The sequence below is a fragment of the Cannabis sativa genome, chromosome 2, assembly GCF_029168945.1.
Source record: "Cannabis sativa cultivar Pink pepper isolate KNU-18-1 chromosome 2, ASM2916894v1, whole genome shotgun sequence".
NCBI classification, from domain to species: domain Eukaryota; kingdom Viridiplantae; phylum Streptophyta; class Magnoliopsida; order Rosales; family Cannabaceae; genus Cannabis; species Cannabis sativa.
In genome coordinates this window covers 54,552,362-54,624,450 of record NC_083602.1, presented here as the reverse complement: position 1 = coordinate 54,624,450, position 72,089 = coordinate 54,552,362, and the positions used below count along the sequence as shown (strand labels likewise).

At 35.5% G+C, this 72,089-nt stretch overlaps 1 protein-coding gene, 1 long non-coding RNA gene and 1 pseudogene across 2 annotated transcripts; 2 read left to right on the top strand and 1 right to left on the bottom strand.

Moving 5' to 3' along the window:
- Positions 1-20,094: 20,094 nt before the first annotated feature.
- LOC133034373 (uncharacterized) lies at positions 20,095-23,660 on the bottom strand. The gene is made up of 5 exons (XM_061109448.1): positions 23,638-23,660; positions 22,978-23,147; positions 22,094-22,843; positions 21,322-21,896; positions 20,095-20,379 (listed from the first exon to the last, which is right to left on the bottom strand). The coding sequence occupies exons 1-5, from the start codon at positions 23,658-23,660 to the stop codon at positions 20,095-20,097; spliced, it is 1,803 nt and encodes a 600-aa protein (XP_060965431.1).
- Positions 23,661-48,077: 24,417 nt separating this feature from the next.
- Positions 48,078-50,123, top strand: LOC133035001 (uncharacterized). The gene is made up of 2 exons (XR_009686295.1): positions 48,078-48,788; positions 48,925-50,123. It is a non-coding gene; the product is annotated as an uncharacterized LOC133035001 (long non-coding RNA).
- A 16,729-nt stretch (positions 50,124-66,852) lies between these two features.
- LOC115720402 (cation/H(+) antiporter 25-like) lies at positions 66,853-71,206 on the top strand (annotated as a pseudogene).
- Positions 71,207-72,089: the final 883 nt, after the last annotated feature.

Here is a 72,089-nt window from a genome sequence, read left to right as displayed (position 1 = left end):
TTTTTAGTATATATATATAATTGAAGGAGATAGCCGCACGGTACACTATTGTACCACACTGAAGCCAACCATTTAATATATACCAAAAAGACGAATAATACACATCAATACCCAAAACTCATTCTAAAAGGGTATCAAAAGGGTATTAAATTGTCATGGAATTAATGTGTAGATACCATAAGTTAATTTATAATTTGTTGAGGGGCTAAATTATAAATACCCAAAACTCATTCTAAGATGAGTCTATAAATAGGTAGTGGTCCCCAAGAAACACTGGGGTTTCTGTATTCTCTCCTTCCCCATCAGAGAAAATACTCTAGAAAATAGTGTATTCTTGGAAGATTAAAACCTTCTCTGCAATCTCCAACAATGGCTTCAGGTTAGTGCTTCCGCTAATCTTTTATCATCATCTTCTTCTTTAATTTAGCAAAGGCTTTATAGATTTATGATTTAGGGTTTTTTATATTAAAGCACTTTATGAATATGTTTAGATCTGTGATTTATATATTTCTTAAGTGTTTTATAAACCCTAACATCTTCATGAAAATTAATGATACTAGTGACTTAACCATTAGTACTCCATTTATTATTTCAGAAAATATATATAACAAATGAAAAGCATTAACAAAATATGATGGTCTCTGTTTATAAATATAATAATTAAACACTCCATTTATTATTTAGAAAATATCTTGAAGATAATTTTTATTTTAAAGTGGAACAGATTTTGTCATTTGATTATGTATACTTTTCATGATCACCCTTTATAATTATTAGATTTTCTTTCACCTTTGTATATAACCATTAGATAATTTAGATTAATGGTTGAGCTGAGTGAACAAATTTTGATTATTAGTAGCTAAAATATATCTTTTTTTTGAAGAAAAGCGTACTTATATTAGATTAGGAAATGTTAGACCTCCCGGTCATTACAACATATAATTTCAGGCAAAGAGGAAATCGGCACAGAGCCAAACCTCTGATTGGAAAAAGCCCAGTTAGCCACATTATGGGCCATAAAATTACACTGTCTACGAACGAAATGAAAATTACAACCAATAAAAGAGGTGGAGGTGGTTTTACAAAATGAGGCGTAGTTATTAATCTCCCAACGGGACTCCTTCCCATTAAGGACGTCAATCACCACCCTCGAATCACTCTCCACTATAAGGTACTGAATACCGCGAGCTTTAGCCTCCTCTAAGGCCAAACAGCAGGCCGCCGCTTCTCCACAGAGAGCACTAGAAAAATCCAGTCTTTTTGTAGATACCCAGATCACCTTGCCGACGTGATCCCTTGCAACCACTGCAGCGCACATGCTATCCATCCCCACCCTAACGTCACAGTTGAGCTTCAACCAATCCTGTGGGGGTGGACTCCAAGATTCCGTCAGGCATCGGGTTGGACAAGGGAGCAAGTAAGCATGATGATCTGCAAAAGAAAAACGAACAGCATCAATACATTTAAAGATATCTACCGGACTATTATTATGTACCTTTTCATTTCTTGTCCGCCAGATGGTGTCAACGGTGAGTGAAGCGTATAAAAAAATTTCCTGTTCATTAATGCCTTTGTTTTTGAGCTCCCATAAGAACTTAACCCAGTCCCACATTCTTATACCCGTATCACAGATGGGGAATATACCCCAAGGAGAAGATCGCCATAGGTGAAAGGCAACATTACAAGAGAGAAATAAATGCTCCAAAGTTTCACTTTCTGCTCCGCACAGGGGGCAGCTCTCGTCCTCAACAGGGAACCTTCTACCTAACACTGAACGAACTGGAAGAGCCTTAGACAGAATGCACCACCAAAGGACTTTGAGTCTCTCAGGGATTTTACTATTCCAAAGCCTGTTCCACAAGGAGGGAGCAACTTCTGGAAGGATAGAATTATCCATGATTTGGGCCAAATAGGCAGATTTGCAGGAGAACCTACCATTATTTTCCAAGGTCCAGACCCAGCTATCCTTACCCCGGCCAGTAGGAACTCCTTCACTGAGGATAGCAGAGATCGTTCCTCGATTAAACAACTGGTGGAGCAGCTGGAAGTTCCATCCACCATTTTGTAACAAGAGCTCGGCTACCTTAGTCTCTCTAATCATGTTCCGCCCACTTGGTTGGGGGGTGAATCCCTTTAGATGCGCAATCCAAGGATCCAACCAAATGTTTGTATCCTGGCCATCACCCACACGTTTACAAGCCCCCTTACGAATAACGTCTCTTGACTTAGTAACATTCTTCCAGAACCAGGAGTCCGAGGCTTTCGGAGCACAATCTAGAAAGGACTTTCCTTTAAGATATTTGGCCTCAAGGATACGGCAACATAAAGACTGGTTCCCAGTCAGAAGATGCCACCCCCACTTAGCGAGGAAAGCTTGGTTCATTTCTTTGGATTTACGGAAGCCCAGACCCCCTAGAGACTTTGATGAAAATACATAAAATAAAACATTCAAATATACAGTGGGAAGCATAATACCATATAGCGATTAATAATAGTATATCTCTAAAATCTAAACTTTCAAATGATACAATTTTTTATTTTATTTTATTATTTTATTTTTTTTGCAGCAATACAATTTTGGTTATTGAATTATTAATTTTGCTAAAAAAATATTTATTCAGAGGTAAGCTAAAGATAAGGTTTATAATGATAATTATATTTGAAAATATTTATATTAATTTCATATAATTATGTATATAATTAATTAATAAAAGGGAAAATGGAGGGAAAAAGTGAGGTATCCCAAATTCCCAATGGTGACACTCAAACACATTTTTGTGCCATTTTCATGAAAAGGGATAAAATTTGAAACATTGTTGGCAGTGTGGGTCAGGGAGATCAGATATTGAGAATGAAGAAATGTGGAGAAGGAGAAAGGCCGAACACTGCACCTGCACCTCCACCTGCACCTGCAGCTTGCTAAAGGAATGGAAAAGAAGTAAATTATAAAAGAGTATGACAAAAATGCCCAAAGTTTTGTTCTTCCCAATACAGAAATCTCAGCAAATATTGAATATGAATAATAGTGTTAAATAGACGTTAAGAGAGTTTGGGGACATTAATGTCCTCTTCTTTGACAGAGACCAGACCCTCTCTCTCTTTATCTCAAAAAGATCATTTCATGAAAGAGAGTTTACTATAGTGAGAGAATTGTGAGTTGAGGAGTAACTTGGGGTTTTGGAGCCTATTGCGCACCAGTGACGCCTAACACTTTTTATAAGTGTACTCCTATAATTGGTTAGCGATATTCGCTACAAATTATTTTATTAAGTTATATAAAATTCCCTATTTAATGGTAATACTAAAGAGGGTAGTAATGTTCTTTAGTAATTCTCTACAAATTAAAGCGTCAAACACTACAACTTATTAATATATTTTAATTCTTTCAAAAATAAAAAAGAATATTAATATATTTTAATTTAATAAATAATATAGAAAACTGTGTTAACTATTTACAATGCATTATATGTTGGGCACAGTATGAATGCTGGGGGTTAAATGGGATCCTCACTTTTTGAGCCTCTCTGATGTGAATGTGAAGAGAGTGTATTTATTAAGAGGGTATGGGGGGACCTGAACTTGTGTCTGTCACCACTTGTAATCTGATGTACTGAAAAGAATAACAGAAGAAGAAGAAGAAGAAAATAATGAAAAGGGGTATGCCCTACTACTGCAATACTTACTTGTACTATAGTACTATTAGTATTACTAACCCCTTTTCCTTGGTTGTCGTTTGGTGCAAGTGCCGAGGCTCAAAATCATATATTAATAACCCCACAACTTTTACTATTTCCCCTTCCTAACTTTTCTCTTTTAGCTTCATCTAACTACTGTTAAATATTCGTAGTTTAGTCAACGTTGACTAAACTACTGTTAAATATTTTCAGTTGATTTTTACTCATTAATTTTTTTTAATGAAGTTTCTTTGAGCAATACGTTTTTGGAAAATTTAGGCGGTGGGGTAATGCATTTTCTATTTTGACATAAGATAAGAGAACTTTTATCTTTTTTTTTTTTTTTTTTTTTAATATATTTTAGTATGTTATATGTTATAATTATTTAAGATATTTTGTAGAAGAAAAAGTATAAGGATGTGTCATTCTAAAATTTTTTCAATTATTTTATTTATTCTTTTTTTAATTTTTCTCATTTTTTTAATTTTTTATTAAATATATAAAATTTATTTATTAATTAATTAATTATAAAATAATAAAAAGAAAATTATCAAGCCATAAAACACATAAAAACTCAAAATATCAATTCTATCTATTTGATAACTCATATATTCAATATTCACAATTATTGTTTTGTCAAATATATATGGATCATTTTTCAATCCCAATAACTCTAAATTTATTTGTTGTTTTGGTAACTCATATATTCTCCTTCTCTTCTATTCTTTTTCTTATGTCAGTTTTTTAGCTTATAGTCAAATTTACTCACTACTAATTAAAAGCATCACAATCACTTGAGCTAGGCTCAAATAGCTATAAGAGGGTGCGTGTGTGTTGGAGCTAGGCTCAAATAAAAATGTTCAAAAATTGTGTGATCAAGCTCCATTGGATGAATAGAGCTACCTATCTTAATGTGTGAAAGCCATTTCTGAGTAAGTTGGAATTATGTAATTAGGAGTTATGTAGAAGATGCGCAACCATTGAAAAGGGCTACCATTGAGGTAGTGTGACATCATCTTCTATGGTTACAATTTATCAGAAAAAGTCTTTTTGACAAATTGGGCAATGTTCCCTGCTTTCACTTTCACACACTTATGCTTGACACAGTTTGTGGTAAATTTTTCATATCCTCGAAAATGGTGTTATAAAGCTGTTACATACTGTTTGCTTTAATATTCTTGGTGACTGGGTCAATTTTTTTCCTGCGTAATCGGTAAGACCTCATTCTTCATCTTCATTAGCTTGATAAAATAATTTCTGACTATTCTTATGAGTTTGATTTTTTCATCAGGGACAAAGACAAGCGGACATTGTGAACTTTTAGTTGCAAAAATATCAAGGTTATTTTACTTTTCTGTCTTTTTTTTAAAAAAAAAAAAAAAATTGTGACCAATTCTGTCAATTGAGCTTTGTTAAAAAAATTCTTGTTATTTTTCTTGTTTTGTTTCATTATTTTCTTAGACATTATATTTGCTCGTAAGTGTTGATTGGTGCTTTATGTGTCTTTTAGTGTTGTCTTGTTCGTTCTTTGCAACAAAATTTGGGAGGCATATTTCGAAAAATTAAAGAAAAAATAGGGCATAATTTTCGATTCTTTGGATTCTTTTCTTTTATTTTTTCATTTATGGAAACATGTTTTAATTGCATTCTATCTATTGTGTTTCCTTTATTTTTGGAGATTTAGTCTTATTTTTTGTGGTGCTTTAGGAAACTTGTGTTTAATTAATTAATTATTTTGTGGTTTCCTTTTTTGTGGCAATTTCGGTTTTGGTTGGGCTTTGAATTCTTAGATTTTGTGGGGATATGTTGTTTCTTTTTCCATTTAAGGTAACCTTGACCAATTTTTGAAAAATCTTTTTGGTTTCTTTTTTTTCTCTCCCCACGTGGTGTCTAAGGTAAGGAAGTTACTTTCCTTTTTTATTTTTCTGATTTTTGGGTAATTAAATTTGAAATGCTATATATGTTCAACTTCCCACTTACCCACGATCACCACCATTCACTCCTCTCTCATTTTTCTCAAAAGTCTAATCTTTTTCAAGTGTGAGAGTGTATTTGATTTTCTAGGGTTTCAAAGAAAAATGACAAAAAGAAAAATGCTCAACCGTCCAAGAGGCCCTTTCGTGGCTCTGCTGCTGCATCTGCTTCCACTTCTGCTCCTACAAGAATGGCTGAATTCAACTTGCGTTTGGGAAGAATGGAGACAAGTCAAGCTTTGTTTCTCAGGAAGATGGACAACATCATGAAATACTTCCGATCCAATGATGATGAATAAGTGGTTCAATTTTCTATCTCTTGCTTTTTATTTATGTGTGCTTAAACTATTATGACTTTGTTCATATTTTTTTTGTTATCTTTGGCTCCTTGATAGACAAAAAGGGGGAGTAGTAGTTTTTTTTTTTTTGATTCTAATGTTACAACTCTGGACCCTTGTTTTTTAGGGGGAGTTGGTTGTTTTCGGTTTGTAAGATTTTCCGTCCAAAAAAAGTTATATGTTTCATGTGTTAGAGTGCTTTCATGCAGGGGGAGTATTTTCTATACTCTTTTATCTTAAAAAGCTAGTTGCTTTGGTTTCTAACACTTGATGCAGGTTTTCTCATAATAAAATGTTTTGTCAATCAATTGCCAAAGGGGGAGATTGTTAATTCCATTTTTGGCATATTTAATTGACAAAATATTTTATTATTTATTGTATATTTCGACTGGAGTGTTTAATTTGGTTACCATATTTTGTGTATCTAAACTTGAAAGGAAAGTTGTCTAGCTTTCCTATTTATGGAAATTGAGGTAAAAATGGTAAGTTTTGATTACACATTTATTCTTATCTAACCAGCTGTATATTCTGATCTTGTGTGAGTTTCCCATTTTCTTAGATCAGATTTCTTGAAGAGAAAACCGGATCTAAACTTTCCTTTTCTATAAAAGGAAAGTTGTACTTACTGCCCACAATTTTGTAGGTACAGAAATGGAAATTCTTGGGTTGATTGAAGAATTATTTTAGGAAAGTTTCTAGTGGGCTGGGTTCTGGTTCAGACCGTGTGTAAGCTGCCAATAAGGTGTATATTTATTATAAATACACCTTATAGCAGCTAGGTTTAGCATCTCTTTCATTCACTTTCATATCTTAAGGAAAGAGTGTCTTTGTTATGTAGAGAAGAGTTGTTCGACTCTTACTCTGTTTATTTGTAATTGTATTGTCTTGAGTCTGTATTCAAGCCTACATCAAGGAAGAACATCAGTGCAACTTTCGGGAGAAGGTATTTACAAGCTTTCGGGAGATTCCTTTTGAAGTCTTGCATCGAGATGATACAAGCACACAACCTTCAGGAGATGGTTGTATAGGCTTTCGGGAGATAGCCTTTAAGTCTGGAATCGGGAGGATTCAAGCACTCTTCAAGGTGATCGAAGAGATTTTGAGCTCTTGGAGTTTTATCAAGATTCGGTTAGTAAGTGGAGTGCATCAAGCTTGCGGCATACAATAAGAGGGAGTCTACTTATGCATAAGTCAATTACTTTGTATTTTTGATACCGATCTAATGAATCTTATCTCTGGGCGTGGCCCCGTGGATTAGTAACAATCTGAAAGGATTGTTGAAACCACGTACAAAAAATCTTGTTTGTTTTTACTTTTATGCACTGTTTCTTTTTCTGGGTTTCTCTGGAATTACAGAGTTGTATTCTGTAACTACGGAAAAACTGTTTTCAGTACCAGTTTCATTATTTCGCATTTAATTAATCACGTAATTAAATAATAAAACTAGGAATATTAAAATACGGAATTTCAGCATCTTCTTTCAACAATTTCTCAATCAACAGTAATATCTATACTGATACAAATTTAAACACATCATTGGCAAATAAATAAGTTTCACAAATATGTATTGTATTTTTAATTAAAGGTGAGCTTTTTTATGTAATTCTTATTATTTTTTACTATAACGATTGATCACATCTCTTTTTCTCTACATCCCACATTGAAAACTCTTTTTCTTTTATATTGCTCAATTATTTTAAATATTTTGAGTTTAGATATTCTTTAATTTTGTGTGAGTTTTTTATAAATTTATCAATTTTTAATATTTTATATATCTCTTCATTCTTTAATTATCTAGATTTACCATTACTGGGGATCAATTTTTATCTAAAATCACTTCAAATACATCAACAATTATCTCTTTAATTCTTATATTTTTTATTTTTTTTATTAAGTTTATAAATATTGATTGATTAATTAATTTAAATAAATATTTACATATGATTAAAAAAATTCATTCATAATAGTTTTCCGTAATTTTTTGTAAAAAAATATATCAAGTATAACCACTGTAATAAAAGTTTATTTTAATTACTTTTTATATTTTAAAAAATAAATTATATATAATGTATAATTATTAGTTTTTTTATTTTTTTAACCATAGTTTTATAAAAATCTATATATAATTGAATATGAGTGATATTTTTGTTATTTGGTAAAGATAGTATTGTTTGAGTAATTTAGACAACACCAAATAAAATAAAATTCTAATTATTTAACAAAAATGGAGCGAATACTCAACCTAGAATGACGAGTATTCAAATGAAACTACATAAACAAATGGAAAAATAACGAACACAAGGAAATATAGTAGTTCAGTCAGATCACGGTTTGCTTAGTCCACTGTTGTAAGGATTTTCCGTCCTCTTTTCATTCATGTTGGATCACTCCTTTATATACAAAGCAAGTGTCCTTTGGTTACACAGAACTTAATTGATTATCAAACCGTTTTACATTGAATATTAGCATTAAATTAAGAAAAATTTAAATGGAATAAATGAAGTGCAGTTTATATCCGTTTTACTAAATACAACAACGTATGTGACTTTTATAGTGCAAGTTGTTTGTTCATCTACTCACACAAGCTCGCAGGCTTAGGGTGCATTTTTGTTAAAATGAGACTAACAAGTCTCGTACTTAGGTATATGCGCCCTAATCGAGTCGCATATGTGGATACCATGTCAATGTCGATGATCTAGGACGTGCGAGTCCTTATCGGGTCATCGAGCATATTAAGTCTTTTGGACTAACTCGCTATGTAAAGATACAGTCTTTACTAAGTCGCAGGAGAAGTCTTCATAGACTTCCCATATATCTTGGTATATGCGAGACTTGAACATTTCTTTCTTGGTCCTACGTTATGCGAGGTGTAATAATGTGACTAGAATATGTCAAGGTCACATCATCTCACTGAGTTTAGTTTAGGCGAGGTTTATTCTCTAAAGGTCCTTTCCTGACAGCTCTAAATCTTCAAGGGATGTGAGTCCACATGTCATTCTTACATGATGAGTCTGGTCTCGAGTTTCTAGGTGAAAAATTCACACTATAACACATGCCTCTAGTTTCGCGATTGATGGCCATGTCATGAGGGAAAGTATGAGAGAGAGGCAAGCGAGTGGTTGTCACGAGATGGTGACTCTTGGTTGTCTTGTCGAGGATTTTGATAAGATGGCTGTAATTATTATTTTATTCTTTTGAGATGCCATGTCACCAAAACCCTTTGGGGTACGTGCAGGCGTGTTCACTGGTAACCGTTGGATTGAGAGACCTTAGGCATTCCTTTGCCAAACGTCTCCATCCCAATAAATGAGAGATACCAGTATTTTTTTTTTTGTAGGGTAACCGATACAGGTTAAAATAACAAAGGTAACAAAGTTACGCAACCAGAGGAGGATTTTCTTCCATCTATAATAGTTCATTGTCTATCCTAAGAGCATGCAGAGATACCCTAGGAGAGCTAGACAATAAAACCATAATATCAGAAAAGAAAACCTCAAAACTGAGAGTTGTCACTTCCGAACCACTAGTAAAACACCTGCAAAATAAAGAGAAATTAATTAATACATAATAAATATTTAATAAAAAAAGAAATTTCCCTTATAAATAAAATAAAATAAAATATGAAATTCTATATAAATAGTCACATAGAATTCTCTGACGTAGATACTTATCTATTTTCATCTCCATTCCTGACGGTGATTACACTACATTTGATGTGTTATTATTAGACCAAACTGACCTTACAAAATTAAACTAGCCATATAATAACTTTACAAAACCAAAACTAGTCATGTTAGCCTTACAAAACTAAAAATAGTCATACTGACCTTACAAAATTAAAACTAGCCATACTGGCCTTACAAAATCAAAAACTAGCCATACTAGCCTTACAAAACTAAAATAGCCATACTGGCCTTACAAAACCAAAACTAACCACATTAGCCGTACAAAGAAAACTAGCCACATTGGCCATACAAAAAAACTAGCCACATTGGCCTTACAAAATCAATAAAAACAAACCATTTACAAAACTAGATATATTGCCTTACAAAACCAAAAAACACGTGCCATAAAAACTAAAAAACCATATTAGTCATAATTAAAATAACAATATTGATAATTCCAATACCTTTAAATTAATAAAGACAATTTGACTCATAAAAAGAGCAACTACAATAGAGAACTTTCTGTAATGTAAATAAAAGGAAAGAAAATCATGTAACTAAAATAATAAAAAATCATAAATAATCTAAATCATATTTAAAGGTCAATACAAAAAAGCCACCACTCAAGCAATTACATAAATTGTAATTAAAGACTTAACAGATAAAAATAATCAATAAATTAATGATATAAAAACTTATTGTAATGTAAATAAAAGAAATGAGAAAGTAAATAATTAAAATAATAAAGGTCATAAATAAGGACTTAAAAGAAGAAAATATAATTAATAAATTAATGACCAAAAAAATTCACTAACCTTAAATACAATAAAATAATAAAATTAAATCATTAATAGCTTTATGAAAAACAAAATCATACATTTTAAGTAAAAGATACTAGTAAGAAGATCTAAAATATTACACTGAATTATAAATGGTAAGAGATATCAGTATTTAAACCTCTTGATACGAAATGGTTCCCATTCATTTCCCTCCCATTTTCATCATTTTCCTCTCTTCCTTAGGAATTCAAATCTTCCAAAAATCCTTTTGCATCCTTTCAAATTTCTTCCTACGAAAGTTGCTTCCTGAGATTCCATCATTTGGAAGATTACACAGGGAAATTAGCATTTCGAGGTTAGTAATTTACTTTTCCTATCATCGTTGTCTCTTCTTTGGGTATTTGTATGCATTTTTGTTTTTAGGAGTACGAAATATATGGAATGATAGAACCTAGATTCTGTAGTTCAGGAAAAATGTGGTTTTCTTTTGGAAAATAAGTGCCTAAAACTTGAATATTCGCGAGTTTCAAGAAGAACACCTCGAATATTTGCGAGTTTTAAGATAAACATCTTGAATACTCGCTAGTTCCTGGAAAAACACCTCAAATACTCGCATGCTTAGAAAAGCTTTATCTAAGCTATAGGTAACCTTTATGGCCATGTTTTATATAGTTTTAACTCTTACGCCTTTTTTAGTTTTAGGTTATTCATATTTTTACTATGACAACTATCTGAGTTCTTGAAATGGTGGGGGTGTCACATTAACTTAATGTTCACGCAACTGTCGTATGCCCCTTGGGATACTGTGACACGCCCAACCATTTCTTGAGGTATGTGGTTAGTTTTCATTTTCTCGCATTTTAATCATTGTTGGAAGTGACTAGTTTCTTGAAATGGTGGGTGTTTCTCCGTGACTTATTGTTCATGTAGCAACATGACCCTTAGGACACTGAGAAACACCAAGCCATTTATAGAGATACACGACCAGTTCTATGAACTTTTTGCTTTGATGTTTATAACGCGGGTGAGGGTACTTAACTTGTTAAAATTGCACTCGTACCACACTGAAAAGATCTTCTATCTTTCAGATGAGTGACCTGTCAGATAGCCAGAGGTACGACTCTAGAGAGGGAGCCTTCGCAAATGAATAAAAAAGGAGCGATAGCTTCATCCCAACCTCGATGTCCGAGGGTGAGGCCCCTGTAGCCATAGCTCGCAAGGGCTCGTTGTCTACGAATGAGATAGACAAGATCGTTTAGGAATTAGCGGAACCAGTGACCTTAGAAGTGCGCGACAGCGAGTCTATGATGTCAACCCAAGGCTATCTTGTTCATTTATGACTTGCCCTAGATACAAAAGTCGAGGAAATGGGTGAGGACTTCAAATTACCAAACTGAGAGATGGAGGACGAGGCGGAAGGTGAAGGAAGTGAGACAGATTCAGTCGACAATGCCCAATTAAACAAGCCTTTCTCCTACAAGGATCTAGTCTCGTGAGTCAAGAAATCTGATTTGTCAACATTTGCAAAGCTGAATCTGATTCACACGGCTACCTCCAAGCCTTTGCCAACACAACAACCTCACCTCCCCTTTACATGCGATCATCCCAACACAAAATGTGGTGGTTTCAATTCTCATTCTTCGATGCGGGGTGACGTTCCTTTTCATCCTTTCATGAAGGACATTCTTTCTCGTTATGACATTTTTCTTTTCCAACTTACCCCAAACAGTTACCGCATAATCCTCAAGTTTTATGCGATGTATATGGAGTATACGCGAGGAGAACCAACAGTTAAAGATTTTAGCTTCTTTTATGACATCAAAAGTGTTGGTCATGCTAATGACTTCTATTGCTTTAGTAAATGGGCCAACTCTGAAATAAACGGGGTAGAAGGAACAGTTTCTAATGTGGGGGATTAGAAATCAAAATGGTTCTACGCATTTAAAATGCCAGGAGTCAAGATTGACTTCAATCGCCATCCTCGTATGTCGCGTATTTTTACACTTAGTATTTATTTTGATCACCTTATAGACACTAAGCTTATTTTCCTTATTCGTAGATAGACCAGCTCAATCTGTACTATACCAAAACCGTTTAGAAATTGCCAAAGTCCTAAGCGGCCTCCCTGTGGAAGATCGCGACTGATGCTTGTTGTGTATTAGTACAAAATTGCGAGAGCACAAGCTAATCCTAGAGGACGCTAAAATTTAGCGAGAACCAATGTTCAAAGAGCATTCTGAGAAGTAGAATGAAAGAATAGATAAGAGTCTATCCAAGTAAACTTTGAGGCCAACATCAGGTAATATAATTTAGTATACCACTGGCAAAATCGCCTTAATTTTTCAAATTCTTACTTTCTCTCTTCCCCCTCGCAAATATGACTTTCCTGAAATAGGCTCCAGTCTTCAATTGCAAGTCTAAGGCTGGTACTGCGACGCCATCAACCGTGATGCCTCAGAAGAGGAAAAGCGATGTCGTTCCTACCCTAGTGGCTAACTTGCCGAAGAAGCAGCAGAAGGTTGTTCAAGACAAGGGGAAGAAGGTTGTGATCGATCCTGCTGTCAAGGCTCGCAACTTTATGGTCTTACAGGACAAGTTCGTGAACGATGAGTTCGTCACTAAAGTTGAGGGAACTCTTGTCGAGGACCTTTTATCTCGATCAGCTGATCTCATCTCCCAGCTCATGAGTGTTTATTCGTGGGCCTATGTGGTTGGTTTCAAAGATCTTAATCTTTTGAAGAAATAGAACTCAGCTCTTCAAGAGAGCCATAAAAAGCCAAAGTTGGACGTGGCTACCAAAGACAAGGAAGTCAAAGATCTCGGCAAGGCCAAACGTCAGGCGGAAGAGCAAGTTAAGACTCTGAGTGAGAGAGTCAATAAGCTGGAGGAGGACAATACTGGTCTTACCCGTAATCTTGAATATGAGAAAGAGAACGCGAAGAAGGCTTACGACCAGGCTGTCTCTGACTACATTTACACTACACTGACCAAGCTGCCAGACTTTGACTTTGCGATCTTTGGACTAGAGGCGGTTGAGATGACCAATGCTTTCCGTACCATGTCACCTACCGAGACTCAAGGGTTAGGTGGAAATTTTTTTCCCGATGATGCTGAAGATGCGACTGCTGCTAAAGTCGTAGATGGTACAAGCAAGGTCGCAGATGATCCCAATGCCCCTACCGTCTAATTTTATCAAAGTTTTATTTTTTAAGCAGTACATAGGTACTCGCGTTTTGTACTTGACAATATTTTAAGACAACAATTTTGTTTATGAACATTGTATCCCTTCAAGGATACACATTTTATTTGGTAACGCCTAGTACTTTTATCGTTAAATTTGATGTGCGTCTTTTGCCCATGCAATTATTTTTCACAGCTTGGTGTGATGAAAATTTTCTGAGTATAAACATGAGAGAATATAGATTCAAAAAATTTTAAAAATTGAGAATTCATTAGATAATCGATAGTACAATATACGGTTATACCCCTTATACTTAGGATATTTATGAAATAATTTAACTAAGTATATACATGCGAGTACTATTGATAATAATATTTTAAATATTCTCCATTCCAAGCTCTATCAAAAATTGAGTCGTTGAGGTCAGACAATTGGTAAGTGGCGTTACTAATTTTTTCAGCGATGAGGTAAGGACCTTCCCAATTGTCGCTGAATACGCCATGCGCAGAGTTACGTGTATTGGCCATGAGTCTTTGTTATACCGGATCTCCCACTCGCAGATTCCTTTCTTTAACTTTCGAGTTGTGCGCTGTTGATAGGCCATGTTTTTAATTTGGGCTTGATCGCGTTTTTCTTATAGAAAATCAAGTTGGATCAACTAATTTTCTGTATCAATCTCGACGTTGAAAACATCTCTTCGTAACGATCCAGCTCTGACTTCGACTGGTACCTTGGCTTCACATCCATAAGATAGTGAGAAGGGGGTTTCACCAGTTGTTGAGCGAGGAGTTGTGTTGTATGACCACAGAACTTGCGGAAGCTTTTCTGGTCACACGCCTTTTTGCTCTTCGAGCTTAGCTTTTATGGTAAGCTTGATGATTTTATTGATTGCTTCTGTCTGTCCATTACTCTAGGGATATGCAACCGATGAGAAAGCTTTTTGAATCCCCAGATCATCGAAAAGTTTTTGCATTTCCTTATAATCGAATTGCTTTCCATTATCAAAGATTAATTTGTAAGGAATGTCGAACCTACAAATAATAGCTCGATAGACAAGCTGCATAACTTCGCAGCTGTTATTGTCGTTAGAGCTTCAACTTCAGCCCACTTGGTAAAGTAGTCTACTACGACTACTACATACTTTAGTCCTCCTTTTCCTTTTGGTAACTCGCTAATTATAATCTATCCCCCATACCGCAAATGGCCAGGGGCTGGTGATAGGATTTAACTGGCTCGGTGGTCTGTTAACATAGTTTGCAATCCGTTGGCATTTATCACATTTCTTAGCAAAATTGGTCGCATCTGCCTGCAAGGTTAGCCAGTAATAACCTTGTTGTATGATCTTCAAGGCCAGGGAATTACCACCGGTGTGGTTACCACAAATACCACCATGTACTTCTCGAAGTATGTAGTCCCATTGTCTCCATCGATACATTTAAGCAATGGTTGGCTAAAAATCTTGCGATACAGCTTGTTGTCATAACTTACATATCGCGCAGCTCGATATTGCAATTTTTTAGCCTCAAGCTTATCTTAGGGGAGTTTGCCCATTTTTAAATAAGTAACGATTGGGGTCATCCAAGTGACTATTGGAATTATTTTACCAGGATCTTAAATGTACTCACAAGTATGTTGTTTAACACCCTGAATATGAACTTCTAAAACGATTATAAATAAACACATACAAAGTATGAGAAACCTTACATTGGGTGCAGCGGAATAATATGTCTCCTTCCACTCAGATCTCTAACCCTTGTATCCTTTCTGTCACAGAGTATCACCAAGATCTAAGTCTGAATGTCCTTCTGTTGAATTTGGATTCTTGACGATCTTCCACACTATGATTGAGGTACCACTTGATGTGTGTGGGCACTACTCTATCACTCAAGGGGTTTGAATCAACTATGTAGAAGAGGGAATGAGAGGTGGTGGCTAGGTTAGGTAGAAGGCACTCAGGTTTTTCTCTGAAAGGAATAAGATGCATCATCTTTTCCTGAAGCCATCACTACCTATTTATAGTATGCCACCTAGGGTTAGGTTTGAATTATTTGGCATTAAAATAATGAAAATATTAAATGATAAATCTTACATAAGTGGCCGGCCAAGGCTTATGGATATGGGCCCCACTTTTGCAATTTGCTGTTTTATCATTTCTACATCTCATTTTCTCAAAAACGCTAATTTTCAAATTCAACCATTTAAATGCTAATTTCAACTATTTAATAACTAAAATTAATTATTAAATAATATTGTCATTTAATATATTTATTAATTAGACTAACCAAAGTCTCTTAATTAACAAATATACCCTAGAAACTCTTTCTTTACAGTTTTGCCCTTGCTTAGTGAAAAATTCACAAACTAGACATAGTCTAATCTTAGAATTATAATTGATTAATCAAAACCAATTAAGTGAGTCTTACAAGTAGTATTGTCTCAACTAGTGTGGGTACCATGGGCCTATATATCCGAGCTTCCAATAAGCAGACCAAGAATTTACCAAGTAAATTCACTGACTTATTAATAATTTGTTGAATCCATGCATAGAACTTAGAATTGCACTCTCAGATATATAGAACGCTCTATATGTTCCACCATATAGACACGCTATTAATTATCTATTGTTATAATCCTAATTTGATCAATGATCCTCTATATAGATGATCTACATTGTATAGGGATTAAATTACCGTAACACCCTACAATGTATTTTATCCTTAAAACACTTAGCCGTGTATAAATGATATTTTAGCGAAGTGAAATGAGTACTCAACCATTTATCTCTGTTTAGCCAAGCTCGAAGGAAATCATCATTTACTTTCTATTTCCCAGATTGAAGCTATATATTCCATATTTATGTTTAGCGCGCCCACTCAATTGCACTACCGTGTTCCCAAAATGTACGTATCACCCTGACCCAAAAGTAGGCTTAACTAACAAATCAAAGAACACGAATAACACTCTTGAGATTGAACCTAATCATACCAGGATTAAGATCATTTGATCTAGGATCAACTTGGTGATATTGAATTGAATAGATATTACGGTAAGTTTAATAAATCTATATCAAAGTTCAATATCGATCCCTTCCGATGCATACTCCATGCATCCAACCCAAGCTTTACTTTAACCAATGTTCTGGAAAGAACATAGCATTTATCCAAGATGCAAGTAAACTATGTTGTAGATTGTCATATCAGTAAAACCCTGTGTTCTGATAAATCTAGGAATATCTTTAATCACATAGTCTTGATTACTTTCCACTATGCTGACGACACAATAAACAAGAACATAAATGTGAAAAGGGTTTGGATGAATTTATAAATCAAATAGACATGTAATTGATAATGTGAACCAAAAAATACACAAATGAATAAAAAATACTTCTGTTTCTTTATTAATATTGAATAATAGAGACTACATTGAAATGGAGTTTTATTTAGGGCATAAAACCCAACAAACTCCCACTTGCACTAATATAAAACTAATCAGTACATCTCAATTAATCCTAAATTCTGACAGTGCTTTTCGTATGCAGTTCCTGCCAAGACTTTGGTGAATGGATCAGCTAAGTTGTCCTCTGTGTCCACTTTTTCCACCAGTACATCCCCTCTTGCCACATATTCTCTGATGATGTGATATTTCCTTTCTATATGCTTGCTTCTCTTGTGGCTTCGAGGCTCCTTACTGTTAACTATGGCTCCAGTGTTATCACAAAGCAAAACTAGAGGTTTTTCCATTCCAGGCACGACACCGAGACCTGTGAAGAACTTTCTCAGCCAGACAAGTTCTTTGGCAGCCTCTGCAACAACTATGTATTCTGCCTCCATGGTAGAGTCTTAAATTGCGGTTTGTTTAGTACTTCTCCAAACCACTGCTCCACCCCCAAGAGTAAACACCATCCCAGATGTAGATTTCCTGTCATCAAGACATGCTTGGAAATCTGAGTCGGTATAGCCTATGGGATTTAAAGCACCACCCTTGTAGACTAACACATAATGTCTTGTACTCTTTAAGTATTTAAGAATATACTTAACAGCATTCCAATGATCCTGACCTGGATTTGTCTGATACCTGCTCACGATTCCTACTGCATAATAGATGTCAGGTCTAGTGCATAACATTGCATACATTAGACTTCCAACTGGAGAAGCATAAGGAATTTTTCCCATATCCTCTATCTATTGAGGATCAGTAGGACACTGTTCCTTAGACGGATACCATATCTAGAAGGCATAGTCACCCCTTTGGTGTTTGTCATGGAGAATCTCTCTAACACTTTATCAATGTAAGTGGTTTGAGAGAGAGCAAGGGATCTGTTCTTCCGGTTTCTGATAATGTGAATACCGAGAACATAGGCAGCCTCACCCAAATCTTTCATTTCGTATTGAGTGTCTAACCATTCCTTGATGTCAGTCATTTTCTTGACATTGTTGCCAATGATCAAAATGCCGTCATCATAAAGGACCAGGAATACTACTACTTGGTCTTCCTTGAGTTGGTAAACACAAGGTTCATCTTCATTCTAAAGAAAGCCATAGGTCTTGATGATTTCATCAAACCTTTTGTTCCATGAGCGAGAAGCTTGCTTAAGTCCATAAATAGACCTATTTAACTTGCAAACTTTCTTTTCCTGCCCTGGAAGAACATAGCCTTCTGGTTGGTCCATATAGATGGTTTCTTCAAGAACTCCATTAAGGAAGGCTGTCTTGACATCCATTTTCCAGATTTCATAGTCAAAAGCGGCTGCGATGGAGAGAAGAATTCGGATGTATTTGAGCATGGCAACTAGACTAAAAGTTTCCTCATTGTCCACACCTTCTCTTTGGGTATAACCCTTGGCGACCAGTCTAGCTTTAAAGGTTTCGACTTCACCTCCAGCGCCTCTTTTCTTCTTGTAGACCCACTTACATCTGATTGGACGATAGTCATCGGGTGCGTCTACATATTCCTAGACTTTGTTCTTTTTCATGGAATCCATTTTTGAATCCATATCGGCTGACTATCGTTTCCGTTCTGGACTTCCCATTGCCTGTTATAGGTTAATGGGTCGTCTTCAATACCGTCACCAATGACCATATTGATTTCACCATCCAAGCCATAATGAGACGGTTTTATAGAAACCCTCCCACTACGACGAGGAGCGGTGATCATCTGAATAGGAACTTTAGTGGTAGTTCTCTCAGTTGTTTTGACTGAGGGAGTGGGATTATCCTCTTCTTGAGTGGAAGAGGATGGAACATTGGAAGGAGTTACATCTGAAAGCATTTCCTCTAATACAACTTTACTTTTCGGTTTGTTGTCTTTAATATAGTTTTCTTCAAGAAAAGTAGCATTTGTAGAAACAAACACTTTGTTATCCTTGTAACTATAAAATAGTCCACCCCTAGTCTCTTTAGAATTTTCGAAAAACATGCAAACTTCAGTTCGCGATTCCAGTTTGCCTTCTTTCTTTCTCAAGACATGAGCAGGGCACCCCCAAATTCTATAATGGCGTAAACTAGGTGTACGACCATTCCATAGTTCGACGGGTGTCTTAGGAACTGCTTTAGATGGAACAACATTTAAAATGTCGTTTGCCATCTGTATAGCATATCCCCAGAAGGACGTAGACGGAGTTGAATAACTCAGCATAGACCTAACCATTTCCAAAAGAGTGCGATTTCTTCTTTCTGCAACTCCATTTTGCTGTGGAGTGCTTGGGGCAGTATATTGGGATTCAATTTCAAGTTCAATTAAATGATCTTTGAACTGCATAATCATATATTCTCCACCCCTATCAGTTCGCAAGATCTTTAATGTTTTACCTAATTGGTTTTGAGCCAAAGCATGAAATTCCTGAAACTTTTCAAACGTTTCAGATTTCTTTTGCATTAGGTAAAGAAAACTGTATCTAGAGAAATCGTCAATGAAAGTGACGAAATACTCATAACCACCTCAGGCTTTTACATTCAGGGGTCCGCAAACATCTGAATGCACTAACCCTAGGGGTTGTTTGGCACGCTCTCCCTTTGCAGAGAAAGAACGTTTGGTCATTTTTCCTTCTAGGCAAGACTCGCATACAGGTAATTCACCTAAGACGACATTTTTTAATGGACCGTCTTTGGTTAGCCTATTGAGTCTATCAAAGCCTATGTGACCTAAACCTAAATGCCATAGATAAGTTTGTTCATCATTATCAATCTCTTTTCTTTTAAGGCTTCTAGGTCTAGCTACATTGAAAAGTTCAGTATTTAGTGAGATTTGTATATTTGGTCTTAAAACATAAAACCCTTGTTCCATGTGAGTAAGACATATATGAAATCCATTACAAGAAATTGAACAATTAGAACTCGAAAAATTCAATATATAAAATTGTGTTTGTAAACATGAAACACTAATCAAGTTTCTACTAAAGTTTGGAATAAATAAAACATTTTCTAAAAGTAAAAATCTCTTTTGAAACTTGATACGGGCTGTTCCTCTTGCTTTGACTGATACTAACTCACCATGAGCCGTTGGGTTTTGGTATAAGAACAGAATTGGCTAACCAGTTCGGGTAAAATGACTCCCTTATGAAGTCGCATGCTAACAGATGGTCCACCTCTTTCTTAAGCTCTTGGTACCTCGCGGGGTCCATTTTGCAGTGCTTTTTTCGTACTCCTCGCACTTCAGGGTCAATGTTCAACCAGTGACACATGACCTCTGACAATATTCCGACCATGTCTGAATATTTCCACGCCAAAACATCCAGGTTCTGTTTTAGAAAAGTGACAAGCTTTTCTCGCTGCTGAAAATTTAGTTTGGAACTGATTTTCAATACTTTAGTATTATCAAATGAATTAATAGGTACCACGATATAGATACGCTATAAATTTAACCATCGTTATAATCCCAATAATCAAAGATCCTCTATAGATGATTTACACTGAGTAGGGACAAATTTATCGTTTCACCCCTCAATGTATTTTATCCTTAAAAAACTTAGCTTCCTATAATTGATATTTCAGTAACTAATATAATCACTGAAATAAGAGCTCTTCCATTTATCTCTTTTAAGCCAAACTCGAAGGAAATCATCATTTCACTTCTATGTCCAGATAGAAGCTATAGATTCCATATCTATGTTTAGCGCTCCCACTCAATTGTACTATCATGTTCCCAAAATGTACGTTTTACTCGAACTAAAAGGTAGGCTTAACTAACAAATCAAAGAACATAAATAACACTCTTGAGATCGAACCTAACCATGACAGGATTGAGTTCTTTTGATCTAAGATCAACCAGCAATATTGACTTAGAAAGATACAACGGTAATATTATAATATATTTACCAAGATCAATATCGGTCCCAGTCCAATGTATACTCCATACATCCGATACTAGCATACTTTGCCAATGTTCTGGAAAGAGCATAACACTTATCCAAGGTGTAAGTATACTTTATCGCTGACTATCACATCAGTGTAAATCTAGTGCACTGATGAAATAAGGGACATTATCTTTTAAAGCATATAATCACAATTACCTTCCACTGTGTTGACAACACTGTAATTGTGAATAACTATATGTTCTGAATTTAACAGATTTTGTACACATTAAAGCATAAACATGAAAACTACATGTAAACATAAATGACTTCTAATCTTCTATTGATAACAAATCAGATTAGATTGAAATGGGTTTTATTTAGGGCATAAAATCCCAACAGATTCCCTCTCAGGCATCCTACCTCATTCTTTGTTGGGAACTTGACGCACGAATGGAATATCGATGTAACAGCTTTTAATTCATATAAGGTTGGCCGACCCAACATGACATTAAAGGCTAATGGAATATCCAGTACCAAAAATTGTGCCATCACAGTTATGCATTTTGGAGCTTGCCCAACAGTGAGGGGTAGGCGAATTTTCCCTAAAGGTGCAACACTCTGGCCGAAAAAACTGTATACGGGCTGGAGGCAAGGGATCAGATCTTTGAGTTGGAGCCCCATTTTTTCATATGGTGTTTTGAATAGGATATTTACTGAGGCTCCATTGTCTATCATAGTTCGGGCCACTGTGTTGTTAGCTATCTGTACTTCCACAACTAATGGATCATTGTGCGGGAAACGAACCTTGACAACATCTTCTTCATTGAATGTTATAGTGGGTTCCCCTACTCGTGGTATTTTTGGTTGCCTTTCTTCTACGGCCAGGACCACTTCTTTTTGCTCGTGCTGTAAGGTTCGAGCATACCTCTTCTGAGCTTTGCCCAAATCTCCAGCTATATGCGGGCTCGCAATGATGACTTGCAAATGCTCGTCTACTGGTGGAGGTAGTAATAAATCTTAGTTATTGTCTGCCTGGGCGGCCCTCTGATTCTGGTCGGCCTTGACATATTTTGCACATGTGAGTTATTTTTTCTTATCAGGAATTCAATTTCCAGCTTCAAATTGTTGTATTCATTGGTGTCATGGTCATATTCTCCATGAAAACTACAAAACTTGGACATGTCCCACTTACTTATGTCCTTTTTCATGGGAGCAGGTTTCTTGTACGAAACTACTGACTGAGTAGCCATGTAGATGGTCTCCAAGTCGTCAGAGAAAGTAGTGAATTTGGACGGATTCTCTTTAGACATCTGTTCGGCTTTGCCTACGAACTTTCCCTTTTTTCCATTGCCTTGTCTGTTGTTGTTGTTAGATCTTTTACTGTCCAAGTTTGAACTATTAGGGTACTGGGGGTTTTGAACGAACGTCGCAGCCGAAGGAACTTGTGATTGGCCCAGTTTAGGCTCAACATCTGCTCGTTGAATGGCTTCTTCAAGCTTGATGAAACCATCTACACGGTCGAGAAAATCACTCATAGAATCTACTGGACAACTTTTCTTGATGTCTTTCCACAACTCTCCTAGAATCTTTATGCCTCCCAGTATGATGGCTAATTTCCCCTCTTCAGTTAATCGCGCCACTTTTTTTGCCTCCGTCATGAACCTGCTTATATAAGTTCGGAGAGGCTCTCCTGGTCTTTGCTTCACTTTGACCAGGTCTTCTAAATGTAACAGGAGTTGACGAGAAGAAGAGAATTGTGCATGAAACTCCGAGGAGAATGCCTTCCAAGAGTTGAACCTTCCTGGTGTCAACTTGAAGTACCATTGTTGAGCAGCTTTGGAGAGTGTGGCAGAGAAAATTCTGCAACACACATCTCCTTGTACCCCTTGCAAGTCTATTTGCATTTCAAAATACTTGAGATGTGATAAGGGATCCTCTTTCCCTGTATACATCTAGGTATGCATCTTGAACTTATGGGTAGTTCCAGAACATTGATCTCTGGAGTAAATGGGGATCCACATGCTCGGTCCAACTCAAGATCATTGAGCTTTTCACCAGCCAGGCCTTGGAACATACTTTTCAATTCATTCAACTGTGCTTGCGCGGATGGATGAACTTGTTCACCCTCTTGGCCGATCAGTGTCACATTAGGATCTCTTTGAGCTGGATCTTGAATGCGGACCCCTGGCTGAGTGGCTGGTTGAACATATTGTTCGTCTAACCCTCTCCTTCTATTTAGATCATCTCTGAGAATTTAATAAAATCTTCAGAATTGAGGAATAAAAATCTAAAGCCTATTCCTAGAAATAGGTCTTAATTTTCTAATAAATCAAATAAGATAATTAAATCACTACTAATTGTCTACTAATTCTATATATGCAGTCATTACATGATACTTCTTCTTGCTCTACTAACCTCCTTTTGTTGTTTGCAAGCTCTTACTAGAGTCGTATAACTTAAGGATCCTTCTCATAGTACTCCTCTTCATACTCTTGGTTGTAGTTTTTGTTGTGGTCATCCTTAGGGTCATCTTCATGATAATCCACTCATCTTTGTCGATGGGATCATCAGTAATTTACTTGTCGTGGTCTTGGTCTTCTAGGTGTTGACAGTCACCCACATCTGACGCTTCCCCATCACCTACGACGCCCACTTGAGCATTTGTTGGGGGAGCTGGTTCTCACTATTGTTGGCGGCTTCATCCCTGCCATCTTGAGCAGGCAGCTTAACCACTACCTTTCGGGTTGGGTTGCAACCATTGTTGTAGATGACAACTATGGAAAATATTTCCTCAACTCTTAATTAAAGCACCAAAATATTTTTTGAGATTTTCGGAGACTGCTTATATAATAATTAAGCCTAAGAAAGAGATAATTAAAAGAAGAAGAAGACCAAGAATTTATGTGGTTGAGGTGTTAATGAGCCTTAGTCCACGAGTCAATATTATTTAGCTAGAATAGCCTCAACGTATTTCTTACAAGTATTTTTTCCCTAGAAGATGAACCCTAATTCTTAGTACTTGATCCCAAAAATCTTTTATCCAACCTCTTTTCATGAAGGGGTATTGTTCTATATATAGGTGTGATCTAGGTATTGGCAAACTTGGACCCGGTACGGTTTAAAGGTGTCAACTAGGCCTACTGATAAGGTAAAATACAATATATATTGACCTTTAGCCAATTAAGTGAGCCCCAATTCATGAGGCACGATCATCTGTATGAGAGGGGACCATTCGAGGATGCAGGGTGTCATGCGCAACCATGTTCGTACCGAGAATATTAGAGAATATAGGAGTGACTTAATTTTTATTTTGAGTTTTTAAGTTTTATGTCTTTTAATTTTTAGTTTTTTATTGTTGTGAGTCAATTTGCTTAATGTGAGTCAATTTGAAAGTAGGTAGGCAGCATGATTTGAAAAGTTTATTTATTTTTTTCGAAAATCCGTGTGCTTGGTGATATTACATTCTTGCTAATTTTTATTTTATACTTAAAAGAACATAGAATCATATTAGGTAATTTTCTAGTAATTGAATTGATTTATGTATGCTAAATTGGAACATGTAGAAAGTTGTTTGAAATAAATTCTAGAACTTGCTTTCTTGCTATTTGAGGCGAAATAATAAATTATGCATGACTAGGAAAGTGATTTAGGCAATTTTTTTTGGATCGATTGTGCCTTTCAAGCCATCCCTGTAATTTTATCCTATTTACCCTTTTTGAGCCTTAACCTATTCTTTGTTCTACACATATTGAGCCTGAAAAGATAAACCCATGAATATTCAAAAAAATTTAACCCTAATTATACCATAAGTATATCTTTAGTTTGGGGGAATTTGGATGGGAAATTTGTTGTATGTGTGTGAAAAAAGTGTGAAAATTGAGAGAATATATGAAAAAAAAAAGTGATTGGCAACAACTTGAAAGAAAAAAGAAAAGAAAGAAAAATCTGAGAATCAATGTGAAATAATAAAAAAAGATAAATATAAAGTTGTTGCAACCTTGTTGAAAAAATATATTTTCCATGCAATTAGAAACATGGGTATTGGGATTGTGTGAAATATATTTTGGGTGACATGATTGGAGAAGCTTATGGTATAGACAAGCCTAAATGACCATCTCAACTACCTTTACCCTAAGCCTAACATTACAAGCCTAGAAAGACCTTCTGATTCTTAGTTGTGCATTAATTTATATTAGTGGAGAATAGTAAGTATTGCAAGCATATGGAATTTTGGGTTAGTGGATTGATGATTGTAATTGGCATGCATAAAGTGATTTAATTGTTACTTAATTACATTTTATGGTTTCATGAGCTAAATGAAAATAAATTGAAATCTGTCAAGGGTGCAATTGAACTGAAATTCTGGATTATATGCATAAGTGAATTTTTTTTTCATAATCATGTTATTGAAGCTACTTGAAAATTGCTCATGTTTTGGATATTGACTTGTTTAATGTTTATTTAGTTTTACTCGAGGACGAGTAAAAGCTTAGTTTGGGGGAATTTGTTAGGTTATTTTTAGTATTAATTTTAGATTAAGTTTAGTATATTTTTAATTGAGTTTTAATCGTGTTTGGAGCATTTTTACGCTTGTTATCTTTTATTTTTGCAGATTTAAAATAGAAGAAGATTAGAGAAATATCAGAGAAAAAGATGGGAAAAAAAGATAAAAATATCATGATATTTAAAATAGAGAAAATTGTGCAAGGAAATAAAGTCGAAACTTAAAGCCTGAATTCGACGATGTTTTGTTCATATTTTGGAAAAAGTCAAAACATGAAAGTTCTAGATCTCTCTTTTATCTTTCCGGAACATCTTGAATCGTCCAATTCCGAGAAATATTGAGAGCGTTATGGCCAAATTACTATCAGTCAACGCAGTAGAAAAATATTTAGCACACGCAAGTGTACGTATCGTTTCAAGTAGTAGACTCACTAGGAGGAGGTCGATCCCACAGGGAGTGTAGTTAAGTACGTTAAAATTAAACTTTTACTTCTATTTGATTAAATAAAAGATAGGAAAAAGAATGAAGTATAAGAAAAATAGTTGGAAGCAACGATTCGAGAAAATTGATAGTTAATAAACTAGGGTGTTGATTTCAATTGTTTTTATTGAATATGGCTTAATATGATTATTTTCCTAATATTAATTCCTATGCAATAGCAGGTTTACTAAGGTAATTTATAGTCTTCTCAGATATATATGTTGGAAATTATTTTACCAGGATCTTAGATCTACTCACAAGTATGTTTATTAACATCCTAAATAAGAACTTTCTAAAACGATAAATTAAACACATATAAAGTTTAAGAAACCTTATATTGGGTGCAGCGGAACATAATGACTCCTTCCGTTCAGATATCTAGCCCTTGATTCCTTTCTGTAGCAGAGCATTATCAATATCTGAACCTGGATCTCTTTCTCTGAATCTTTGATGCTGAAACCTCCTTTGCTGATGATCTTTCTTCACGATCTTCCTCACTATGATTGAGGTATCACTTGATGTGTGTGGGCACTACTCTAATCACTAAGGATTTCGAAATATTGAAGAAGAAGAGAGGGAGTGGTCAGCCAGATAGGGAGAGAGAAGGCTCAGGTTTTTCTGATTCAGAAGTCTCAAGAAAAAGTGTGTTTTTCCTGAAGCCTTCACTATCTATTTATAGCATTCCACTAGGGTTAGATTTGAATTATTTGGCATTAAAATAATGAAAAAATCAACTTAAAATACCTACAATAGGTGGCCGGCCATACACTTAGTGGATTGGGCCTTGCTTTTTACAATTTTACAATTTTAACACCTTTTGTATCTGATTTTCTCAAAAATGCCAATTTCCTAATTCAACCATTTAAATGTCAATTCTAACTATTTAATAACTATAAATCATTATTAAATAATATTGTCATTTATCATATTTATTAATTGAACCATACAAAGTATCATAATTAACAAATATGCCCCTATAAACTCTTTCTTTACAATTTCGCCCTTACTTAGTGAAAAATTCACAAAAAGACATAGTCTAAATTGAGAATTATAATTGATTAATCAAAACCAATTACATGAGTCTTACAAGCAATATTATCTCAACTAGTGGGGGGACCATGGGTCTATATAACCGAGCTTCCAATAAGTAGATCAAGAATTTAGCACTAAAATTCACTAACTTATTAATTCTTCGTTGAATCCACGCATAGAACTTAGAATTGCACTCTCAGTATATAGAATGCTCTATATGTTCCACCATATAGACACATCATTAGTTATCCATTGTTATAATCTGTTGTCGAGTGAATTTCGCAACACCAAAATGTATTATTTAATTAATATAAAAGAGAGTTTTCAGGGAAATGACAAGTGCGAGTATTCGACCTAGAATGGCGAGTACTCGACTGGGAATGCAAGAATAAACAACAAGGCTGGAAAATGTAAATAAAACAAAGAATTATAGTGGTTCAGTCAGATTGTGATCTGCTTAGTCCACTGTAGCAAAGGATTCGTAGGTGCCATTTTCATGGTGGATCACCCCTTTATATACAAAGTAGGTGTCCAATCGGTTACACAAGGATTACATTCATTGTTAATCCATTATTTACATATTGAATGGCAATAACTAAACTCAAACAACGTTAACATCAATAAATGTGTAACAGTTACTAAGTTAATCAACGTATGCGTCTTCTGCATCTGCGAGTTGACTGTTCATGTTCCGCTTGTTGAGCTCGCAGGGTCGCTAGTACGTTTGGAGCGTCTGTGCCCTTAGGTAATCGCCCCTCGTAGACATCGCATGTTTGAGCTGGTAGAACTTGGACATGCGAAATTACATCGGTTTGTTGGGGCTATTGGGTCGTTGGGACCAAATTGTATCATAGAGAGTTGGTCTCTATGTTTTTGCAGAAATATAGAGGGGATACTCGCACATGTTCTGACACACGCGAGTTGGATCTACCCTGCATAATGAGAATTACGGTTATGCGGTGCGACTTAGGTCGCACTCGCAGTATCTCGCTGGTTTTATCCTGGGCGAGGTCTAAAACTTCGAGAAGTCTCTCATGGACATTCCAGCTTTCATTGCAAATCTGAATACACGTGTCCTTTAAATAAGAGTCTGGTCTCGAGTTTCTAGGTGAGAGAAATCTCACTATAACACATGCCCCTAGTTTCGCGACGTGACAGGAGCGGTCACTGAGGGAAACTATTATTCGAGAGACAGGTGAAAGGTTGTCACGAGGAGGTGACCTTTTGGTTGTCCCATCGAGGGTTTCGAAAAATGACGGCTATAATTATTAGTAATTATTACCTTTATGGTGCCACGTCACGAAACTCTTCGGTTTTCGTGCAGGCGTGGCCATAGTTGGCCGTTAGATTGGGCGACCTTAGGCATTCTGGCTGCCACGTGTCACAATCCCAATAAATAAGGGATATGGGTATTTAAACGCTTTGATACGAATCAAATTTCCCATTTTTCCCTCTTACTCTTAACTTCCCTCCATTACATACACTTCGAAAAATCCATTCCCAGATTTTCTACCATTTTCCACAACATCCTCAATCTCAGAGGTGATCGAGAGCAATCGCAGAAATCAGAACTAAAGGTTAGTTTCCAAATCACTGTATTTTCGTTTTCTGTTTTGGAGAAAATATGCTTTATTTTCTGGGTTTGGGCATTTTAAAGGCTTTTTTAGGAATGTATGCTAGTGGGTGTTTATAAGGCTATGTGTTTTAGGTAAGTAAACCTGGGTAAATTCATAGAATGACCTGTAAACTGACATAACCGCACACAATTCATAGGCACTGTTTCACGTCTTGAATACTCGCGGATATTCGGATGAACAACTTGAATGTTCGCGGGTGTTTAGATGAACAGTTTGAATACTCGCATATTTCCAAGATTTATTTCCATTTGACTGTTAGCTAGATCTTTTAGGATTTTTATATGTCGCGGGCTGAGTTGCGAGGGTATTAATCGCTATTCCAAATGGTGGGTGTGTCACAGTATTCTAATGGCCATATACGCGGTTATATGCCCCTTGAGATACTGAGATACACCCAGCCATTTGTGACATGCGTTAATAGTCAGATGAGCGTACTCTTTGGTTGATAGGTAGTCTCGGAACGGTGGGGGTCTCCCAGTAACTTCAGGGTTATGCTCGAAAATGCATACCTCTTGGGTCACTGGGAAACTCCCAGCCGTTTCTGGAGGTATACTGCTTAGCCGAGGATGCGTGAATTACTTGCCCAAGATAGTTTTATCTCTTCTCGCACATTGATGGGATGGTCAGTATTCGCAAGGAGGCTGACCATTCTGTCGAGTGCGATTTTATAATCTACTGCGGGTGAGATCACTTACTTTATTTTTCACACATCCATCACGCTGAAAAGATCTTCTATCTTTCAGATGAGCGATTTATCGGATAGCCAGCAGCTCGGCTCAGGAGGCCACGCATTTGACGGTGAGTCTGACCAGGAGAGGGACAGTTTTCTCCCCACGGATATTTCTGAAGTGGAGGCCGCTCAAATGGAATTGGGTCTGATGTCTTCTGTGGACATCGAGAGGATGGTGAAGGAACTCGCAGAACCTGGGACCATCGATATTCGGGACAGCGAGTCCACAGTGTCGGCACGCGACTATCTTATACATACGAGCCATGCTCCTGACATCGAGGTCGAGGAGATGGACGAGGAATGGACGACTCCAGCTCGCGAGTCAGGTGGGGAAGAGGAGGAGGCGGAAGGGAGTGGGACAGATTCGGTCGACGATTCCCAACTGAACGAGCCCTTCGCGTGCGAGGATTTAATCTCGAGGGTTGCCAAATCAGACTTCACCACCTTTGTGAGGTTGAATTTGCTGCGACTCGCGTTTCAACGTCCTAAACCGTCTCAGAGAGCGCACCTTCCATTTACTAACCCTGCGATCATCCCCACGGAGGATGTGGTAGTCTCAATACCCATCCTTAGGTGTGGTGTATCAATCCCCTTTCACCCCTTCGTCGCGGCCATTCTCAGGCGATATGATGTGTCGCCCTTTTAGCTAACTCCCAACAGTTATCGCACTGTCCTGGCCTTCTATGCGATGTACATGGAGTACGTCCATAGGGCTCCCTCAGTAGAAGAATTCAGTTATTTCTACGACATAAAAAGCGTAGGTCTTCATAACGGCTTCTACTGCTTTAGCAAATGGGCGACTTCTGAAATCAACGGAGTTGAGGGAATGGTGTCGAACATGGGTGATTGGAAATCGAAGTGGTTTTACGTCTTTAAGGTTCCTGGGATTAGGACTGACTTTAATCGCAGACCCAGTATGTCGCGTATTTCTTGACTTAGACATTTTTTTTTTTGCATTACTTTTGAAATCTTTCGCTTACTCGCTCTTTGTTGTCATCGCAGATAGACCAGCTCGACCAACCCTTGACGCGACTAGCAAGGAGACAGCTAAAATTCTCGGGAGTCTTCCGGTACAAGATCGCGACTGGCGATTATTGTGTACAACTGCAAAGCTGCGAGAACATCAGCTGATTCCTAAGAAGCAGCAAGAACGAATCGACAAGCGTCTTTCTAAACAAACTCCTCGACAAATTTCAGGTAATTCGTCTCTTGTTATAAACTAACAGGTAGGATTTTGACTTATACTTATCTTTCATTCATGTTCGCAGATATGACTTTTCTGAAGTCTGCCCCTGTCTTGAAGATCAAACCAAAGGGTGGAACAGTGACGACTTCGCCGGTTGTTGCCCAGAAGAGGAAGAGCGATGTGATGGCTTCACTTGTCGCAGACTCTTCCAAGAAGCTGGCCAAGACCACTCAGGACAAGGGGAAGAAAGTTGTCATTGATCCTCCTGTTCGAAGATGCTCGAGCAGCAGCGCAAGCCTATATACAAGCATGCTTCTGCAAGCTTTGAAGATGCTCGAGCAGCAGCGCAAGCCTATATACAAGCTGCATGGCACTTCGCCTTTTACTGCAGAGGTGCGACAGGCCCAACTTCCAAAAGGGTTTCGTTTATCCGAATCCCTCAAATATAAAGGTACTTCTAACCCAATAGATTATTTAGAAAAGTTCTATACTATAATGGAAGTGGATCAGGTACTGCAACTTGCGAAGTGCCGCATTCTTGCGGCAACACTCGAGGAAAATGCTCATGATTGGTTCACCCAATTACCTGAGGCATCGATATCGACGTGGGAAAACTTCGTCGACTTATTCCTCACACATTTCCAGGCCACAATGACGTATAGGCCACCCTATACGACTTTGGCCAACATCAAACAAGAACCTGGTGAGTCTTTACAAGACTATTTCAAGTGTTTTAACGCAGAAGTAACAAAAGTCGAGAAGGCCCCCGAGTCTTCGCTTGTTTGTATGTTGATTACAGGTATTTTGCCAAGGACCGACTTCTGGAAGGAACTACAAGCTAGAAGGCCGGAGTCCTTAGTAGAGTTCTTCGCCATGCCCGAACCTCACAAGAGAATCGAGAACTCTCTAGCAGAGTTAGAAAAGGGAGAGGACAAACGTCGGTCACCCATACCGCGGTCACGCTCTCGCAGCCCGCGAGGGAAGAATTCCAGGGGCCGAAGCCCGAGAAGACGTAGCCCGCGCAGACAGCGAAGCCCGAAGTTGGCTAAGTCACCCCCAAAGAAGGAGTCCTCGCCGAAAAGGAAGGGATGACCTCGCTTCGTCAACTATACTGAACTTGCCGTACCTCGAGACCATATCTATGCGATTGAGGAAAGAAACGGGGTCTTCAAGAAGCCGCCCCCCATCAGGGGAAACCGCGACCGCAGGGATCCTAAAAAATTCTGTAAGTACCACAAGGACATTGGTCATACTACTCTTGAATGTTGGGTCTTGCAGGATGAAATAGAGGAACTGATCCGAAGAGGGAAGTTCGACAAGTATAAAAGAAGCGAGGAAGGTCATCCCCAAGCGGATGGCAAAGGAGAAACCCAAAACGCGAGTGGCTCCAGAACACCTCGCAATATCTTAACTATAATCGGAGGACCACACATCGCAGGCGACTCTCGCAAATCGCAAGAAAGGTATGCCAGAGAAGCCAAGGAGAGGCCGTTAACCAACGTGAACAATCTTGGTGAACGGCCAGAGAAGCTCTTTAAGAGAATGCGACGACATCATCTTTATGGAGAGCGACGCGAGATGGGTCCATCACCCGCACTCTGATGCACTGGTGATAGTCGCCAATATTGGTGGAGACAATGTCCATCGTATACTGGTAGACAATGGGAGTTCAGTGAATTTGCTGAATTTCCAAGCCTTCAAGCAAATGGGGTTGCAAGAGAAGGATTTGCGACCTATGACATCAAGCATCTATGGCTTTTCGGGAGATGTCATAGCAATTAAAGGAATGATCAAGCTCCCAATCACTTTGGGAACTGCCCCAGTAACAGCCAAGTCGATGGCCGACTTCGCAGTAATCGACCAGTACTCAGCGTATAACGCCGTAATTGGTCGACCAATTCTGAAGGAGATGAAGATCATAACCTCGATCTATCATCTGACGATGAAGTTCCCTACTCCCGCTGGAGTAGGTTCAGTGCGGGGAGTCCAATCCGACTCTCGAGAATGTTATAACGCAGCTATCAAACTCGCAGAAAAAAGGACAGTAAATGTTATCCACCTTTTGGATGCACCACCACCTCGCCAGGAGATCCTCAGGATCGAGGAGGTGCCGCACATGGACGAACCAGACTTGGATCCAAGAATCCTCGATCACACCGCCGCAGCCCAAGCCGCGGAAGACACAATCGAGGTACCTATAGATCCTATAGATAATAACAAGGTTTTAAAAATTGGTTCTAAATTAAACATACAGTTGCGAGAACAATTAACGACCTTTCTAAAGCGAAATCTTGATATTTTTGCCTGGAAACATTCAGATATGGTCGGGATATCTCCACAGGTCATGTGTCATCGCTTGAACATTGACCCCGAAGTGCGAGGTGTCCGACAAAAGCGCTGCAAAATGGACCCCGCGAGGTACCAAGCGCTGAAAGAAGAAGTTGACCGCCTCCTCGCCTGCGGCTTCATACGGGAGTCATTTTACCCCAACTGGTTAGCTAACCCAGTACTCGTGCCAAAGCCTAATGGCTCATGGCGCACATGCGTTGACTTTACAGATCTAAACAAAGCCTGTCCCAAAGACAGCTTTCCTCTTCCTAGCATTGACCAGCTTGTCGATGCCACTGCAGGTCACGCGCTTTTGAGCTTCATGGATGCGTACTCGGGATACAATCAAATCCCGATGTATGAACCAGACCAAGAACATACCTCGTTCATTACTGATCGAGGATTATACTGTTATAAAGTAATGCCTTTTGGTTTAATAAACGCAGGTGCGACTTATCAAAGGCTAGTGAATATGATGTTCGCAGATCTTATTGGAAAGACAATGGAGGTATATGTTGACGATATGCTCGTAAAATCGCAACATGCGGAGGATCATATTGCCCACTTGCAGGCCATGTTTGCCATATTGCGGCGATACAAGATGCGTCTAAATCCGTTGAAATGTGTCTTTGGGGTGGGCTCTAGGAAATTCCTTGGTTTTATGGTAAATCAGCGAGGAATAGAAGCCAATCCTGCGAAGATCAGGGCATTGGTAGAAATGCCATCACCGACTAAGCCTAAGGAGGTTCAAAGCCTCACAGGTAAAGTCGCGGCTTTAAACCGCTTCATATCCAGATCCTCTGATAAGTGTAAAGAGTTTTTCCAGACTTTGAAAGGCAACAAAAGGTTTGAATGGAACGAAAAATGCGAGCAGGCCTTCCAAGCTTTAAAAACGCATTTGGGGCAACCTCCAATCTTATCAAAGCCGTTGTCCGGAGAAGTTTTGTCTATCTATTTGGCCGTCTCCGAATATGCGATTAGTTCAGTACTAATACGCGAGGACCAAGGACGCCAATACCCGGTATATTACGTTAGTAAGCGATTACTAGACGCCGAGACGCGTTATCCTCAAATGGAAAAATTGGCCTTCGCCTTGATAATATCCTCAAGAAAATTGCGACCTTATTTCCAGGCTCACAGCATTGAAGTTTTGACAAACTTCCCCTTAAGACAGGTCTTAGCGAAACCAGAAGCATCGGGGAGATTGTTAAAATGGGCGATGGAGTTGAGTCAGTTCGACATCAAGTATAAACCGAGAACTGCGATCAAGGGGCAAGCCTTGGCAGATTTTATACTTGAATTCTCAAGCACCGAGGTAGCGGTTGTAGAGGATAGAAATGACATTGTCATGGCAAACAAAGAAGTATGGACATTGTACGTCGATGGAGCCTCAAATAACAAAGGTTCTGGCAGTGGGATCTTATTAATCAGTCCCAATAATTTCAAGGTACACGCTGCTTTACGTTTTGAATTCTCTGCATCTAACAATGAAGCCGAGTATGAGGCTTTAATCGCAGGTTTGAAACTGGCCCTCGAGATGAAAGTCGAGTATCTACAGGCTTTTAGCGACTCTCAAATCGTGGTATGCCAAGTGAATGGAGAATACCTAGCAAGAGGCGGAAGATTGGTTAAATACTTAGCCATCGTTCGTGAAATAATGCAGAAGTTCAAAAATGTAGTTGTGTCTCGAGTACCGCGTGCTCAAAATGCCCACGCAGACGCATTGGCCCGATTGGCCTCAACTAGAGAAGCCGAATTACTCGATGTGATTCCGGTTGATGTATTGGCTCACCCAACCATAGATCGAGAAACAATCATGGAGATCGATGATGTTCAAGAGATTACCTGGATGACTCCTATCCTCGCATACCTTGAAAGGGGGCTCCTACCTGATGATAAAATAGAAGCGAGGAAATTGCGACAGCGAGCAGCCCGATATGTGATATATGATCAAAGGTTGTATCGCAGAAGCTTTAACCAACCACTTCTCAAATGTATCAGTGGAGAAGACTGCGGTTACATACTGCGTGAAGTACACGAGGGGATTTGTGGCAATCATACCGGAGGTAATTCCCTTGCCTTAAAAATTATGCGGCAAGGGTATTACTGGCCAACATTGCGACAAGATGCCCTCGCATTTGCAAAAAGGTGTGATAGATGTCAGCGAATAGCCACTTACACACACCAGCCCCCGAGTAACCTCCATTCTATCACAAGTCCCTGGCCCTTTGCAATATGGGGAATCGATTTAATCGGCGAGTTACCCAAGGGAAAAGGCGGAGTCAAATATGCTGTAGTCGCAGTTGATTACTTCACAAAGTGGGCTGAAGCCAAAGCACTCGCAACCATCACTGCAACGAAATTGCGCGAGTTTGTCTACACCTCCATCATTTGTCGTTTTGGCATTCCGCATAAACTCATTTCAGACAATGGAAAACAGTTTGACTGTAAAGAGATGCGACAGCTATGCGACGATTTGGGGATTAAAAAAGCCTTTTCCGCAGTTGCTTACCCGCAGAGTAATGGACAGACTGAAGCCGTTAATAAGATAATTAAACACACCATAAAGGGAAAATTAGAAGATCGCAAAGGGGCTTGGCCAGACGAGTTATCGCAAGTCCTATGGTCTTATAATACAACCCCTCGGTCTACAACTGGCGAAACACCCTTCTCACTTTCTTATGGGTGCGAGGCCATGTTGCCAGTTGAAGTTGGGGTAGGTTCCCTTCGCAGGGAGATTTTTAACATCTCGCAGAACAACGAGAACCAGCTATTCTGCCTTGACCTTTTGGAGGAAAAGCGTGATAAAGCACACCTGCAAAATGCGGCTTACCAACAGCGAACTGCAAGATACATTAACTCCAAAGTGAAGGTAAAAGCCCTGCGAGCAGGAGACTTGGTCCTTAGAAGAGTAATGCCAAACACCAAAATCCCGTCGCACGGGGTTTTCGGGGATAATTGGGAAGGACCATACCTCATCGCAGATCAAATTGGTGATGCAACTTATCGACTCGCAACACTCGATGGAACTGCGATTCCACGAGCATGGAATAGCGAGAGCTTGAAATTTTATTATCAATAGTATTCGCATTATTCGATTATGTTTATTCTTGTACTTATACTTAGATATTTTTCATTCAACAAGGAAAAATCCTAAGTATAGGGGGATATATGCCCGAATGTACTATTGATTATATGAATAAAATTACTTGCTAAATTTTCAAAAATTTTACGAGCTTTGCAAATTTGCCTACTTATTACACCAAGCTGTAATCAAAGTCGCGAATATATATATAAAAATCGCGAGTACCCGTGTACTGCATAAATATTAAAGGATAGCTATCCCCGCGAGGATAGAAATTTGTCCAAAACAAAAAGTAAATTCGTCCAAGTACATAAGTGCGAGTACCCTCGTACCGCATATATAAAAAAAAAGAGATAGAAGTAAAATTAAGAAACAACATAAGGATAACTAAGCATCTGGAGCAACAGGAGTAGTCTCATCTGGAGCAGTCTCGTCCGCGACTTTGCTGATGACCTCATTCTCGACTTCTTCAGCTTGTGCGTCCTCGACCTCGTCGAGAAGGTTACCTCCCCCACCTTGAGTCTGAGTAGGCGACATGGCGCGAAAAGCCTCGGCCATCTCAGCGGCTTCAGCTCCAAGAAGAGAGAAGTCGAAGTCTGGGACTTTGGAAAGAGTGGTATAGATATAATCAGACACTGCCTGATCATACTGCTTCTTCCCATTCTCTTTCTCAGCTTCCAAATCGCGAGCCATCTCCGCGATCGTTGCCTGCGACTTCTTGACCTCGTGCTCCGCCTGTTCCTTCGCCCTGCTGAGTTCTTCGAGCTCCTTCTCCTTGGCCTTGCTGAGTTCCTCGAGCTCTTTCTCCATTCTCGCCACATCCTGCTTCAGCTTTTTTATATTCTCCTGAAAATGAGCGTTCTGCCTCTTCAGCGAGTCGTCTTCCTTCGAAGGGGTCGCCGCAGCTTTTATGAACAAAGCCATTGACTGCGCGGCCAGTTCAGCAGATCGCGTAACAAGATCCTCGTAAGGGATCTCAGCCAGGAACTTTTCCTGCATGGCCAGGAAGTCGCGAGCTCGAACAGGAGGATCAATGACGACTTTCTTCCCCTTGTCCTGAGTGGTCTTGGCCAGCTTCTTGGAAGAGTCTGCGACAAGTGAAGCCATCACATCGCTCTTCCTCTTCTGGGCAACAACCGGCGAAGTCGTCGCTGTTCCACCCTTTGGTTTGATCTTCAGGATAGGGGCAGACTTCAGAAAAGTCATATCTGCGAACATGAATGAAAGATAAGTATAAGTCAAAATCCTACCTGTTAGTTTATAACAAGAGACGAATTACCTGAAATTTGTCGAGGAGTTTGTTTAGAAAGACGCTTGTCGATTCGTTCTTGCTGCTTCTCGGATGGTTCTTTGTAAACTGGTTCCCTTTGAAGACTTGCGTTCTTAGGAATCAGCTGATGTTCTCGCAGCTTTGTAGTTGTACACAATAATCGCCAGTCGCGATCTTGTACCGGAAGACTCGCGAGAATTTCAGCTGTCTCCTTGCTAGTCGCGTCAAGGGTTGGTCGAGCTGGTCTATCTGCGATGACAACAAAGAGCGAGTAAGCGAAAGATTTCAAAAGTAATGCAAAAAAAAATGTCTAAGTCAAGAAATACGCGACATACTGGGTCTGCGATTAAAGTCAGTCCTAATCCCAGGAACCTTAAAGACGTAAAACCACTTCGATTTCCAATCACCCATGTTCGACACCATTCCCTCAACTCCGTTGATTTCAGAAGTCGCCCATTTGCTAAAGCAGTAGAAGCCGTTATGAAGACCTACGCTTTTTATGTCGTAGAAATAACTGAATTCTTCTACTGAGGGAGCCCTATGGACGTACTCCATGTACATCGCATAGAAGGCCAGGACAGTGCGATAACTGTTGGGAGTTAGCTGAAAGGGCGACACATCATATCGCCTGAGAATGGCCACGACGAAGGGGTGAAAGGGGATTGATACACCACACCTAAGGATGGGTATTGAGACTACCACATCCTCCGTGGGGATGATCGCAGGGTTAGTAAATGGAAGGTGCGCTCTCTGAGACGGTTTAGGAAGTTGAAACGCGAGTCGCAGCAAATTCAACCTCACAAAGGTGGTGAAGTCTGATTTGGCAACCCTCGAGATTAAATCCTCGCACGCGAAGGGCTCGTTCAGTTGGGAATCGTCGACCAAATCTGTCCCACTCCCTTCCGCCTCCTCCTCTTCCCCACCTGACTCGCGAGCTGGAGTCGTCCATTCCTCGTCCATCTCCTCGACCTCGATGTCAGGAGCATGCCTCGTATGTATAAGATAGTCGCGTGCCGACACTGTGGACTCGCTGTCCTGAATATCGATGGTCCCAGGTTCTGCGAGTTCCTGCACCATCCTCTCGATGTCCACAGAAGACATCGGACCCAATTCCATTTGAGCGGCCTCCACTTCAGAAATATCTGTGGGGAGAAAACTGTCCCTCTCCTGGTCAGACTCACCGTCAAATGCGTGGCCTCCTGAGCCGAGCTGCTGGCTATCCGATAAATCGCTCATCTGAAAGATAGAAGATCTTTTCAGCGTGATGGATGTGTGAAAAATAAAGTAAGTGATCTCACCCGCAGTAGATTATAAAATCGCACTCGACAGAATGGTCAGCCTCCTTGCGAATACTGACCATCCCATCAATGTGCGAGAAGAGATAAAACTATCTTGGGCAAGTAATTCACGCATCCTCGGCTAAGCAGTATACCTCCAGAAACGGCTGGGAGTTTCCCAGTGACTCAAGAGGTATGCATTTTCGAGCATAACCCTGAAGTTACTGGGAGACCCCCACCATTCCGAGACTACCTATCAACCAAAGAGTACGCTCATCTGACTATTAACGCATGTCACAAATGGCTGGGTGTATCTCAGTATCTCAAGGGGCATATAACCGCGTATATGGCCATTAGAATACTGTGACACACCCACCATTTGGAATAGCGATTAATACCCTCGCAACTCAGCCCGCGACATATAAAAATCCTAAAAGATCTAGCTAACAGTCAAATGGAAATAAATCTTGGAAATATGCGAGTATTCAAACTGTTCATCTAAACACCCGCGAACATTCAAGTTGTTCATCCGAATATCCGCGAGTATTCAAGACGTGAAACAGTGCCTATGAATTGTGTGCGGTTATGTCAGTTTACAGGTCATATTCTATGAATTTACCCAGGTTTACTTACCTAAAACACATAGCCTTATAAACACCCACTAGCATACATTCCTAAAAAAGCCTTTAAAATGCCCAAACCCAGAAAATAAAGCATATTTTCTCCAAAACAGAAAACGAAAATGCAGTGATTTGGAAACTGACCTTTAGTTCTGATTTCTGCGATTGCTCTCGATCACCTCTGAGATTGAGGATGTTGTGGAAAATGGTAGAAAATCTGGGAATGGATTTTTCGAAGTGTATGTAATGGAGGGAAGTTAAGAGTAAGAGGGAAAAATGGGAAATTTGATTCGTATCAAAGCGTTTAAATACCCATATCCCTTATTTATTGGGATTGTGACACGTGGCAGCCAGAATGCCTAAGGTCGCCCAATCTAACGGCCAACTATGGCCACGCCTGCACGAAAACCGAAGAGTTTCGTGACGTGGCACCATAAAGGTAATAATTACTAATAATTATAGCCGTCATTTTTCGAAACCCTCGATGGGACAACCAAAAGGTCACCTCCTCGTGACAACCTTTCACCTGTCTCTCGAATAATAGTTTCCCTCAGTGACCGCTCCTGTCACGTCGCGAAACTAGGGGCATGTGTTATAGTGAGATTTCTCTCACCTAGAAACTCGAGACCAGACTCTTATTTAAAGGACACGTGTATTCAGATTTGCAATGAAAGCTGGAATGTCCATGAGAGACTTCTCGAAGTTTTAGACCTCGCCCAGGATAAAACCAGCGAGATACTGCGAGTGCGACCTAAGTTGCACCGCATAACCGTAATTCTCATTATGCAGGGTAGATCCAACTCGCGTGTGTCAGAACAAGTGCGAGTATCCCCTCTATATTTCCGCGAAAACATAGAGACCAACTCTCTATGATACAATTTGGTCCCAACGACCCAATAGCCCCAACAAACCGATGTAATTTCGCATGTCCAAGTTCTACCAGCTCAAACATGCGATGTCTACGAGGGGCGATTACCTAAGGGCGCAGACGCTCCAAACGTACTAGCGACCCTGCGAGCTCAACAAGCGGAACATGAACAGTCAACTCGCAGATGCAGAAGACGCATACGTTGATTAACTTAGTAACTGTTACACATTTATTGATGTTAACGTTGTTTGAGTTTAGTTATTGCCATTCAATATGTAAATAATGGATTAACAATGAATGTAATCCTTGTGTAACCGATTGGACACCTACTTTGTATATAAAGGGGTGATCCACCATGAAAATGGCACCTACGAATCCTTTGCTATAGTGGACTAAGCAGATCACAATCTGACTGAACCACTATAATTCTTTGTTTTATTTACATTTTCCAGCCTTGTTGTTTGTTCTTGCATTCCCAGTCGAGTACTCGCCATTCTAGGTCGAATACTCGCACTTGTCATTTCCCTGAAAACTCTCTTTTATATTAATTAAATAATACATTTTGGTGTTGCGAAATTCACTCGACAACATGGTGTTAGACAAAAAGGTTGTCTTCTTTTAGTGGTGCGCACACTCCCCGAGTTTGACATAGAAGACAAACTCTGACACTGTGGGATCCTGTGTCTGGAGGACTCTGCATAAGATGATATTTGGAAGCTCTCTGATTGCCTCTTTGACTATTTGTGTCTGGATTATCCGATGAGGGTATCCAGATTAGTCCTATTGGGCTTTTCTTCTTTTGATACAGACGGTATCCCCCAGACTAGGGTGGTCCAACCCTTCTATGTATCTAACAAGGGTTGCATTTGAATCCAGAGCCATTGCTTGACTTTGTTTATGGACTAAGTTATTAATCTGGTTGGGCCTACGGAGGGACTACCTTCGCTGATAGTGGGATTTGTTAGTGTTTACGTCACTGCTCCAGAAACACAGACAACAACAAGAAATTCTTGAGAAATTGAAATTTCTACTATGATTCTAGGATAGTTCAATCTTTCACACCTCTTGGTAATCTGATCCACAACAAGAGATTTTCCAAGTAGACTCACTATTATAAGCAACGCAGTCTCTTCCTAGTATTTGTGGTCCAAGCTAGCAAGCTAAATCCAAATTGAAATTGCTCTAATATATATATACTTTAAACCAATTGATGCATCCCGAGGCTTCATAATAGAAGCTTCTTATTAAAAAAATATAACCCCAACTAATATAGCATCTCTTTGCTCCATGGATTGAAACCACTTTACGTGGATATTATGAAACAAAAAATCAACTTTATCCACGCCTTTCAATTTTCATACACGACTTACAAAACCTTCCAACAAATAATAGAAGAATTCTAAAACATGACTTCATCCTCAATATCATCCATATCTATTTTAATCCCTTTAACTCTTCTTATTTTTCTCATCCAATTCTTGAACAGATTTAGAGCTCAAATTTTGAAAAACATGATTGTAAAATCAGTGGTGATAACACCTTACCTTGCTTAGCTTCCTCAAAGAACTTGTGATTTGTGAACATCCAATGTGAAAATTCTCGTTGAATCACTCATTCTCTACAAATGTTGAATTGTCGACCTAGGAGAGAGAGAGAGAGAGAGAGAGAGAGAGAGAGAGAGAGAGAGAGAGAGAGAGAGAGAAGAAACCCAACATCCTGTCCAACATCCCCCATATTTGCTTGCTCCTCTTCTTCGAACTCTTCAAGATCGTTGTCCTTTTCAGAGAAATCAATAGCTTCCACACCCAGTATAAAAGCCACAGATCTCGTTTTTTCATCACTTGATCAAACAAGGTTAGGCCCCTTTTCTTATTCTTCTTGCCAAATCCATTGATTTTCCCCTTTAATCCTTGCCCCCTTTATTATGGTGCCAGTATTCACTAAGAGTGATGAAGTCTAGAAAGAGAGAGAGAAAATCTTCTATTTTCTCTTCACTATAACTTTTCTTAATGTACTTTTTTAAAAAGGCAATGAATTAATATATTTTCATTAAACTATTTTATTTATTATTTTTTTTTAAAAAAAAATAAATTACTTTTAAAATTTATTTAAGCATTTTTTTTAATTATAATCGATTTTGTATTCTCCTTCATCAATATTTTGGACTACAAAGTCAGCCCAACTTGGACATGGGACCTTAACCCAGTCGACTTGCGACCCTGACCTCGGCCCTTAGCTTTGGTACATTGGCTCAAATTCGAGACCCGACCTCAGAACCTTGGACCTAAGATTCGAGACCCTAGTCCATACCCATGATCTCGACTGAAGCCCTGGCCTGAACATGGATCCCGATCATGAGTCTCGAGTCAAACTTGGGACTCTAGCCCCCAACCCTAGCTCAAACTCGAGACCCTGTACCCCCAGTGGACCACCAACTTCAGCCTTAATCTAGGATCTCAACTATGGCTTCGAACTAAACAAAGATTAATTGTACGTAAATAGTGAGTCAAATATAACATAAATTTATTTTTTTGTGTCCAGTTAGCACTAACATTATATCTTGGAGATGGTTTTCAAGAATAAGTAAGGATTCATTAAGGGTAAATACCATTTTGGACCCTGTGTTTTGCAAAAGTTACTAATTGGACCCTCTATTTTGTTAAATGAGAAAATGGACCTTGTATTTTCCAAAATTGTACAAATAGGACCATGAACTAATTTTTTGTCAAATTAAAACTTAATAATAATCTGATTTAGAGATGTTATGACAAAACTGGTTAAATTTTCTGTATCTGTTCGTATTAAAAATTATCTTAAAGTTGGTTATATTAAAAAGAGTAATTTGCGGCATAAATACCTAAGTTTAACTCCCAATTGCAAATAACCACTTGAGACTAGCTCAAGTGGCCATAGGGGGTGCGTGTGTATTGGAGGTCCTAAGTTACAAATAAATACCTAAGTTTAATTTTTAGTGGTATTTACCCATTCGTTAATATATATCGAGTAGGCTGACATAAAATCATAATTAAGATATATTATTTAGTATTTAAACAGAAGTATTGCACCATGGTAAAAGGGTTGGTGAGAAAATTAAAAGACATTGAGAAGGGCCCTCACTCATTTTTTAAAAGGGATATTAATTATTGTGAAGGAATATTTGATATCGTAATATTGATGTCTGTGGAGAAACGTCACATATATGGTACTGTGTTAAAAGCACTTAAACCAAAGGCAATTGCTGGAGAGACTGAAATACATCTTTTTCAGCCACTATATATGCTAAATTAATTAATAACTAATAAGTTAAGGCTAAGCTCTTTTTTGTGTTTGCCGACTGTGAATTTCTGAAAGTTGAGATTATTATTATTAGGGCAATGATAATGATATTGGCGTTTGACCAATATATGTTCTCAATCAAAACCATATACATACAGTATATAGCTGTATATTGTCCAACATTATTATTATTATGAGTAATCTTTGGTACAATTAATTAGCATATTCTATTTATTTTAATTTAATAATTATTATAAAATAATATTAATATATTATATGTGGTATACTGGGCAAGTAATAATATGTACACAGAACATTTATATTAGAAGAGCTATAATGATATTTCCTTTAAAATAGAGAAGAAAAAATGACGAAAAATTAATTTCATAGGTGAATTATTTTAACTCAAATTTTTAAAAATGTTACAATTATTCATTTCTCAAACAATATTTTAATAATATGTAATTCATATTTTATTATTATTTATTTTATATATATTAAAAAAAATAACATTTAAATGAATGGAGTGATTAAAATAAAGAAGCTAATATATGGTATAATATAAATATTTGAGGCAAAATAAAGAATATAGAATTTTGCCGTAATATATTTTAAAGAATTGAGTAAAGAAGGAGATGTGATAGGGGTGTGCATAAATCATCCAATCTAATAACAACTGGCCGATCCAATTAGCACCGACCGTCAAACATTGAATATATAATTGTGATCGGATCGGATTGGATATTATTTTTTAATATCCAACTGGATCAGATCAGATATTGGATGAGGTATCCAAAAATTCAATACATCCAACATTCAATTGAACTAATTAGTATTTTCATTTAGTTTGGATGAGTAGTTAGATTTTATATTGTTATACGTAAAATATATATGTTTATACAAAAATTAACATTAAAATTTTACTCTTTTTTTTTATTGGATGGATCCGATCCAATCCAATACATACTGGACCTAAAATATTAGATAGATCTAATCTGATCCAAAATATACTAGGTCTAAAATATTGAATAAATCTAAATCAAACCAATAAATATATATGAAATACATCCAACGGATATAGAAGCGATCCAATCTAACAACCAATGGATGTTGGATTGATTGGATGACTGAAATTAATTGGCCATCAGATCGGATGGTAAAATTTAACATCCAATGTATAATTGCATCGGATCTGGATAGGCATAAAATATTAGATGTGATCCAATAAACACCCCTAAATATGAATGCTCTTAAAGCATCTCGAATAGAAATGCCAATTGGTATAGTTTATTGCAAAAAAAAAAAAAAATCTTATCTTGTAAAAAGTTTACTCTAATAGTGTGGCAAAAGTTTATCTACATTTGTCACATTATAAAAAGTAATCTAAATTTAAATCACAATTTGCTTCACAATAAATACACTACAGTTATATTTACTTATATTCACTACAAAAACAACTACCTTTTAGTGACAACTATTTAGTCACAACATAAATTTTTTGTGATCAAATGTGGCTTTTAGTCACAACAAAAAGTTACTTGTGACTACAAGCTAGTTGTCACTAATTTAGTTTTAGTCACAATACTCATTGTAACTAAAAACACATTTAGTCACAACATATTGTAATTTTTGTGACTAATACTTTTAGCCACAGACATTTTAATCACAACATATGAATAATGATTTATAATTAGTCGCAACTATATTACTTTTAGTCACAAGTTTTACTGTACCTAAAAATAAAATTTTCTGTAAGGTATATATTATTTTTAATATTTCATTATTAAACTTAGTTCTTGAACTTTGCATTGAATTATACATTTTACATTTATTTTTCATTGTTTTATTTTAAAAAATAATAATAATAAAAAGGTAAACAATAGTATAAGTACTCAAAATTTTGAGTTTATAAGTGACATAAATCTAATAATTTTTTTAGCGGCATAAACATCCAATGTTTGTAAATTGCAATTTCTTTTCTAGTTTTATCAGTACAAACTCTGTTTTGAATTTAGTAAATGATGATATTTAAAAGTAACTGATACTACATGTTTCTGTCTAGACCCAATAATCTTGAATTAGGGTTTATATGTATCTATTTAAGATAATAAGATAGTTTGTACTGATGAAATTTGAGGAAAATTACAATTTTATAAACATTGAGTATTTATGCTGCTGAAAAAAATTATTAGCCTTACACCGTTTAGAAATGTAAAACTTTGGGTACTTATGTCACTATTTATCCTAAAATTAATAATAAATTTATTATTATTTCTTTATATTTTTAATAAAAGTAATTTTTTAATGGGCTTTTTCATTTTTATACTTCAAAATAATTTTATATATATATATATATTTTTACGAAATTCCATATAGAAACCTATATAGTAATTAATGGAGCAACCTAAATCGCAACCAAAATTCGTATGACAACCCACATAAAAACTACAGGAGAAACTCAAACAATAGATTTAAAAAAAACAGTTAAAAAATAGTATATACGATAATTTCTCTTTTTTAATAATAAAAACATTAATTAAATATTAAATTTTATAATACTGAAAATGGATACAGATTTATATCACAAAAGTATATTTTATGTCAAGAACAATTTTTGAATCTCTCATTAAATATGATCTTAATATATGGACCAAAAATTTACAGCAAATTTTTAATTCAATCACATTCATTTACATTAAAATCTTTTAGAAAATCATATATATTTTAAATGCACTGATCATTACACCTCAATATATGAACATATCTGTATATTGTATTATCCCCACAAGTGATGTTGGGATGGTGCAAGGCAGCCGATTGACCAGTGATATAATGGTAGTTCATTGGACCCACTTCACCTTAATGCTAAATTAAGTCATCAACTTGTACTTTTTTTCTCCTTAATGACCAATTTTTGTGCTCATATATATTTGGCTAAAAAAAAATTAGCAATCTTATATTTTTCCCAATTTTTATAATTATATGATCCAATACATAAAATGTAAATTAACTCAAAAAAATAAAAAATCATTCAAATTTTATTACAAATATATAGCAAAATAATTCAAAAAAAATAAATCCTAACTATATTTTCTATCAAATATTTAATACAACTTTTAATATATACTAAATTTGATACACATTAAACCATGTATAATCTTATTTTTTACCAAGATATAAAAAATAACAATGTAACACTTTTATAATAGTCTATTAGAAATGTTTTATATAAGAATTATTTTTTCTATATTTTGACTCTTCATTTTCTTTGTTTATAAAAGAACATTTGTATTATAAGGTACGCCATACACATTTATGACATTGCATATATAGGGGTGTGAATAAATCGATCTAATTTAATGACAACGTTGTGATCGCCAAATTTTGGATATCTAATTGTGATCGGATCGGATTAGATGTTATTTTTGAATATCCAATTAGATCGGATCGGATGTTGGATGGAGTGTATAAAAATCCACTACATCCAACATCCAATTTAACTAATTAGTATTTTCATTTAGTTTGGATGCCTAATTAGATTTTATAATGTTATACGTAAAATATATATGTATACATAAAAATTAATATTAAAATTTTATTCTTTTTTTCTTGGATTGGATGGATCTTATCTAATCCAATACATATTGGACCTAAAATATTGGATCCGATCAGATCCAAAAATACTAGTTTAAAATTTGAATAAATTCAAATTAAACCAATAAATATAATATAAAATACAACCAACAGATAGAACCGATCCAATCCAACATCCAATATATAATTGGATCAAATTTGGATATGCCTAAAAACATCGGATGTGATCTAATAAACACCCCTAGCATATGAGTATGGGTGTTATTTTGTAGCAAATATAAAACATTTTAATCTAAATTCAAATATGTGAACTGTTTCAAAAAAAAAAAATCAAATATATATATGTGAAACATAATTTTGTTTTAGGTGAATATATATGTACTTCACCAATTTAGTGCAGAATTTATTAATTTTGGAACAATAATTTCAATGATTCAACGCAAAATATCACAAGAATTATGAAATTAATGAAAATATTTTTCTTTAAAGATCCTACGATATAATTATGCATATGGTTAAAAATTAATAAATGATCATATTTTAAAACAAATTAAAAGAATGCTAGAATGAAAGAAAAAATTGTGTACCAATTTCTTTGTAGATTTAAAATAATACTAGCTAGGTGCACACTAATTTGTTATATCACATGAATTGAAATTGAGTGAAGATTATTTTACACCAAAGTAAAATGATATACACTCTTCTAGATGTATTGATAATTGACATTTACAAAGAAAAAAAAAAAAAAAGAACTGTAAGCCACCACACGTAGCCAAAAGAAAAAAAAAATCACAAGCATTGCCTTCAAGTACATGTTAACAAGAATCCATAGGAGCCAAATTATTAACAAAATATAGTTATTTGAATACGCCCTTCAATATATTTTTTGCATTTTCTATTTTAAAAAGTGAGAGTTGTAATAAACTCAACCTATTGACAAAATATAGTTATCCAACACCTTTGGTTTAGTTACAATTAATTTGTTATTATATTTAAAATCAGAGTATTGCTATACTTTCTATACCGAAAAATAATATTTTTTAAAAATTATTTTAAATTATATAAAATTTGATACTTAATTACATTTGGTATATATTTTAAAATAAATTTTCATTAATTATGATGTTGGACACTTGTCCGTACTCTTAATAAATTTATTATGAGAGAGATTTCTTCTTTCATCATTTTTTTTCTTGGCAAATAATAATTAAAATTTTCTCCGTCTTTTCACTTTTTCTTTCTTCAGCCATACAATTAATTCATATCTTAGGCTCAAATTAATTTGTAATGTACACACAATAATAATTCCATCCAAAGAATCTTAATTATTAATCCTTTTAGCTGTAATTAGTCCACCACTTATCGTATCGTAATCGTATCCAAGTCTGAGTACGAGTATCGTAGTCGGCAGTGGAAGATTCAAACGCAAATATTAATAAATTAATCAAACAAATATTAATTAAATTAAAGAGAAAAAGAAAAAAATTTGATTAAACCGTCCTTCCACACAATAATAAATTTATTTATTTATTTATTTATTTATTTATTTATATATGTTATATGTTATAGTTAGTGTGTCAACAATCTCGTGTTCCAATAGGGAGAGAGTCGGTCATGAAGTCCCACCTCTCCTCACCCTTATAAATATCACCCTTCCCTAACCTTTTTATCTCCACCCACCATTTGAGCTAGCTCTTATAACTCATTATTATTAAAAATAAATTACACCAAAGTTATTATTGTAATAAGTTTCATTTTTTTTTTTCTAAACTATTGATAAGCTAAAGTAGTAGTATTTATTTTCCTTGGTTGGAGTTCTTGGCGTGATGATTTAAAAGTAAAGGAGAATCTGTAAAGCTCAGGAGGGATAGCGCCGTGACTAACTTATATTGTTTACAAATGAAAAATAAAATGTTTTCAAAGAAAAAGTTCCATGGCGCTATCTATCCTGAGTTTCATGGCTTCTTCTTACTAAATCAGACTCTAATATGTCAACGGCGGTGGGGTTTCCTTTATTTCATTCTCTTGCTATTTTAATAAGATTTATTTTTTGAGTTAATAATGTTTAGATTCAAGATTACCTTGGATTATATATGCACTACTGTTGTTGTTTGTTGTTACTTGTTTGTGTTACAGCTGTTGATGGTGGATGTGACTGTGGTTATGGTGAAAAGTTGTTATGTTCTGAGTCTTTATGTTTTTTGTCTCCAAAAGCTTGTGCAAAAAAATAGGGGTAAGCTCTTTCTTCCTTTGACATCGTCCTTGTTCAACGGTATATATTTATTTCATGTGATGTGGGGATATATATAGTATTTTAACATTTTTTGTTTCTTTCTTTTATATCCATATGCACATACATATACTCATACTCATACTCATACTTATATTCCTATGATTCTTTCTATAGATCTTATTTTATTAATTTTGCTAAAGCTAAGATAAAAATATATAAACCCTAAAGTGATCGACGTACAAAGTTGTTATGACTGAAAGAGAAACTAGATTTCTTACACTGATCTTTAATAAGCTCTTTCGCTAGCTAGTACTAAATATATATATATACACACACATAGTGGTCTTAATATCAATTTTTGTTTCTTGAAAAAACTTGATAAATGATAATATGAAGCGATTAACTTGGGTCGTACTATATACTACTTTCTTCTTATTCTTTCCGGGAACAGAAAATGTTATCCTATGGAGATTAAACGTACTGTGTTATTTTCTATTAGATTTTTGTTTTTCTTTTTTTATTTGTGGTGTTTTTATTGGGATCATGTGTTTTGTCCAGATGAAACCCTAGCTATTGGAAACAGAATTTTCTAGCAAAAAGAAAAAGAAGAAGAAGACAAAATAGTGTACATGTTTTTTGAAATTTACTTTATGGGAACTTTCTTTTTACTCTGGTATTGGGACTTTTTTTAAAATGGGGTCAGATACAACTTTTTAGTTGCAGGGTGTGTCTGAAACAAACCCTAAATATCTCGTTCAGAATAAAAAATTGTTAGCAGTTGAGAAAGGTGAGTTAGGGTTTTTATGCCTTGACTGAAACTTTTGCAGGCTTTTCAATAATGTGGATGTTGACCACTTTTTCAAACTTTGATCAGATCATGGACTCCTCGCTTTTTCTCTTGTGTACAAAGAACCCATATACCTAATAAAATCTCTCCTTCCCTCCATAATTTCCTGTCCTGTTTCTGACCCATACGAATTAAATGGCCACGTGTCCTCTGCAATAAACTGTGTTTCCAAATTTAATTTAAAGAGCTAAAAAAAGCAAAAATATGTATACCTATTATTTTTTTTTTGAAAAAAAATATCACTCCAATAAGTTATTTCAGGATATATTTTTTTTACTTGTTTCTGTATTCAGGTAATTATTTTTTTAATCAAGATTCTTAATTTTACAACAATTCCTTAAAATGCATTGACTTATTATTTTAGGATCAAGAAAAAAAATTTATTTTAATTTTTTTTTCATATATCTCCTATAAAATTTTAAAAAATATAGAATAATCTACAATATAGAAAATAATGTTCAAACAATCTATTTTACACGCATATAAAATAAAATAATTACGCTCGTACATTACACTGTTTGAACGTAATTTTCGGCGTGTTAAATTATTTCGAATTTCTTAAAATTTTATAGGATGTTTTAAATAATTATAATTTCCATGACAAAAAAAGAAATATAACTAAAAAATTATTTCAGTACTGAAATGGATAAAGATGTATTGACTTATTTTTAAAAAATTTGACTAAAATTTTCCTAATTTTTTTTTTAAAAAATAAATAGTTTTTTTATTGGTATTACACTACGCTTGTAATGAAAGAATAATTGCTAGTATAAATTAATATTTGAATTATATTTTTAGTAATATATATTTAAAAAAATTGAAAAATTTACAAGTATTCTAACATACACCATTATTAAAGAAGAAAATATTTGTTAGATGGGAAATAGAGTGTACCCGTAAAAGTACCCTAGCAAACACTTCGCAGTCTGAATCCAATTAATTCCCATGGATATTTTCTTTATTCTTTCGTATTATTTAATTCAAAAACTGAAAATACAAGAAACAAGATGTAAATATTCTATTGGATGTTCTTCTTTTTGTTAAATGAAAAACCAACGCAATTTCAAAATATATACCAAATTTTTCGGAGCCACAAATAAGTATTTGAAAATAAAATGTAAGTGATAAATACTATATATAATATCTATTTTAATTCTATAAATGTTTTTGTTTTTGAAAAGTCTAAAAGTAACTAGCCATATAACAAGAATACACAATAATACAAACGATACTGTATATGAATTAAAATTGACTTTCTGAACTTAGTCATATAACAAGAATATCAGTACGTACTATTTTTTTTTATCTAATCCTATCTTTAATACCATATATATATGCATTAATTAAATTAAATTTGATAATATATATAATTATATAATTATAAATTAAATTTGATAATGTATATCTCAGCTTCGATTTTTATTATCACTATGTCATGAATATTACATAAAATTTATTTGATCATTCATTTGGTTGATGATGAAAAAGTTGACTAGTTTTATATAGCTTTGCAATTAGTTATCACTTTATTTATTTGTTTATTTTTTGGCTCACACAGCTTTATATATATAGTTTTGTTGTTGTGATTTTATCCATTCGCTGTTTGTAATGGTAGTATGTATCATCTGGTTGGCCACTAACTGCCACGTGTACGGAGGGGATGAAAAGTCTTTGTTGCACTGAGAAGATTGATCCAACTTTAGGGCACAAGGTGTGGTCTTACTGTATGGGGACAAAGAAACCAGTTCTCCTGTATAACATATTATATATATACATATATATATGAATATGAATATGATCTCCCAACCATCTAATGTTAGTGAAACTTTCGATTAAAATCATATCACTGGAGAAGATGTACAGTGATGTATCATGTGGTTGAACAGAAACCCCCACCTTCTATTCCTCATTCTCTAGGCATTTTTTATGCTATAATATATATATATATATGTACGGTTATGGGGATATTAATATTCTATCTTGATTTCGCTTCACTTCTAAGAATATCCACCAAGTCATGACTCATGACTCATATAAAGTACATATATATTTATATGCTTTCAAAATACATGTTATTTTGTATATATATACACACTTTAAATAATCGAGGGTTTTTATTATTTTTTTTGAAATGGAATATATAATAATGGAGGGTTTCTATATATACTTTTTGTATACATCTTTTTGGTATGTTATTTGTATATATGTATAAACAAATGTGCGTATTCCGTGGTTACAGTATATGTATATTAAGTTGATCTCAGCTTCAATAATATTGTCTGTTCTTTGTGAACCATAGAAAAAGTTTTGTTTCTTCAATGTAGTGATTATGGCAGACCAAAGTGCTTGGGAGTAATGCAAACATTTGAGGTCTTGAATGGAAAATGTAATTATATAAATATATATGTACATAAATTAATAGTCTCATTGTTGGGCTGTTTGCCTAGAGCTATTAATAATTGTTTTTTTATTTGTTAATTTTATTAAGAGTATTTATGGAACTAAGTGGGGGAGTGAGTGGTAATAATAAATTACCTCTTTCGGTTTAATAATTCGTTTTATAGGCAAAAAAAGTTGATATATTAGGTAAAGAGTACGTGAAAGGAAAAAAGGGAACTAACTATAATGATATATAGAAGGAAGGAGTAGTCATAAGTGATAATCAACAATTTTTTGTATCCAGCTTTAGACTCTAATGATGTTGCTCCCTTGAGTAAAATGGTAATAATATGGTTCTAAAAGTACTGCTCAATTTTGTGATTTGGGTTAATTAAAATATTATTGAAAGAGTAGTACTTAATTAGTTTTCACATGATATATGGCATTCTTAATTAAGTAAAGGTCACGACGTTGAAGATCATCAAAATTAAAATTGATGAAATTGATGAGGGGCCGGGCGTTGAAAGTTGAAGTAGTATTTTTCTTTGCTTAAAAGGTCTGGTTGAAGATTCAAAAGTAGAAAATCTGAACAACCTATAGTACATTCTTGAAGAAATCAATAACTTTATTTATATATTTATTTTATATAAATTGTGGTTATATAACATAATTTTTAATTTAATAATTTTTTTTTAGGCTAATTAGTAATTTTTTCTTCTGAACTTTGACATGTACCAAATCGTGCCCCCTTAACTTTTTTGGCCGTTAAAAATTCCCCTCGAATTATTGAGATTGTAAATTTAAGGACTTTTGTCTAATTTCATTCAATTTTACTATTTCAATGATTGTTTATGTACAAAAGTATGCTCCTTAGACTTTGATATCTACCAAATCATGCCCCTTAAACTTTGATATGTACTAAATCATGCCCCCTGAACTTTCATCCATGTTAGAATTTTCTTACTAAAATTAGACAAAGTCCTTAAATCTAATAATCTCAATAGTTTAGGGAGAATTTTTAACGGCCAAAAAAGTTCAGGGGGCAAGATTTGGTACATGTCAAAGTTCGGGGGGAAAAATTACTAATTAATCTTTTTTTATTATTGTTTATATTCTCCCAATTATGGAATATTAATTTTATAATATTATTATATATATTTAAAAATAAAAATCATATAGATATTTTATATAAAAAAATTAATTTAATTATATATATATTTAAAATAAAAATTACATCTATATATAATATATATTTAAGCCTTAATTTCACAATTTAAAAAATGATTACTTTTTAAATATATGTTTGAAAGTAATTAATTCTCTAATCAAACTTAAATTTTGTCAAAATATTTTCTAATATAATTCTTATATACAGAGAGATCAATATAAAATACGTATAAAATATATATAACAATGAAATTCATTTTTTTAGTGTATATATAAAATGCGTATATATATAATTACATCTAAAGAGCATGTCAATGCAGCCACAATATAGCTAAAAAAAATTCTCAAAAATCAAAATTTCAAACCCTATATATTTCAAAAATTAAAAAATTAAACATACTTGTATTTTACTTAACATCACTTAATTAAACTTAATTAAAAAAAAAACTAATTATACATGTATTAGACATAACATTAACCTATAGTATATATATGTATGTATAATATCTAATTAGAAGAATGATGAGATGATCAATCTAATAACATATAATTTATTCAAAAAAAAAATCTAATAATATAAGATATGAAATAATAAGATGACCTATATTTTTGTGAACCCTCTAGCTTTCATAGATTTCGTAATCGAATTCAATTATGGTGGTGAGCGATATATTCCAACTTTTAAGAGCTCGTTTGAAACGCCGTATTAGGTCGTATTGTATTATATTGTATTATATTGAATTGTATTTTATGCAATATTTTTATGTAAAACTATATGTGGTATTAACTTTTATGAACACCTAAATATATATTATATTTTAGTATCAATTAAAGTTTAACATAGTAGTATATATATAAAAATATGATATATATAATCCAATTCAATACAATACAATACGACCTAATACGACGATCCAAACGAACCCTAAGTCTTTAAAATTATTATTAGAAGGAAGACATGATGATGTTTATATTTTACAATTCATATATAGTTAGTTGGACTTTAATTTTAACCCATTTTCAAACATATTTTTTAAATGCATCTAAAATATATAATATACGTCGCTACAAAAAATTGCTACTTTCAGTAATAATCTTTTAGTCACAACATAAATTTTTTGTGACTAAATGTGACTTTTAGTCATAACAAAAAATTATTTGTGACTAAAACATGCATAGCATTTATTTACAAGTTGTCACTAATTTAGTTTAAGTCACAACAAAGATTGTGACTAAAAATACATTTAGTCACAACAAATTGTAATTTTTGTTATTATAATTTTTTTTAAAAAAAATGTATAATATTTCTACAAAATTCAAACTATTATAAAATTAAAAGTGTCGCGATTAAATTAAAATTATAATTAACAACAAATTTTAAATATTATTTTCTATATATATATAAATAACACTTAAAATAAACAATGTTTTAATAAAAAATAATGTTGTTTATTAAATAACATAAAAAATTAATTATACAACTAAAATATATATAATTAAAATAAAAACTAAAAATATAATTAAATATATATTGCACCTAATATTAACTTAATATATATGAAAGGATTTTGTTCACATTTTGTAAAAAATAAAAATAAAAATAGGGTTTTTTTTTATTTTTACACTTTAAAATAATTTTTATTTTTTATTTTTTGTATTTTTATGGAATTTCACACAGAAAATCCTATAACGACTAATGGAGTAACTTAAATTGCAACCAAAATCCGTATAGCAACCTACATAGAAACCACCAGGTAACGTACCGAAGCAACCAAAATAGTAAATTTGAAGAAAAAAAAAAGTTAAAGGTTAGGGTTGTTCACAAACTATTCGATCCAATCAAATCCGCACGATCCAATCTAATCAAATATGCAAAATGCGAATATCCGTACTTAGGCGGATTGGATTGGATTGAAAAATCTAAAATCCCCACTTGTGCGGATTGGATGTTGTTTGACCTCAAAAGTAACTGATCCAATCCAATCCGCACTTAATTATATATATTTTTAAAAAATTATAATATATAATAAATATTAATTTTTTAGTAATAATATTTAAAAAAAAAAAAAAACACAAACTTCAAAATATAGATAAATATATATACTAGCTTATTTATTTTAGTAATGGATACATTTAGTGTAAATTCAAATATATATATTTTAGTAATGATTGTTTTATTTTAATTTCATCTAAGATGAGTACGTGTGTATCGATTTGATTTGTACACGAATGGAGATATATTGAGATGATTATTGGAGATAAAAAATAATAGTCTTTTCTTTTAATTTTTTTTTTCCATTTTAATGAAAAATTAAATAATTTATCATTAAGAAAAAGTAACCGATCTAATTTGTATTATTGCAGATTGGATTTAAATTGATGAGTGAATTGGATTGGATTCAAAATATAAAATCCACACTTACTGAGAATTGAATGTTGTTTTATCAAAAAAGTGGGAATTGAATCTGATCAACAGCCTTATATAGGATAATTTTATATTCACAATTTAACAATTGAGGTGGCAGGTACTACTAATTAAATAATTGTAGATAAGATTTGATTTTTCTAAAAATTAAACAATTGGAAGCACAAGCCAAGGTTATTCACAGTTGTAAAATCAAATCTTATATTTACAATTAAGAGTAAATACTATTTTGGATCTTGTGTTTTGCAAAAGTTATCAATTGGACTCTCTATTTTATTAAATGACAAAATTGGCCTTGTATTTTTCAAAATGGTACAAATAGGACTCTGAACTGATTTTTTATCAAAATAAAATTTAATAATAATCCGATCTAGAGATATTTTGGTAAAACTGATTACATTTTCTGTATCTGTTTGTGTTATAAATTGTCTTCAAGTTGTTTTTATTAAAAAAATAAAATTATCAAAAATTGAACCCAGGATCCTATTTTTACTATTTTAAAAAAATGTAGGATCTATTTTGTCATTTAACAAAACAGAAACACAAAGTCCAAAATAATATTTACCCTACAATTAATTGTTAATTGATTTGAGGTGGAGGGGGTCAAGTGAAAAATTTGAGGTATCCACAATTGTAAATCAAATCTTATCTTAACAATTGTTAAGATTTGATTTGAAGTGGTGAGGCTTGCAGAAGATTCAGACTTAATAAACACGTGATTCATGTAGTGTTGAAATTAATTAATAAAAAAAGGGCTTTGTACTACTAATTAAACTAATTCACAAGTAAAGGAAAAAGTGATGTATGTGATGTAGTGAATTGAAGTGCTTATTAGGTGTTTTGGATCACTTGGTTTGAGGCAATATTGAGTAATGTTTTGGGGAATGTAAGAACCAATAAGTTTTTGGTCAATGCGTGGAACTACTAATTAAGCTATACAAAACCCACAAACCCAACCCAACTCTCTAACAAAGCAATTAATCTTTGATCCGTACATTCTGTGAAAGGTTCTTCTTCTTGCTTCAACCAATTGTCTAACTAGCTAAGCTATATGGATTCCAAGTTCCAACCCCTATGCACTTGCTTTCCCTATTTTTATTATTAACTCATTATCAAATCAGTGCTGTTAACCATTTATTAGTTTGGTTGAATCACATTGTAAATTGTATCTATCTATAATATCATACCCACATTATACATTATACATAAGATTATTAATATTATGGATATTCACTAAAACACTAAAATTTATTTTTTTAAGTTATATTAAACCCAGTATGTAAACATGACACTAAAATAAGTACTAGACTATAATAAATATCTTTTAGCAATTCTTTATAAGCCAAGAAACAAAATTTAGTCATGGTGGCTATAAGTAAGCTAGCTAAGACTTTTTTGCTTGCATCTTTGTAAAGATTCCTAAAACTTCTAATGTTATTGTTCATAATATATGGCTAAGTGGGCTGAGTTTCACATTGTATCAATTCTATTGAGATTAATTCTCGGGATAATTTATGTTATATTTACTAATATAATTATTATTGAGATCATGTATATAATAGTACTATTACAACATTAAAAACTCAACAAAGACTACTACTAGCTGATTGAGAAATATGAAAGTATGATGATGGTGAGGGATATATTAAGATGTATATAGTTTCATATCAAGAGAAGTAATTTTATATTTTGTATATGGTATTGTGGGGGAACTAAACCTTTCACCATATCAAACCGTTACCGTTGTGATTGTAGATATTATTAGATATAGTCTACTAAGTAATATTACACATTTTCTCTCAGAAATTAGTCTTAAGTTACAATCCCATAATTCTCAAATCTCATACTATTATATATTGTGGTGGCTGGTTGATTGAAAGAGTAAATATATTCAAAAGAAGAATTGTGCTAGCTACTCTCTAATTACTCTCATCTATTAATTTATACAGAAATATAACTTTGTGAATGATAAGTATATATAGTTAAATAAGATTGAAACTTGAAATTAATTCGAACACTATTAATATCTTAGTAGTATGAATTTGCAGAGATTGATATTGAGAAGTTGAAATTTCAGATGAAAAATTGGGAATATGATGATATTAGCATATTTATGTTTGTAAGTAAATGGTCATTACATGATTATTATTATTACGACAATTAATATTATAGAAGAGCAATTAATGGTGGGCATAGGGGAGGGATGGGGTGGGGTTTGTAGTAGGTACATTTTATATTAATATTCTTAAATATATGCAAAATTTGAAGCTGATTTATAGCTGCCATGCCATGCCACTGCTCCGACATAAATCCTCTCCTCCTCCACTCCAGTATTCGCATGCCCATGGGCCTACACCATGTTCCAAATGGGCCTACGCCTTTTCTTTTTTTTTTTTTTTTTTTGAAATAAAGCGTTAGATAAATAGAAAAATTAGACCTCTCGGTCATTACAAAAGATAGTATCATGTATTGAAGAGGGCTCCACAAAACTTGAGATAATCTGGGCGAACGCCCAATTAACCGCATTATGGGCAGCAAAATTACAACAACGAGAAATAAACTAAAAATTACAAGATAAATTTTTTTTAGAGAGTTAATTACATAAAGAGACATAATTATCAATATTCCAACTAGAGTGGAGTCCTTTAAGTGTTTTGATAACTATTTCAAAATCACTCCCCACCAAGACATAGTTGTGGTTCTTGAGTCTAGTCGAGTCCAAAGCAAGACGACACGCCGCCGCCTCACCAATCAGAGGATCTCTGAAGTAGAGCGTGTTAAGAGAAACCCACACAACAGTTCCAGAGTGATCTCTAGTCAGAGCCGCCATACACATGGAATCTCCACCAACCTTGACATCACAATTGACTTTGATCCAATCTTCAGGCGGAGGTGTCCAAGCCGGAGAACCCACCGGAGCCGTCGGGGGTAATAAGGAGGAAACATAATCTATATAACAATGAGAAATAGAGTCAATGGCATTACAGTGTTACTCAGGTGAGAGTTATGTACCTTGTCATCACGGGTTTTCCATATTGTGTCAACGACGATTGAAGCATAAAGGAACAACTTTTCAGAGTCCACCCTGTTCGAATTCAAGTTCCAAATAAATTTAACCCAATCCCAAACTCGACCTCTAGAGTCAGGGATCGGGAACACCCCCCACGGGGAGGATCTTCAGAGATGGTAAGCAAAGTTGCAATAGAGGAACAGGTGTTCCATCGATTCTGCAGCCTCCCCACACAACAGACATAGTTCATCTTCAATGGGAATTCTCCTAGCCAGGAGACCACGGACTGGCAAAGCATTCGAAAGGATACTCCACCAAAGGACTTTATGTCTTTCTAAAATTTTGGAGTTTCAAAGTTTATTCCACAATGTCGGCGCAACCACACAGGTAGGGGCTCTCTCGTAAGCCTGCACCAAATAAGCAGACTTTGTAGTGAATTTATCGCTCACTTCCTTAGTCCAGATCCATCTGTCACTTCCCTGGCCACTAGGCCTACCCCCTTTTAGGATGTTGGTAATAGTCTCATGGTCAAACAAGGACTTGAGCCTGGCAATGCCCCAGTCCCCATTAAAATTAAGCAGATCTGCCACCTTAACCGCCCTTTCAAAACAAGAATTAACGAGTCTCAGATAGAACTCTTTACCATGAACAACCCAAGGATCTGTCCAAACATTCGTATCTTCCCCATTCAAGATAATTTTGCACGCCCCTTTCCTGAGAATCGCTTTAGATTTGACCACATTTTTCTAAAACCAAGAGTTAGAATTTTTATAGGTGGCCTCTAGAAACGGCTTACTCTTCAAGTATTTAGCTCTTAACACCCTGCAACAAAGAGTCTGTTCATCAGTAAGAAGGGCCCATCCCCATTTTGCCAACAAAGCCTGGTTCAATTCCAAGGATTTACGAAAATCGAGTCCACCTCTTGATTTGGGAAGGCATAAGTGGTCCCAAACCTTCAAGCACAAACCACGATTACCTTGCTCACAACCCCACCAAAAATCCCTGATCATACCATCAATTCTGGAAGCAAGTTTTTTGGAGAGTTTGGTTGTTTGCATAGTGTAGACTGGCATGGCCAGTCCCACGGATTTGATAAGGGTAGCACGACCAGCTTTTGAAAGTAACTTCAACTTCCAACCATGCAGCTTCGAGACCAGGTTGTCAAGGATCAAATTAAAATCCGCATCCTTATGCTTAGATCTAAAAAGTGAGAGCCTCAAGTAATTAATGTTTGTGGTAGCCAAGATAAGCCCCAATAATTAATGTTTGGTAGCTGCTTCTTAACTTTAAGTGGAATTTTCATTGTTATGATTTTTATAAAATGTGACTTTTTTCAAAAAAAAAATATATCTTATAAAAAAATTAAAAGAAAAAGATATGTCCTAAGGAGGAGCTAGTTAGCTTTAACTGTTTTTCGTATATTTTTTTATTTTTTTTATAAAGTAACTTTTTGAAAAGATTTTTATTTTTACACGTGGTAAAGAAACCTATAAAATGTGTAATTTCTAATTAAGATTAAGTAATTTGGGCTATAGACCATAAATAGTCGAAGATACTAACATAATTTATATAGATTTTCTCCCTTTTTCTTCTGTTAGCTGCTGACAGTCATTTCGGTTAGCATATATAGAGTTTTGTTTACTTAAAAATTTGTCCTGATGACATAGACAATGCTTTTGACACGTGGCAAAAATAAAACAATCTTGGGCCCCAGCCACTGGGACTAATAGTGGTGAACTTGGGTATTAGAAACTGTGTTAGTGCCTTGGTTGACATTAGTGGGCGCCCAAGTAGGCACTATGATCCTGCGAAGATGTTTCCACTTGTCGTCCTTCGACAAAGTTCAAGTCAATAGGTCCCAGTGACCTTAAAATGATGAACCGTGAAGTTGAAGATGTTAGTTGGACGTCCCAGGGCTCAACCTGGGTCCAACATGAATGTTGAGCTTCCAAGTTGACATCATGTGGGCCATCTCGCATCAATTTTGGTTCCCATCAACTTCTTATGGGAATCTGGTTAGCGATTGTCCTAAGATACATATGAGAGACACGCCCTAGCCAAGTTTCAGACTTTGGAGATGAGTTTACATGAAATGGCACCCAGGCACCTGAAAAGCCCTTATGGGCGCCTAGGTTGACATATAGTCAATCTGGTCGCACCATGACTGGGGTTTAGGTTTTTGGGGACATACTTGGACCCCGATTCCTCAAATCCATCAAGGAACATTGCAAGGACATGAAATTTCATCAACAACATCTCCAATGAGCCAATACATAACTATGGGCACCCAAGTTGACATTTCAACCTGGGCACCGATTTCGTTTACCAAGTTCTGCCCGTGCAAATCAGACGAAACTAAAATCTATGGAGCAATTTTCACCAAAAAGAAGATAGAGCATCGAAAAAACCAATTTTGAAGATGTCGACCCCTACTTGGGCACCCAGTGCATGCCCCAAGGCCATAGTGGGCACCTAGGTTGACATATCTCAACCAGGGCAGAAAAGTTATCCATGCATTTCCCTTATTTTAATCCATGAGGAAGATACAAGTGCTTTCAGGAAGCAAACAAATCCATCTAAGCCCCAGCTGAAGAGCTGAGCACCCAGATTGACATCACCCCAGTCACTGGGCACCCAAGTTGACGTAGCCACAATTCTAGTGGTTCCGTCGATCCAATTGCAATTCTATCTTGAGCATTCTTATTATTTTTCTCTAAAAATGAGACATGAGACTTGGAATTAGGAGAAAATATCGTTCGTTTAGCAAGTCATCCCACATGAATGACCAGGCACCAGTGTAAAGCAATTGGGCCCCCATGTTGACATTGTCCTGGGCCTTAGTGTTCTATCCTTCAAATAACAATTTTGCTCTGGACATCGGTCTTATTTTACCCCCAAAATAAGATTTGAACACTTTTGCAAGTCAATATACATGTGTCACGAGCAAGTTCACTAACACCCATGTGCACTAGTGATCACTTGGGTGACACCTTGTCATCTCTAGTAAAACATTGGGAATCACCTGTGCATATCAAGTAAGATTTCCAAGAGAACTTCCCAAGTTCAAAGAATAAACTAAGGATAGCTATCACATCATTCAAGCATATTAAAATATGGATAAATCCCAAGAAACCAAGTCTTAGGCGCCTAGGTTGACGTTTAGTCAACTTGGGCGCCCAAAAGTCAGGTTGTTCTCGCAGTCACTTTTCTACAGTGCACACCGCTTAGTAAAATGACCATAACTTTCTGAATATTTATCCAAATAATATGATTCTAGTGGAAAATTAAAGCTATATCTAAGGTGCATCTAAGCGTGCATACATTCCTACCGTAATTTTGAAGTTTTAGGCCTCAAAATTGACTTGTGAGCTAGTGGAGGATTTCTTAGAAAATTTTCATATTATTTTATTATAATTTAATTGGATCTCCTTCCCTATGAAAGGTGAGTTCCCCTAGATCATTTTTCACAATTTACTTTCTTTCAACAAGGTCAGAGTTTCTCTCTCTTCACACTTTCTCACTCTACACTTAGTCATTTTCCTATGTTTTCTTGTGAGGAAATTAACTTTTGTGATAATAAAAGGTCTAAGTAGACGTAGCTCCATTACCTTCATGATAAGGGGAGTGAGCTACTATAATTTTGGTGTTCTCATTTTACTTTCTATTCTTATATTTATTGTCCGCTACCGCTTATCAGATGGTACTGAGTTGACCGTTTTTTATCGTCAATATTTTGGTGCTTTCATTGAGAGCTCCACTTGAGACCCTTGGTTGCCTTAATGTTTTTAGTGTTCGAATAAGTGCTTCATTTTAAACTTGATTTGTAGGGACAGGAATCTAAGGACTTCAAAAACTGTGGTGACTACTAGGGCCACTAGTACTGGTTGTGATGCTTCGGTTGACCGAGCTTCAGGCGGTAGGTCGAAAGTCCTGGACTCGAGACTAGGAAACAGGACAAAAATAAGAGTTGGCAACAAAAATTATGGTTATGTGCCACCAGGTGAGCCATGTGTGGACCTCGAGAGGAGCCTGTGGAACTCGAAGAGGATCTTATGAAACACCAAGAAGAGCTTGCATCCAACCCTGAGGTGGAGCATCTAAATGAGTCCTTTGCTAATTTTCAAAGGAATTTTTGAGATTCGTTGGACAAGCAACGAGAAGAGTTCTGACACTGATTCCAATAGCAATGGAATAGTGTTGAGGCTCAGGAAGCTGACCAGAGGTACCGAAGAGCCAAGCTGATAGAAGGACAGTGCTAGGTAGAGTGTCATCCACTAAAGGAAGGGTGCCTCGTCTTCCAACTGGCCATGTAGGCACCAACGCTCAGAGTGAAACCTTAAATGGAAGGAATGTTAGAGCTATTGGTCTCGATAGCATTACCGCTGCTCCTCGAGCAGCTGGCACTAATGTCTCGACTAGGGAAGTGAACCCTCGGAGAGAGTCCAAAAGGCCTCAGACCAGAAGTGAGTGACCCCCAACTTACGAAGCAAACCCTCATTAAGAGATCAATAAGCCTCAGACCAAAAGTGAGAGACCCCTTAATGGGGAGGCAAACCCTCGACGAGAGTTTGACAGGCCTCAAACTAGGGGTGGAAAACCCCCTATGGGCCCTCCACCACTGGTGGAGCAAGCCAATCAAGACCCTACTCGGATCAATCCATATCGTAGGGATACTAGATCACCACTGAGAGCTACCTCTCACGGGTCTTCTAATTATAGGTCACCCCGTGACCCTACAAAGGGAAAAGGATCTGCAGTAGAACTGGGAAGGGCGAATCAGAGAATCAACCATGATAATGGTTGGTTCAAAATCTGGAGGGTAAGGACCAACGAACCACTTCCCAATCGAAATTATTTCTGGGATGATCGAGGTTTTTTATTTTGGTACTTTGCCTTAGGACCCGATGGGACACAATATGAATATTTTTTGCAGGTGCATGGAGAAGAGTTGAACTTGAGTAATCAGTTCAAATCCGCACTTGCTACCCCAATGAAGACTATTTTGAAGGAAATAGTCACTGCAGCACCACGAGTGACCGCGCTGGAAGTGGTCGCTCGAGAGAAGACTTTGTCATCATTTAAGAGAAAACCCCCAAGTAACCAGTTTGAGTTATTTTGTATTATTTATTTTTATCCATTATGTTATAGAACTAGATCTATTTTTATTTATATCTGAGACATCTACTTGTGGTGACTTTTCTAGTGACTTTTCCGGCAATTGTGACTTTTTCAGTGACTTTTCCGACGAAATTTATTATTGTTTTGCAAATATGAGATTTCTACATTTGTTTACAAAAATATTACATAAAAAAGCCCATATAAATGTAAAATAATAATCAAAACTCATAACCCATGATATTATTTATTTATGCTATAAAAAAGTACTCTTATAATTTTTCCATATATTGTGTAATTTATACTTGTGGAAATTATGTGCAGTATGGTTTTTTAGAATATTTATGATAAATATGGCATAGTTTAGTTTGGACATTTTTTATGGCTTTTTTAAACTTTGGCCATGTTTTGTGGGTTTTTAAAGCCCATACGTTTATAATGTATGTTTAAAAAGCCCATATGTGGTTGTTTGTAGTTTCTGGAGGTTATTTTCGTAATTTAATATTTTTAAATTTTGTATCAGTTTTTTTATTGTACAATTTTTTTTTTGTTTTGCATGTAATGATCATGATTGATGGTTTTTTCTCCTTCCACTCTTCCTTTTTCACATTTTATTTTCTAATTAACCGCTTATATACTTCTCTCTCTCCCTCTCTATTTCACTTCATTGTTTTTCTTTTTTTTTCCCTTTCTTCCTTTGTTCTTCGTTTTATTCTCTGGTTTTTTTTTTTTTGCTCTTAGTTTTTGGTCAATAATGGTTGCAATGTGCTTCGAGTAAGAGTGTGACATTTCTCGTGTGTTGTTCAAGATATTTATCCTTTTTTCCCTTTTTCTATTGACTGATTTTAGGGTTTCCTTTTTCATCTCTATTTTTTAGTTTTTGGAAGTTATCATTGTTGTTATACAATTTTTCTAAATTCTTTATTGTATGTCATTTAAGTGATAAGCATTTCAATGTGTTGAGTTTGTTGTTGTTTTTTTTCCCAAAAAAATTATTCATCTGAAGTGATTTGTGTGTTTTTGTTTTGTTTATAATGTATTTTATATGTAGTTTTTGTTTTGGGTTTGGTTGTATGTTTTAGTATTTTGGTTTTTGATTTTTGGTCTTAATTTTTTAATTTTTGGTAAGCATTAGCTTGTTGTTGTTGTCTTTTTTTTTTTTTTTTTTTTTTTTTTTTTTTTTTTTTTTTTACTTTTTTGTTTTGGTTATGATTTGCGTTGGTTTTAGATAGAAACTTTTAGTAACTAGTAGAAAATGGTTTTTAAGTTGTTTTCTTTGTTGCTTTAGGTAGTTTCGGTTTTTAGGGCTTTTTTGTGTTCTTTGTTTATTTATTTTTAGGCATTTTCATTATGTGTTATTTTTTTTATTTTTCATTGAAGTTTTATTTGTAGACTATATTCTTAGTATCCTTGTTTTGTCCATATTTATGGTTTTTATTTTTTAGCTTGTGTTGGAAATTAGTTTTAATGTTTGTTATTTCGTCGGTGATGGAAAAGTCGTCAGAGTTGCTGCCGGTGCCAAAAAATTCGTTGAAATTGGCATTGTCACTGGAAAAATCACTGAAAAAAATCACCAAGAAACCAATTTCTAAGAAACCAAGAAAGCGGTTTCTAAGAAACCAATTTCTTGATGAATAAACCACTTTCTTCGTGATTTTTCCATTGATAATACCAATTCTGACGACTTTTCTGAAGCTAGCAGCTACTCCGGCGACTTTTCCGGCAGAGACAACAAACTTGAGAAAAGTCATCAGAATTGGCATAGTCGCTGGAAAAATCACCAAGAAAGGTTTCTTGGTAATTTTTCCAGTGATTTTTCTGATGACAATGACAATTTTGACGACTTTTCTGGCGTTAGTAGCAACTCTGACGATTAATACACCGGCAGCTACTCTGGTGACTTTTTCAGTACCGACAATAAAACTCTGGGAAGTTCGTCAGAATTAGCATTGTCGCCAGAAAAATCACCAAGAAACCAATTTCTTGATGAAGAAACCAGTTTCTTGGTAATTTTTTTGTGTTTTTTTTTCTCTATTTGGCTGATTGATGAAATTGGTTTCAATTATTTTCAGTGTGTATCATTTTTGTTTTGTTTTCATAATATTTATTCTTGTTGTGTAACAAAGCCAGTTCCTTGATGAAGAAACCACCTTCTTGGTGAAGAAATCGGTTTGTTGATGAAAAAACTACTTTCTTGGTGATTTTTCTAGTGATTTTGCTAGTGACAATGCCAATTCTAACGACTTTTTTGACACCGGCAATAACTCTGACGATTTTTCCGACACCGGCAACTACTCCGGTGACTTTTCTGGCACCGACATCAAACTCCAAAATAGTCGTCGGAATTGGCATTGTCACCGGTAAAATTACTGGAAAAATCACTAAGAAATGGGTTTCTTAAAAATCGAAACCAGTTTCTTGGTATTTTTCCTGTGATTTTTCCAGTGACAATACTAATTCTGACGACTTTTTTTGGCACCCGCAGCAACTCCGGTGACTTTTCCGGCACCGGCAGCTACTCCGACGACTTTTCTGATGCCGGTAGCAAACTCCGGTGACTTTTCCGGCACGAGTGACAACTCCGCGCGATCACTATAGTTTTATTTGTTTTATTTTTTTAAAAAAATAAATATGAAGAGAATTTTAATATTTTTAATGGTAATTTAATTAAGTTTTATTTTTTATGAATCTTAAATTTAGATTTCTTTTTAATGTTTTATATGGTTTTTTTTTTAGAAAAAATCTAAAAAAAACCATATTTTTAATTTGATTGGTTAGATAACGTCATATTTAGTGGCATTTACTTTTTATGACATATTTATCATAACCTTAATAATTTTTTTCATATTTTTTAAAATATCCCTTTAGGTCAAATAAGCTTAACCCATTTAGCTACTGTTTGTTTTCATTTGCGTCAGTTTGAAGCTGACGTTAATAACTATTCTTAACACCTCTTTTAAATGGTGACTTAATTTTATTAATGTCGGTACTAAAAAAAATCATCGATGTTTAGACCCAGAGGAATACCTTTTTTAGTAGTGAATTACACCAAATTAATACCGAATCAATGCTACCTCAATAAACTGATCTAAAAATAAACCAGATGCAATCAAATGGGAACATTTATAATTATTGTATAGTTTGAAACCAAAACAAATAATAATAAATAAGTGAGCAAAACTTGTATCATGGTTAGTTGGAATATTGTTAATTTGAGCTATGGTTAGTGATCCTATTATAAATGCATTAGGAACATGGTGTAATGTGCATACGCATGTAATTATACTTATTTTCTCAAACATATATATTTAATTAAAGATCTCATTGAAATATTTATAATGCTTACCATAAATAGTGTAGTTAAAAAAAAAAAAGGTACATGAATCTCGGAACTATATTTGTGGAAAATGGTCAAACACACACCATAATTAGAAGAAAGCTTATATACGTGTAAATACCTTTTCAACGATTGACCACAAATATCATTTGTTTGATTTTCTACTCTTTGATGATCTGTTTATCGTTTACACTTTTGTAAAAAGTTGATGATGATCAGGTCCCCAATAACCGCAGCAAATTATTATTAATTTAAACCAAGAATTACATTTAATTTGAAGTAATTAGAACTTGATCGATACATGGAAAATGAAACCTCATCATCATCATCAATATACGGCCTTTGGGATGATGTTGCACGATTTAGCAAATACTTCTATGAAAGAACATACAAAAGATTTCAAGAGAAAAGGCTTCAGCAGTCTTCCTGGGGCCTTCGTTTGCCATGAACTTAAACACCCTACTCACCCTTTTGGTGTTTTCTATAATAATGGTGGAAACTATTTAACTTACTCCTTCTCTTTAATGTTGTTAGAAATAAGTTTTGTCCTCATATCCACTCGAATTATTCACTTTCTTCTCAAGCCTCTTAAACAACCTAAGATTGTTGCTCAGGTCCTTGTAAGTAGGTAGTAATAAACTAATTTTATTTACTTTTTTTTTTGGGTGAAAGATGTATTAATATTTGCACATTTGTGTTTTTAAGGGTGGCATGCTAATAGGGCCGAGCTTCTTGGGACGAAACAAGAAGTTTGGGGAATTTTTGTTCCCGAAAAATGCAGACTTTATGGTGAAAAATATTGGAGTAATGGGATACATGCTATTTCTCTTTGTGTCTGGAGTGAAGATGGATTTGGCTCTGGTCTCCAGAACAGGAAAGAAACACATAGGGATTGCATTAGCCTCTGTGGGGATTCCTTTAATACTGCTCCTCATGACAGCATTGATGTTACAAGATTCCATGGCTAAAGAATTGGCTAATCCATCATCAATGGGCGCGGTTGTTTGGTCAATGGCCATAACAGCCTTCCCAGATCTCTACCCTCTCCTTGAAGAGCTCAAACTTGTGAGTTCAGATTTGGGCCGAATGGCCCTTTCTACTTCCATCATAATAGATGCCATTGGGGTCAATGCGGTCATAGGCTTTGAAGCCCACAAACAAGCCATGGACGAGAGCCAAAATGCAGGCTGGTACATACTCTCCATGGTCATGGTTTTGGGCCTCATATTATGCATCAAGAGAACAATGCAATACATTGTTGCCAAACTCCAAACTGAGAAAGTTGTGGACCAAACTATTATAGTGTTCATCATCTTAAGTGCTCTCTTCATGGGCTTTATGACTGACTTGTTTGGTCTGGCTGTAGCTAATGGCCCAATGTGGTTTGGGTTCATGATTCCAGATGGCCCACCACTCGGATCCACCATTGTTGACCGTACACAAACGATCGTGTCTGATATTCTGATGCCGTTTTCTTTTACATTTATAGGAATGTACACTGATGTGTTCCACCCTAACTTTGTGTGGTCCACGTTGAAACCGTTGGTGATCATTATTATTGTTGGTTATGTTTCTAAAATTTTGTCCACATTTCTAACTTCTCTTTATTTCAAAATGTCTCTAAGAGACAGCCTTGCCTTGAGCCTTACTCTTAGCGTGAGGGGTCAAGTGTTGTATTTGTTATTCATTCACTATATGGACAAACAGGTATACATTTCATCATCATCTCAATATATATTTATTGCATTATTATAATTGAAATCTCATTATTTTGCTCTCCACAGCTTCTAGTACAACCATATTTCAGCTTGATGGTGGTCCTATCAACAATAATGACGGCCATATCCACACCACTAATAACTCTCCTATATGACCCATCAAAGCCATACATGGTGAACAAGAGGAGAACCATTCAACACACACCCATAGGCACAGAGCTAAAGATACTTCTCGTCATTCACAACCAGGACACAGTGAGCGGCCTAATCAACCTTCTCAAAGCCTCTAACCCAACTTCCACCAACCCATTCTCCATCACAGCCCTATGCCTAATGGAGCTCTCAGGCCGAGCTAATCCAGTCTTCATCGACCACCAAAAGCAGAGAGAGGTACCATCCCAATACGCGACTTGCTTAAACATTCACAATGCTCTCCAGTACTACCAAGAGAGTCGATCACAAAGCGTTAAGCTTCAAACCTTCACCATTGTCACCCCTAAACGAACCATGTACCAAGACATTTGCGAGCAAGCTATTATACATAAATCTACTCTCATCATTTTACCTTACAGCAACGACAGTTTAGACTCCGAGCACAGGTTAGGTGTTCGGAGTGTGAACTCGTTCGTGCTTTCCAATGCGCCTTGTTCCATTGGGATTTTTGTTGATAAAATCAACCTTAGAAACCCTGTTGTTGATGCCTCGTTCGGGCACGCACCGCACCATTTTGCGGTCCTGTTCCTGGGCGGAGCAGACGCGAGAGAGGCATTGACCTATGCTGATAGGATGCTTGGGAACCCGGGGATATTGCTGACAGTTGTGAGGTTCTTGTCATTTAATGGCAATGGTGATGACGAGATGGAGAAGAAGCTAGATGATGGAATGGTGACATGGTTTTGGGTAAAGAATGAGGAGAATGAGAGGTTGATTTATAGAGAAGTGATAGTAAGGAATGGAGCTGAAACTATTGCGGCTATTAAGGCCATAAACGACGGGTCGTTTGATCTGTGGATTGTGGGGAGGCAACATGGGGTTAATCCTGTACTTCTTGAAGGATTGTCGAATTGGACAGAGAATTTGCTTGAATTGGGGATCATTGGAGATTATGTTGGGACTATTGATTTCGGAGGTTCAGCTTCGGTTTTGGTAATTCAACAACAAATTCTTAGAAGACATAGAAATAACTTTTGCTTATATTAGTTGAACGATGAGCCTATTAGATGTACATGTGTTCCTTAAATATGAAAGTATATCTTGCATTATTAGCCTTTGTCTCATAAAAAGTATGAAGGTAGGTAAATGATAGATTAAATATGAAATAGAAAGAAAAAATATAAAGAAAGAATGATAGTTTAGGGCACTATACGTATACCATTCTGTTACTTGTAAACAACAACGGTAAGGCTGAGATTAAATCTAGCTTATTTATATAAAAAAAATCCATTCCTAAATTGTATTTATTTCAAAAAAATAATATTCCCTTAATCATAATTAAATCTATTCCTACATTATATAAATTCTAAAAAAAAAAAAAACTTAAGTTAACCCAATTTACCCTCCCTCATTCTGAATCATAAAATAACACATTCTTCTTTCTTCACTCGTATGAAACTTAAACCCAAAAAACTAGAACCAGTCCAGCGATGAACCCGCAAAATAACTACATTCTCAATGGAAAGCCAAATTACTAAATCCTAAGCAAATGAATTAGACCGACCGAAGAACCAGTCCTGCGATGAACAAGCCCGACGACGGCCGATCGATGAACCCTAAACTCTTCTTCGTCTTTTTCGACTTACGACATAGATTTCAAGTACTGGAGTGTATCTTCTTCTCTTTTTTCCGCTTCTTTTACTTCTTCTTCCTCTATTAACGTTTTGAAGAAAGAAAAGAGAAAGAATCGGGAGGTTTCATTTCTCGGATACTGTTCTTACAAAATGAGGGTGTTCTATTTTGGGTTATATGCTTTCTTATGAATAGAATGAGATATAATTTTAATTGTTTTAATGTTTTAATTTACTTTTTATAAATTACTTTATATTATTAATAGAAGATTTTAAATAATTATTATAAATTTTTAAAATATTTCAATCAAAGGAAATACATGAGATTTAATCTCAGCCTTACACATGTATTATTTTTTACAATAGTAACAGAGTAGTAGTAATAAAATAGCGTAAAAGGTAAACTGGATTTTTTAAAAAATTTAAAGTGAGCGTGTGTGCCCTTAAAAAGCTCTGTGGCAGTTGAGTATATTTTTTTCTTTTTAACTATTCTAACGGTCTTTCTGCTGTGTCCCTATCCACTTTTCATCAAGCCAAATTAACATAACTGTTCCCGCCTCCATGTAATTTCAAATCATAATTCAATTCATAATTGAATCCTTCACATTTGATGCTCTGTTTCTTGTTTTTTTGATGATGGACAACCTGCTATCTGATCTGAACCATACTATGACACTATCTAATCGAGAACGAGATGTTCAAACGCTCCCCGTTTCATCAAATTCTGGGATTGCTGCTACCCAGAACTTCAGCCTCTATGCAAGAGTGGTATCTTCACGTGAGTTCAATCGTAAGACCTTCAAAATTAAGATGAGTGGGCATTGGGAGGGTCAGTATACAGTCACTATCACTCATCACCACTCAGGTCTCTTTCTAGTTTCATTTGGTTGCCTGGGGGATCTAAAGAAAGTTCTATTTATGGAACCATGGCATTTTCAGAACCACCATATTGTCTTATGTCCTCTTACTGCTCTTCAAATTGCCTCTGCTGAATCTTTGCATTTATCACCTTTTTGGGTTCAACTTCACAGACTACCATTCTTGAGTAAGTCAAAAATTATGGCTGAGTGGGCTGGTAATATTGTTGGCACTTATATTGATGTTCATGAGGATTCTCTAAATGAAGGTTGGGGGTCTTTCCTTCGCTTCCATGCTTCAATTGATATCTCCAAGCCATTACTCAGGGGGAAAATGGTTAAATTGCAGGATTCTAGAGATGAATTCTGGCTAGAATTTCGCTATGAAAGGCTACCAGAGTTTTGTTTTGAATGTGGTACTATTGGTCA

Coding starts and splice junctions, on each gene's coding strand:
- LOC133034373 (XM_061109448.1), bottom strand. CDS start 23,660: ATGGTTGCAACCCAACCCGAAAG. Junction 22,844..22,977: donor ACAGTTGAATGAATTGAAAA/GTATGTTCCAAG, acceptor AGATGTATACAG/GGAAAGAGGATCCCTTATCA. Junction 21,897..22,093: donor TCCCATGAAAAAGGACATAA/GTAAGTGGGACA, acceptor TACCTCCACCAG/TAGACGAGCATTTGCAAGTC.